Raw genomic sequence first — 71,446 nt, 5'->3', positions numbered from 1 at the left:
CATCGTGAATTGCCTGGTAGTATTCCAACCGACATGACCAACAACCTAATCGAATTTTACATAACTTGTAACCGAGATATCAAAAATAAATGAAATAATAGAACAGAAGTGTTGGGCGCTACTGTGTTTTGTTTTGAAGGATGTAGTAAGGGAGACATACTTTTCCGAGGCGTTCCAGCTTAGTCCTCGGAGGGGTAGCGGCGCATCTGTGGCCGAACTCAGGAAGGAATATCTGATCCTATCTGGGATCGATACAGATGTGCATGGGCGGCAGGAATCACTTACCATCACGTGGACTGCATGCTCGTCTGCTACTCCTATATTATAAAAAAAACCTGGATTTCGAGACCAGAGAACGACGGAGTCGCGAGAGACGGCGCACCTTTTCGAGCTCCTTGTCGAGCGCCTTGATCTTCTTCTGCCGAGGCGGGTCGGCCTGCAGCAGCGCGGCGCGCTGCGCGTGCGCGTGGCGCAGCTTGAGCGCGGCGGCGCGCCAGTCCGCCGCCGCCGCCGCGTGCGCCTTGCCGCCCGCCGCCGCCTCCGCCAGCGCCGCGCCCACCTCCTCTTGCCGCTCCGCCACTGCGCACACGCAACCCACCGCACGCGTTACGACTGACGCGACGTCACGCTGAACATCGCCACCGTACAAATATGGAACAGTATGGAAACTGAGCCTAGTTGATAAAATAATTACCTACACTCCATTGAAGAATAAGGTTGTCACTATATATTTTTTAAAAATAGTGTTATTTATTTCTATTTTATCATTTACGTGGTATTATGATCGAATTGCAATAATTACGCAGTTTACAAATAATATAAGTCTGTAATCTCACGGTGTCGGTTAAATTCAGCAAAATACGATAATTATTGTTATTATATTTTTAAATACGGAAAACAGTGTAAAATTGATACAACTCGTGATACAACTTAGTTTGATTTTTTGTAGAGAGAGAAATTGTTATTAATTACGGCGTAACCTTTTGAAAGCTTTTGTAAAGCAATAAATGAAATGAATAAGCATAAAAATGAATTTAAAAAATAATAAGTCCGGTTTTGATGAAGCCTAATTCAAACACCCGTATACCACGCAATACGCTCGTGTGATTTTTAAAAAGATCGCGGAAATAAATAGCAAACAAATAGCAACTTGGCCACTCGTTTTAATGCAACACTAGCACTGCGAAAAGCTCTTAGGGGCCTCGTCGATGCGCATGTTTGTGTGAGTGTCCCGTTTCGAACGCTCTGTAGGGAGTTTCCATACTATTCCATATTTGTACTGTGACATGTGTGTCGGGAGGAGGAGCGAGCCTGACCGATGTCGCGGCACTTGCGGTGCAGGCGCAGCACGTCGTCGGCGGCGCGCTGCAGCCGCGCGGCGAGCGGCCCGCCGTACAGCTCGGCGAGCGCGGCGTGGTCGCGGGCCAGCGCGCGCGTCGTGTCCAGCGCCGCCTGCCAGCACGCGAACGCGCCCGTCAGCGACCACTGCTCGCGCCTGGAACCGTTGTTTAATTGATAATAATAATAATAATAACTTTATTGACACAAAAATTGTAAGTACATTTCAGAAGTTTGAAGCCTCTGGTTCCTGAGTTAATCGAAACTGTGTTTCAGGAACCAGCGTCTTCTCCCATTATCGAGTAATATATAACTTACATAAACAGACATTGAAACGAAAATACTAAATCTGTTTGTGAATACTAGTGAATAATTGTGTGTGTGTGTGATTGATGACATTTCTATTTATCTAAGATATACAGGGTGAATTTTTCAAATAGGCCTTTAGAGCCAAATCCGAAACTATAAGGATTAGCGAAAAATGCTGAAAAGTGTTACGAGGCCGATATTGATAATAACTAACCAGATTTGGCCCTGAAGGCGCTTTTGAAAAATTCACCCTTTATATTACACGCTGAGAATATAAAAAAATAAGTATGTCAATGATAAAATCGAGTTTAAACAGTGCTGAATCGTCGATTCGAATTAGATTGGAGAAGAAAAATATTATTCCTTGACAGTTACAGAACTTACACACACTAAAAAGTTATATGATAGATTTTATATACGAGAAATTATACAGGGTGTCCCGTAAGTACCACGACAAACTTGGGGAGAACATAGGTGAGGGTCTGACCTCTCTGGGAAAGAAAAATTACCTTAGTAAAAGTGTCACCGTTTTTGCACTATCAATTGTTTTAGATTTTTTGAGAAATTCAGCCCTCTTCATCTTCTTTCGTTAACTGCGTGTACAAATTTGGTGATGCGGTGTTTATTTTTTCTGTTAAATACTATCAGATAGTTGGTCTATCATATTGAAATGTAAATTGGTTAAAAGATGTAAAGGAACTATGAAAAAAAAAGGGATATTTTTAGATTTTAATTTTTTTACTATTTTTCCCTCAACTTTGACTCGTCGCGGTGAAAAAATAATGTACTGGACTATAAGTGTACATTACGCAAAAAAATATGTCCAGTTAATAGAGATTTCAAAAAGGTACCACACTTACTCTTTAAAGTTGAAGAAAAAAAAGTTAAGACCGTTTTTGCATGAAAGGGACTGAAACCAACTAAAACGTAATGATCGACTTTTTATTTAAATTACGGTTTCTACCGACTCACAACGTGTCAGGCAGTACTAAATCACATTATTACCTAGTAACACACTTAAAAATATCATTCTTCATTTGTAAAAAAAACAATTTAGTAACTAACTAGCAAACAAAGTAATACAATTTATTAAGTCAATTTTTACCTACTTTGAAGTGTCGTTTCGAAGTGAAACTTCGTACATGTATGTAATTTGAATGACAATACCATAATATGACGTCTTGGAACTAATCTGATGATGGAGCCAGGATATGGATGGTAAATCTCTTACCAATTTAGCCCAAACTCGAGGGATTTACTTAGAAATGAACCATGCACCTGCTGGCTCCATCATCAGATCTGTTCCAAGATGTCATATTATAGTATTGTCATTCAAATTACATACATGTACGAAGTTTCACTTCGAAACGACACTTCAAAGTAGGTAAAAATTGACTTAATAAATTGTAATACTTTGTTTGCTAGTTAGTTACTAAATTGTTTTTTTACAAATGAAGAATGATATTTTTAAGTATGTAACTAGGTAATAATGTGATTTAGTACTGCTTGACACGTTGTGAGTCGGTAGAAACCGTAATTTAAATAAAAAGTCGATCATTACGTTTTAGTTGGTTTCAGTCCCTTTTATGCAAAAAAGGTCTTAACTTTTTTTTCTTCAACTTTAAAGAGTAAGTGTGGTACCTTTTTGAAATCTCTATTAACTGGACATATTTTTTTGCGCAATGTACACTTATAGTCCAGTACATTATTTTTTCACCGCGACGAGTCAAAGTTGAGGGAAAAATAGTAAAAAAATTAAAATCTAAAAATATCCCTATTTTTTTCATAGATCCTTTACATCTTTTAACCAATTTACATTTCAATATGATAGACCAACTATCTGATAGTATTTAACAGAAAAAATAAACACCGCATCACCAAATTTGTACACGCAGTTAATGAAAGAAGATGAAGAGGGCTGAATTTCTCAAAAAATCTAAAACAATTGATAGTGCAAAAACGGTGACACTTTTATTAAGGTAATTTTTTTTTCCCAGAGAGGTCAGACCTTCACCTATGTTCTCCCCAAGTTTGTCGTGGTACTTACGGGACACCCTGTATATGTACAGAGCTGGATTTAAGGGAGGGCAACCGGGGCGGCAGCCCCAGGGCCTCCACAAAAGAGGGGCCCCCACAATAGAGACGTCGGATTTTTTTTTTAATTCCGACTAGTAAAAAGAAATATATCATTTCCTTTGATATTTTTTTCGCTGTTTTACCTTTATCTACAGTACTTTGTACAAACATGAATACTAGAAAAATCTTACCTGCGTTTCACAATAAAATATTTATTGAAAAACTCAACTAAAAAAATTGTTCATTTTATTCGGAAAATAATTTGGGGCCAGGGGGCCTCCACTCCTTTGTTGTCCTAAGGCCTCTAAACCTCTAAATCCGGCCATGTATATCTAATCGTGGTAGGACTACTCGTGGTTGATCTACGGAGGCCCCACTGCCACACCTATTATAACAGCAATATTACGAGCTGCTGTGTGTTTGAAGGGTGTGATAAGAGAAGACGTACTTATCCCAGGCTCTTATCCGTGTTCGGCATACTACGTTAAGGACAACGATGCAGTGTAGTGACGTGTGTGTAGTATGTAAGAGTGTAGAGGTGGCGTGTGGTATACTTGTGTTTCTGGTCCTTGTGCCGCTGGTGCGCGGCGCGGGCCAGCTTGTCGAGCGCGCGCGCGTACTCGTGCTCGAGGTCGGCGCGGCGGCGGCAGTAGTCGTGCAGCTCGCCCGCCACGCCCGCCGCCGCCTCGGCGCGCGCCTCCAGCACGCGCGTCTGCTCCGACAGCTGCACGCGGATATCTGCAACACGTCCACGCCGCAACACTCACTTGGGGCTCCACCAATCCATCTACTACACTGACTAAATTATTTAAGAACTCCTTTTTTAAGTATCATATACATACTAAGTACGTTTATTTTCGACATTTGGAAAACTAGTAGGTACGTATATTTGGAGCACTTCTTAGCTAATAAGTTAAATTAATACACCAATAAAATTCACGACAGTTACTATTCCAAATTAAGATATGAACTACTTATAGGTATTAACTTAAAAGAGAATTAATCAATATGATTGACTCCCTAGATTTATGCCATAAAAATTCAGTTGTGTATTTTCAATTTTTAGTCGATTCGATGCCTGGGTATGGCAAGCAAACTTGGACATATATTTTAATACAGTTTGGTCTCTTTAAAAAAAAAATAATGTCTCCTTTCAGTGAAATTTGGTATCTCCAGAAGTTTAAAAATACTTTCCCTTCAGGTTGCTTGAAAAATCGCAGCCTAGATAGCTTATATCACTTCCAAACGAACGAACGAAGTTTAAACGAATACGTCATGAAGCGGTTTGGGCTCGTGGACGTGCCACAGAATGAAACATATATAACTATTCACAAAAACATTACCCTTCCCAATCGGGTAAAAAGCAAACACGATGATTTTTTTTCATTATTCAGAAATCGTAAAAGGCTCCTTCAAAGTCTAACAACGACTGGTGGTTCGACTTCGAAGGGGCCGAAATTGTTTGAGGGCAAGGGAGAGACACTTTACGTGGTAAATTTCAAGTTCTATCTTCAGTGGTTTAGGCTCTGCGATGATGTATCAGTCTGTCTGTTAGTATATGTACCTATACATTAAATCTGACTTACCCAAAGTTAAGAGCGAGAACATAAAGGTCGCTGTGCATGGTGACCTCTAGGGTCCTCTATTTTTCATTGTCATATGTTAACACTTATTTGTTAATATTTACCTATGTACATACACGCAAAAAACCTGTAGGTGTGATCAGGGAGCCGATACGGCGAACTGTGAAGTTCAAGGCTCCATGCTCTGTTAACCAACTTCAAGCGAGTTGCCCGAAGTATTTATAAACCACCCTTCGTGACGCACGGTGACATTTTTTACGATCTTTCCTACGGACCAATAAATATAGTGAAAGGTTATCTAACTTCTTTCAATGAAATCAGTATTTGGACAATTTATAGGGAAACTGGCAGTAGATAGCTAAATTACAATGCCGTACGAGCCAATTCAATGCACTTTAAAAGACGATCACAACAGATTCACGCGGTTGTTCTTTAGTTCATCTTTTTGGTGAATTAATTATTTGTCTATGCGATTAGAAATAAACTACTGCAGAATGTAGTTTACACCTGTAATTGAGGTGACACTTAGATTTAAGTTCAACGTGATATGTCTAGTCAATGTATAAGTGTTCACTTTGTTGGTGTAACCCAATGATAAATAAATAAATAAAAAAACTACTATTTGGATTTTACAAAGCTATAGAATCACGGCAGAGTCTTTGAATTCGGTTATGTATTTGACCATTCCACATCCATTTATCTTGTAAGCTAATAAGATGTTAACTTAAAATAATATAGTTAACTTTATAAAATACGTGACTAATAATATAGTGAACTTTATAAAATACGTGACTTCGGCGAAGCTCAATTTTATACCAAAAGTTTTGAAGTGTCCACTGATTTTATTACTCATAAATAGAGTACATACCTACATGATTATATTATTCTCTTTTATGTATTCATAATCATAATTCTTTATTATGATTATGAATATAAAGAATACTCGTACCTACATGATTATATTATTCCCTTTTATGTATTATTTTAAATTATATTGTTACATACTTGATGATCCATGGAAGAAAAAAATGTGTTAAATGGCCCACTGTAATGAAAATATCTAGAACACAAAGGTATGAAATATTGAGTAGATAATCTTAATTATTTTTAAATGCATGATTTTGGTTAATTGGACGGACTGAAGAAGTTCGGCGATAATGACCGCAGGAATTAGCGGGGCTCGGGTTTCTATCGCGTATCCTACAGATACTTAGTAATGCACTCAGCGTTGATGACTATCAAACACGGCTCAATATTCACGAAGTGTAGTGAATACGGACTAAAAATGAATTGCAGATGCACTCGATACCAGCCTATAGCGTTTGACTTTAAATTAACGGAAGAATAAAAAATCTGTCCAACCGCTGCAAATAACGGAAGTTCAACGGACTATAAAACAAACGTTCCCACAAGTATGATCCCGGTGAGGAGCCGGGGAGGAGAGCCGCTGAAGGGGGCTGACAACATAATGAGCTGCGATCATTGCGCTGCCCACTTGCTCGCACCAATTTTATGCTGCTGTGTTGTAGTACGCACTACTCAGTGCGATGCACGCTCTGCTGTCGCCATTGTACTTCATTTTCGTTACAATTTAAAAGGCACAATGCATATAAGACAAAGGATAAATAAAACATCAAACTAAATACCGATAGGGGACTTAATATATCAGTGTCCAAAGGGATTGGAAAAAATAAAGGCGATTCGATATCCCTTGTGACATTAAGGAGTGTATGAATAACTGTTATTTTATTTTTATGCCATTTCCTAATGCCGCTTCCCGCGCCACGTCCCCTGTATGGAATCTAAGAACCGAAAATGAAACGTTTGATACACGAGCAGTATTCGTGTTTTTATAAAGTGAATGAAAAGCATACCTCTGATTTAGCTGTCTAACTTTATTCATACGTCAACGAAACGAGTCACATACGCTGGTCATAATAGACAATAACAACATAGCGTACACTGTTTTTGTGACAGAACTCAAGGGAGAGCAGCTCGAGAGACGAACGAAAACATATCGGCATCGGTCGCCGTCATTCCGTTCGGAAGCGCAGTTATAATTAGTCGGCAGTGCGTTACGTGCAAAGAAATTTGGGTTCCACTATTAGATCATAATAATATAGTGGCGGGCGGCGCGAGACCCGCGGGCGTGCAGATCAGCGGCGGGCGGCGTCGACGTGGACATACCGGGGAAGGCATTGGCGAGGTCGGGCGGCCCCCAGTCATGGCGCGGCTGCACGATGCAGTGGAACATCGGGAGCGCGCGGCCACCGGCGGTCGACTGGCGCGTGGAGCGTGGGGCGCGCCGGCGGGGTCGCCGCGCAGCCTCCGCGCCGGCCGCCGCCCGCGCGCCGCTCGCCCGCGCCGCCCGACAGAGGACCTCCTGCACCCTCGCAGACGAGCCAGCCTCCTCGCTTCGCTTCCGATGTCACTCTACAAATTACCATCATGACCGAATTCGGTAAGACTGGTGGCTACAAATCGCCTCAGCTCATTCCATTCATTTCTACCTCTAAATAGAGGACGACGAGTCGCTCTGGAGTGGGATACGTGCATTCAGCTTTCTGTGCAGTTGTGCAGCATGCATAAATGCACGTATTCCCCGATAATATATTTTCACTCAGATTTAAGTCTTGAGCTTAAATGATCGGCTCACACTTGGCCAGTTTTTATTATTCATTGTTATAATGGATGGATATACGGAAAGAATATTCATAGTAATGAATATTCTACCTCCTCCTACCTAGGAGTACCTCATGCTGACTAATTATCATGGCAGACCTAACCAAAACGTTATAGTGGTTAGTATAAGTGTTACGGCACAAAAGATATAGCTCTTTATAGGATAGACGGGTAAAATATTAATGTCTGGCTAATGTTGGTTTAGTTTATTTTATATAACATGACTTGGGAAGAACTAATATCGCTCAACAATGCAGTCTTTGTTGCCCGGTGGACAAAAAAAAAATAACGAGGACAAAGAAAATGGTGGATTATAAAGGTTTGTTATTATTCAGTGTGCGGCGCACCGGGAACAGATGCACGGGAGCGTGGCGGGGGTGCGGCGCGGCGGGGGGCGGGAGCGGCGAGGGTGGTCGGCGAGGGGGCGCGATCTCTCGTGTTAAACCCACAAGAAGTTAAGTACAGTCTTCCAAGATTATCGCATCAACTGTTGCACGTCCTATCTAAAGGTATCGAGGATAGCAGGCCGAGAGGTACGTTATATTTAAGGGTAATAGCGAATCCACTGCGGCTGCACAAACCCTGTACCTGCAGAGTAACGAATATGCTGAATTTTATTATTTTGGCTTGAAAAATTACATAGGTAAAATTAATATTCGGAAGGAACAACATACCTCTCGTGGTCGTACCCGGTGTCAGGTTGTACTGCTGAACATATCTGGGTACCGGTGTTGTATATCAGATTGAAGTAGATAAGGAACATGCCACCTGAGCCTCTGCCGCCCATTGACATCTGTAGGCAACTCCATATAGAACAGGGGCTAAGAGCAGATGACAAGTGCGTTGCTACCCATAAGGACTAACATGATCACCTCATAAGGAAGCAGACATTCAGACTCTTCCACCAAAACAAGCACTGCTTAATTCACCTTAGACATTTCTGGTTGGCTCCCGGTCGATCCTTACTAACTGTTCTACTAACTTTAAAAACTGTTTGCGACTAAAATCAATACGATTCCCAGTTCATAGACCACTCCATCTATTTTTGGGCTATTACATCTCCATCCGAAACACATACCGCACTACGCTCGGATAAGATAGCTGGCGCGCGATATGAAAGGTCGAAATTGAGATCCCACGAGGTCATAATGTCACATCAGAACTTGACGATAAGTGGTAACAAAAGGCGTTAATTAGAAAAGAAGACGCAGTCACACACAAAAAACCTAAATATATATAGAACTGCAAATTCAACGAAGATTAATCACGGAACTCAAAAATAAGTTGCTACCTAAGGAGAAGGGCCCTTGTCCAACGCTATCAAGACATTCGTCTGGCAGTATGAGGGCATGTGCAATATTGACTAAAGAGGGATACTTTCATATTCATGGAACCAAATATATTTTATTTACTATTTAAAGTAAATTTAAATATATAGGTTATTTATTATTTAAGCGCCGACGCATGATTTTAAAGAAGATACCTGTTTTTACCCGCGACTTCGCTCGTGCTCGGTAACCTCCGATATTATATTCCTTGGGAAAGGTACTTTAATTTATAACTATATGTGTATAAAATAAACCCCTCACAATACTTGGACAAAATTTCATGACAATTGGTTATGTAGTTAAGGCGTGAAAGTGTAACATATAAAGTAACAAACAAACTCACCTTCGCATTTATAATATAATATTAAAATAAAATAGGATTGATATAATTAACCTAAATAGTTCAAACTTTATTAAAATTTGTGCTTAAATAATGAAACAAAATGGAGCATTGCCCGTACGTGGAAATCGAATCCGGGTCCCGGAATCACTCGGCGGCGGTGAGCGGGGGTGCGAGGGTGGCGGGGCGCGCGAGGGGTGTGCGGAGGTGTGCGGGGGTGTGCGGGGGGTGTCGCGGAACCGGTCGGCGCGCACGCAAGCCGCCCCGCCCGCCCGCAGCTGGACGCCGGACGCGCACCAGCTACACTATCAAAATCAATTAAACACCAAAACGCCGTTGTCAAACCTGCGTGCTTTTGTGTAATCATTGACGAGTGATCGACACATATGTATAAGCGGCAACTGACGACTATGTAAATGTGACATGTGCCACTCGTTTGATTGAAATATAATGCGATGAAAAGGGCTTCGAACCCCGCGTATATAGCGCTCCTTACGCATATCAGAACATTAAAATACATTACAACTTTAAAGTGTAGAATTCCAAAGTAATCGTTTGATGGTGTGATTAGACGCCGATCGGCCGTTAAAGCGTGATTCGCTCGTAAACTTTGTCGATGATAGATGAATTCCGTTCCGAAGCTCCAACATAGTACTTAAATGCGGCGGATCTATCGAAATGTACAAAAATATAGTTACTTTAAGTATCTGTGAGTGCACAGTGCGCACAGTGCACATAATACTGAATGGATAAACATAACGATGGAATCGACATGAAAACAAAGCTTAGACACAATATACTTAAATATATGTAATTAAAATAGAACACGGCTTTCATTAACCTTAAAAGCAATCCACATAGCAGGAAAAGAACAAAAAGCGAAGGGCGTGCCGCCCGTACCCATCAAGTGCAAATATGTCTTAACACAGATGTCAACCTTCACAGATTCTTTACCCTAGGTGTAGGGAAAGTAACAAATTATTTTCAAAACTCTAGCCTAATATTTTAAACAAGGTATTGTTTTATATATATAATTTTAATGTAAAAAATTTCGCAAGCTTCCCTGAAGTTAAGTGTGGGAAAATTGTTATTATTCCTACCAACAGAGATCGTGCCACATTTAAAATCAAATAAATGAATGAATATATGCCACTACTAATGCGAATAATATAATAATTATGTATTATCTGTAGAGGCGAAATTATTACGCCGTAGTAATTGACGTGGTATCGCTATAGTCTGTGGATTGGCATCATCATTTTTAGAAATGTCAATGTAAAAAAACTTACATAGTGAGCAGAGTATAGGTACACTATAAGACAGCTGTAGAAGATTAAAGATTAATTAAGAAAATGTTAATCATTAGTGGATAAATTCAGCGGCGGCGCCAGCAATATTGTTGCCGGGCAGTTTAAACTTTTAAAGTACGTTGTAATTGTAGGGACCGACTGGCCTTATTCTGAACTCACGCCAAACACTTGTGACTCATGGGTATGGCATATCGAACCGCTGTGGAAACTCGATTGTCAATTGTAATTGTAATCTATCTAATTTCGGACAAATATATTTCTCTAAAGTCTAGCAATAGAAAAGATCTTAAGATCTACACATGATCTACAACATAAAACAAAAATAATATACATACGAGTATATAAGAACTAGTATAGTACATATGTACATAAAAAACATGAACGAACTTTATAAATATTATATGACCAGTAAGCGAATATTTATACTAATTAAGTTTATATAAAAAACAAGCCTATGTAACTGAAAGGAGACTGAAGATTAATAAGAGGATCTTGAGGCAATCGATTCGTATTGCCTCCGCAGCTCGCGGCGGCTGGCTCGTGACTCATGCGTCACCGGCGGCAGCTCGCGCGTCGTACGTGAGCTGCGTGCGCGCCTCACGTACGATCACAACCTCTGCTAACTACTACTACTCTACTAGCTACTGTGACTACAGCCAAGTCAGGAGTTATCCTTAGCCAATATATCGTGACAAGTATCAGTAGCGAAAATATTTAGTTTTAGCTTATTATTTCACCATCAATATTTTATGTACCGCAAGAAGGGCCCAGGCCTGATTAATGACTAAGTGCAAGCTAAAATAACTTTTGTACAACCTTTGGAAGTCATACGAAAAGTTTGCGCAAGACACGAGATCTGCATTAAGCAACGCTTACATTCAAAAACGGTGACTTTGATGACTATACACACTAAGCACGAGTATCTGGTAGGATTCGACTTCGGATTGTATTCACTTGAATAGATGTATTTAATCCTTAAAACGATGACTTAGGTATTGTAAGTACGTCCAAATTGCGATAATTGCGATAGGATAAATTTATATTATATTGAACACCCAAGCAATAAGCGTCATTGCCTGCAAAGCCTGCATTAAGCATATGGGTATAATGTACGACCACGAAACAAGACTACACCGCCGCCGACGGATGCATCTCACACTTTACCAAAATAGAATTCAGTGTTTGTTTTGCAATCAGAAGAAAACTTTGGAGACAGGTGAATGCTTTTGTAGATATTCTTATCTACGCAGATATTCTTGAATGAAATTTTCGTAAAATATAATTCATTATCTAGAATGAATAATTCTAATTCTAATATCTAATTTCTCATAGAAATTTCGAGATTACTATGGTGGTGCAGTCAATGTCACAAATAAGAACAGGTGTAAGGTGTAAGTGCACTATGCGCTCGTGAATTGCGTTTGAATTAGTGTTAAGTATGATGGCTATTTAGCCGTGGGTTCTGATGTAGTGGTTTAATCACTTACGAATCCAACGTCTTTAGATTTTCAAAGATAAATTACTGACTATAATGACATTATACTGAGGGGTGAAGAACAAGTTGAAATGAAATCTATACAAATGTGTACCTTTTAGGTTCACATATGCATTAGAACTTTGAAATTGACAATTATTTTAAAATCTCAAGGTATAAGAAGGCGAAATCCGAGACTATAAGGATTAGCGAAAAATGATAATAGGAGTTTGTATGAGTTAATATGAAAAAATACGTATTTTCTTAATTAAAAAACATATATACGGTCGAATTGCGAAACCTGTTTTGAAGTTGGTTGAAAAATAAGACTTTTTATTCAGTTTGTCATTTATCATTACTTCCCAGAATTTAATCCTTATAAGCAACACTATCCGATAGTAGGATAATACAGGGTGCTTGTTTTCTCAAAATGAACACGTTCGATTCCCGGGTATGAAATTATTATTATTTTTTAAATGGAATTATGCAGTTTTAGTTTTTATCAAAATCGGCCTCGTAACTTCCTTCAGCACTTTTAGCTTATCCATATAGATTCAGTTTTGGCCCTGAAGGCCCCTTTGAAAATTCTCCTCTACTATTTTATTATATGCATTCACTTAGACATATTATGGCAGACGGTATAATATAAGGAGTGTGTATCTGTGTACCTACATAATTATATTTTACGGATTGCAATTTAACATCATTATCCAATAATAATATTAATAACATTTTATTGGATAATGATATTTAGACATTTACACCAATTGCGTGGATTAATGAAAAAAAGAAACGGTAAAGTATTGAAAATCTTAAAATGCGACATCAATCCTTACTAATCCTTATTCTTACTAATATTATAAATCCGAAAGTAATTCTGATTGTCTTTCTGTTTGTCTCTTCTTCACGAAATGAAATTTTGTACAAAGATAGTCTGAGACCCGAGAAAGGACATAGGATAGTTTTTATCCCGGAAATCCCACGGGAATTAGGGATGGCGATCTAAGATCGATTAATCGGAGAATCGATCTTTTGGACCAAATAGTCGATTATTTTAATCGATATTACTACCGCTTCCATGCTACTGCATTCTACTGCTTCCATGTAGCTCGCAACGGCGCACAGCTCTCGAGCTCGGCGGTGGCCGGCACATCTTCTCAATGAGATGTAAGTGATGTAACTATATCAATTAACATATTATATGATTTCAATTACACTTGACGGCTATACGATGATTTTGCAAGTATTAAATAAACTCGGTTAGCTTGTGCACCTAACTATCGTCCGAGGCTTATTTTATTAGGTCGATAGCCGGGGGAGCGGAGGCGCGGTGCCGCCGGGGGACTGCGGGCCCGGCGCTGTCGCTCCACAAGAGTGGTAAATTAAGTTTTAAGTAGCGAGTGTAAAGTGTTCCTCGCGCGGCATAATTACGTGATAATTTATTCGCGTCACGTTTCTGTTACGACAGATATGAAGTGCAGCTTTGTGTTTCAATTATAACAATATTGATTTGATTCACTGTAGCATGATAATGTATTGCATCTAAGGTGGCCAGTGTAACTTCTCGTTAAATGAATGCTGCTCGCAGTTTGTACATGGTGTCTCACAGACAGAACGGTAGCTTAGCCGAACTGATCGTGAGCGATAGCATGAGTATGTCGGCGGCGGCGTGCTTGCGGCGGGATCGTGCGGAATCTATATATAGCGGGGCACACGCCGCGTCTCCGAATCAAAGTTGCCGCTCGGCGCCGAGAGCGAGCGCTCGGTAGAGTCGGTGGGCGCGTCGGCGCGTCCGTACCGCTCGTACAGCCCGACCCGCCGATAAGCCCTCCGACACTTGTATTGAACATGGTCATATATTATTGTCTTTACGAAACATGGAGATGACCCATAGATGATAGAGTGGTAGCGTAGGCTAGTATTTAGTTACATACATTAATTATAAGTAAAGAAAGGAAATAGAATATATTCAAAACTTCACAGATACACAAAATATACGAGTACATAGAATTATCAAACCACGATATCACATGATGTAATATTGTGGTGTTCTACCTTCAAGATCTGAGGCGAGCTCCACAAAAAGCAAGTTAAGTAATGAGTGCAATTAGTCATGAAGGTTGTCTTCGCGCAAGTATTGTTCACGCCGATAATAATGAATATTCAGTGCGGGCGGCGGTCCGGCGGGCTGGCGGGCGGCCGCCGCTCGCCGCCTATCATTATAATCACCTGACGATGGTGATACATACGACAGTAAATGACAGCCATTGTTGCATACGTTCTCTAATTATGGCATAAAAGAATATTATATTAGACCATTGTTTTATGTATTACATTTTGTGAACCAGGCATAGCAACAATCTTAATAATTTGTATGCCATGCTCCATGAATTCTACACATAAATGTTTAAGAAAGTTTTTTCAAAATAACCATAATTTTCTAAAATTATATGCGCAGTACTCAAAGAGTTCTACATAAATGAGCTAAAATTGAAAACGGCTGGAAGTTATTGACAAGTTAACAGTAAAAATTTATGGTTAAATATTAAACCACATAATTAAAAGATAACCGATCCCACAACAAAAATATATTTTTTTGAACTCGACGTTTTATATATCAAGCTATCGGGACTATACACGAGGTCAGTGACCACGGCTATGGTGTGATGAAACAAGTTGACCTATTCTGTGTTAAGGTAACTTGTTGACAACAAATTAAATGCAAGTGGAAATTATGTGTGTGTGTGTTTGTGAATTTCAATGATGTTTTGCCTGTTATTATCATCCACAATTGTCGGGGATTTTTAGTGTTATTGTAAATTCAAGTTCTATCCTATAACAATATAAGTTTATTCCTTTGAAAGCTTTAGTGAATTAATAAATAATTTGCCAAGACAAGTTGACAAATAAAATATCTATCATTAAGGTATCAATAATAATTCTAATTGTTACTAATAACAAGTTTTCATTATAATGTTAGAGACGCAATAATACGATATAATTGGAGTAACAGGGTCGCGCCGGGCGCCGGCAGTTCAGTGACAACATTTGTGCAGCACATGTGATCGTGCGACGCCGGCGGCGTATTGCTGTCGCACTAGAAAACTGCTTTCACTCCCACGATGTATAATACATATTACTATACCCTTTTATAATAGACAAACATGGGCGACCCTTGCTTAGAGATTATGTCACTATGTGGATTCCACAGATGACGAGTAAAACAAGTGTTTCAACATTTTTATTTACATATATGTTATGTATAATACCTTGTAATATGTAATTACTAACACACTAAAATGTATGTTGAAATACAATTCAATAACTTAAAAACTTGTCTAATGTATTTTAATACACAAATTGTTGGTACTCATAGTCTAGATAAGATAACACATTAAGTTAGCCTAAGATGTTGTAATGTAATACATGACTGTCTGTGTCCAAAATACAATAAAATAAATCTTACACGCTCCTGCCGACTCTGTCACGAAGATTTATTGTAAGCCTTTTAATTAATTATTATAATTCTAGCTAAGTTTACATATGGAAGAGGCACAAAAATAAGATATTTTTATCTTTGCTCTTCTCATTATTGAGCTAATGGAATTACGTCACAATGAATCCTCCTCGTACAAGTGGAATTGCACTCGGTCATTCTTATCCTCTACGTGATGCACGAAACGACTGCTCATGTGATGTCGTGCACGAACGGGAGCTTATTTTAGTAAAATAAATTAAATACAATACTGCAAGGCGTAAATGTCAAACAAATTTTAGGAGAGATAAAATATGAAATTTTAAATAAATACTTGTCTGATTAAGGGCTCGAACACAAAACTGCGATGCGACGCGATGCGAATTCGCAACGCAGAAAATTGCGATGCGAATTGCTGCGATGCGATATCGTGCGGCGTAGCGTCTCTCAGGGTGACCAACAACAACGACCACTGTGCGATGCGAATCAATTCGCAAGTTCTTGCGATGCGTCGAGGGAGCTCGCAGATTTTTGCGATGCGACGTCGCATCGCAGTTTTGTGTACGAACCCTAACAGTTGACATGTTAATCCACAAAAGCATATTTTATAATGGAAATATAAGTGCATAGGTATATGTTGAACAAAGAGTTGATGGCGGCCGTCACGATTCCCACGAGGCGACGACGACGAGGCAACGACACGCACGACGCCGCGCGCATCGCAATCAGTACGATTCAACAGAACTAACCTATTGCGACTTATTTCTAATAATACAATTATCAAGCCACTTGTTTAAGCAAACTTATATTTTGAAAAATGGTAAATTTTGTTTACACGTACAAAAGAGTAGGCGCACTTTTAAAAATCTTAGTAATAAGACTAATGAGTAAAAAAGAACTATACTAAAACCATAATATCTACATTAAAAGTGTACTACATAAATTTATATTATACATTTTTTGCTCCGTCATCACATGGACTCCAAGATTTTATCATTGCAATGTCATCCGAATTACATACACCTTTAAAGTTTCGCGTTTCCTGATTTGTTTACCTTGTTTGTCAGTTAGCAAACAATAAATAAAGTCAATATTATACTATGAAAATTTGTAAAAAAAAGTATATATAAAGAGCACTCACTGCAAGAGTAACGTGGGCGGAGAGGAAGCCAGCAATGACCGAGTCACTCGCGACACTCCAGCATTACATTACATCATTTATTCATTAGAAGACGCGAAGGAAATGCTCTCGACAACGGAAACATTATGTTACTGTGCCTGTAAAGACAATGGAATCTAGTCGAGCCACTCGAGAGCGACAGGCCCTTGCAACGCCACGGGCTCGACCGCTGGCTCAACTATTCATGATTAATTTTGTATCATTTTATTTCATTGACTATTTCACTTACGCAGATATACTGATACAAATAACTGACGTAGTCTAAAACGAGCCCGATTCGACTAATATCAAAGTAATTTTTGCACCTTTTTGAAGAACATAATGGAGGACTCTTCCCATGGGAAATACTTTTAGAATTGAAGGACTTACTCGTATTAAGAAGAATTGAAGCAATTCTTATGAATGCTAATTCTAAATTAAGGGGCCGCATTTATTTTCGAACATTTACGTACCTACATTGTTTTATGTAGAACTATCGCACGTTAGTAATAATCAATCCTCACTGTTTTTTGCCTACACACACCTCATACGAATGCTATTCTTTTCCATGACTGTGGAGAATGAGGATTAGGAATCCAACGGGATTTGCCTAAATTGTGGGAGTCACATAGCTACCATGACCTTCTTCTTTAATTAGTCATGTTTAAGCCGTCGAGTTATTTGTTTTTATCATAATTAGTTTAGAATATGACAAATAATATAAAATCATTAAAATTATTAGCCAGAAACGTGTTAATCAACACTCTTTGATTGACACGTGCGTGTGCGCATACAATGCACGTGTAACTCGATCGCGCGCCACATTTCGGGAGATAATGACCAATGGTGGAATATTCCAGCTTGCGATATTATACAGACTACACAGTTTCCCATGAAGATATTTATAGTTATTGCAAATCACATAACCATTCAGTTCAGTTTATATTTACGATTCTTTGTGTAAGTGTTCAAATTCTTAATCAGGTCAATAATTCAATACACATCATACGAGACTTGTGAAATAGTTAAACCAACGATAAAGCGATAACTACTAAGAGAAACGATGTTTTTTCTAGCTCACTAGCGTTAACAAGGTACGCTGAGTAGGCATTTCATTAAATTGAGTACCCAATTTAATATTAGATGCGTAACGCGGGGTGCGGCGCGCGAGGGAAGAAAGGTGCGCGCGGGCGGCGGCGGCGGCGGCGGCGGCGGGCGGCGCGGGGCACATTAACGAAATAAGAGGGAATTTCTCACCGCGCGTAAACAACAAAACACCGCTCCAGATGCAAAATATCAAGCAGCCGGAACCGCGCCGGTCGCAACTTACCGCGAGGCCACTCACTCCACATTTGATTATACACAAGTAGATTTCCTATATATTGCCACTGTCAATGGCTAAATTATTCTTAACATTGCATAAATTCGCCAGTCACTTTGAGATTACTGAAATATGATAAAAGTTAATCCTAATCATCCTATGAACTGGCACATAAGGTAAAGAATCATGCAAATTTATATTAATTTTACTTTTAAGAATATTATTTTAATAAACACAAATAGTAAAATTACTTTGAAACATTAAGATTTAAATGTGTTTTTTTTCTCTGCGAAAAATCTAACTTGTTCCACTTAATAATTGACTTCATACATTTTTTCTTTGCTTGAACAAAAAAGTCTATTGTGTTGTACACCAAATTATGGATCAATTTTAGATCACTTTGAAACCATGATAAAATGAATGAAGCATTGGTAGTAGAGGGAACTTTTTAAGTTGGAAAGTTATTAGACTTGTGAGACCCTCTTGATAGTCATGCATCTGGGATGGTGTGGGAACACATGTGCCAAATCTCAGAAGGAGAACAAGGCAGTCATTGTGTAAAGGTTGCAAGTGTTGACACACCCTATATGAGCACAGACTGCCGCTCAGGAAACTCCAGACTAATGTCTTGGTATAGTAAAAATATATTTGTTTCTCAAACTACAGCATATTTTTCAAGACAAAATTCACTGATATTCATGGTTCAATAAATCATAAACAATCAATGTACTGTTGATATGTGATATTATCAACATTATTCATTCTTATGTTAAAGTTAGTGCTAAAAATAATAACTCATTAGAGGCAAACATACAACATTCAAGTTTGTTTATCTCTTTATATAATAGAAATACCTTGACTAAACAAATTACAGTTACATATTGGGTACATTTGTGTAGTCAGGTAAATTGACTATTGAATTACACTACAGTTACATAAACAGTTGAATATATCTTACAATAAAATGATAATTTATTTGTAAATTTCATTTATAAAGTTATAAGTTTCAAGTATAAATTGATAATGTTCCATTTCTAGAAATTTCTTAAAATCTACTTGAAATTCCTTGGAGTTGAAAATGTTGTATTGCAGTTTTTTAAATCACACCTGCATTATTATTTTTATTATTGCAGGATACAAGGACATTAGTGCATTCAACAATACATAATTTATTTTCTACAAAGTTGAATATACCATAGGCAGTTACAATAATAATTGTTTTCAAGTATAAAGAGATTCATCTCGACAACTCACTGGTGAAGGCGGCGAGCTTCCTGGTGGAGCCGAGACGCTTCATGGGCGTGCGCGGCTCCAGGTCGCGCTCGTCCAGCGCGCCCTCCGCGCCCGGCGGCGTCGCGGCGCCGCTCGCCGCTCCCGACATCGCTGCACCTTGCACCCTCGCCGGCCCCCGAACTGCCCCGGACCGCTACCGCATCTACTGCACGCACTGAACACACACTACCACCCTTCCCGACATTCGCTACACTGATGCACCGACCGACGATTGTTTTTAAATAATGTCAATTAATTATACGAGGGTCCCGCGCGGTTTCCCGATTCGGTTATTCGAATAAAATATTAATGCCTATACCACAGTCAGCGTCCGGTTGAGCGAACTTAAAATAACGACTGAATCTCGACAATTCACTTCGTTGTGGTCTTTAAATCAAATGTGTAAAGTTTAAATTCTATACTAGCACACATAATTCTGACCGCGTGAAACCGGTAAGCGATCACAACAAAGCGAAGCGCGCACGTTTTGTCGTTTTGATTTATAAACTTGAATAGTTAAGCGCGAATCGTGACGTATACACAAGTAAACAACATAACCAAAATGAAAAAGATTTTTAACACAGTCCCCTCGAGTTCAATGCGCAAACGAAACGAACTTGTTCAACTGACATTAATTGACATTATCATTATATTGACATTGACTTTAGTAGAGAATGAGTAATTTTACTTTTATATTCGATCCTTGTCTATGGTTTTTGTAACGACAAATTTTAGTTCATTTAATTTCTATCGCGCATATCACATTTTATGGCAACATTGATTTAGTAAACCGTAAAACTGTAAAATGCAGCTTTCGGTGATCATTGTATTAACTCAAAACGGAACTCATAGTGTTACAAATCGTAAAAGTGGCATAGTGATTTTAGTAATGATGCGCCACTTATCGTTTATAAATAGATTCACAACATGTAACCTTTGTCTATGGTGTTAAATAGGAGACCATAGCTCGGAAAAAAATTGTAGGTACGTGTGTGTGGCAAGCGCCGGCAGGAACGCCACTGGCAATAGTGAATATGCATGTGATTTAGATTCGCTTGATATTTTTTTCCTCGGTACATTACGGTCCTGAAATTACATCTAAACCATTATTTTTTCTCTATTTCGTATTAAATTGTTTAAAACTTTAATCAAAAATTGTAAATTATGCGAGCGAAATTCAAATTTACAAAACGCATTCCCATTGGTCGAATTTGACAAATGACGTCACATAGCGTGTTACGATGTTTATCGGCATCGATATTCAAACTGAGAGAAAAATTGTTTTTGTCTATATTCCTATAGTATTATTTATTACCTAGTGCGATTTTTCTACATAGTATTATTAGAAATAATCAAGAACAATGATTGAAAGTAGTTTTGTCAAAGAACAATCGGACTATTTACCTAAAATATGCAAAATGAATAAACTGGTTTTTATGCATAGGTATTCAGAAATATTTAACTGATCATAACTTTGTTAATATGTTTTTTGTTAATATTCACCTATCTTTATAATATTAAAATAGATTATAATGCATTTTGTGTGTTTCAAATGGTAGTGTTTGATGTAGAAGTCGATAAGTACCTAAAGAAGTAGATAATCAATGCAATATTTTAAAATTATTTACCTACAATTATTGTTTGTTACAGTAAATGCATTTGTTAATGCGATTTTGGAGATACTTTATCTGTTTCCTATAATCTTGCACCACATTTTTTGTATTTTCGCATCTTTTGCAAAAGAAAATAACACTATATAATGTATTTATAGTAGTGGTTTTGCACAATAACTCTAGGTAATATTTATAAAGTGGTTATTTAGCCTTTCCCATGATGTAAAAAGCGATGAAACCTGAAAACGTTTAATAATACCTTTATGTGCATACAGTTATCATCAATACCAATACAAATCACGCTGCGTGACGTCATTCAAAGAGAGCGTAAAATGGCGGCGTTCAAATGTGTCAAATTTTATTGATACTTTAAATAATTAAAAAAAAATATTTCAAACACTAATAAAATTGTTTATATTTTTTTCTATGTTAAAACGATGTGATAAGTGGTTTAAAATAATAAAATAAAAATGTGCCTATTCCCTATTATAATGTTGCTAGATTTTCAAAACTCCCAAAGTGGAAAATTTTGACGACTATTTTTAATGTGAAAATAGTGCTTTTATTTATTTCAAATGATATTAGCGACTGTCGAAACTGGTTTTTCAGTTGTAACCGAAGCATTACCTTTGGTCTCAGTCTTAGTCAGGATCGAACTTTCTTTTACAAAATGCTCTAGAATTAAGAGATTTATATAGTGAGCAGCATTTAGACCAGTTATTTCTATTGATTTATATTTTTGATTCAATAGGGATACATAAAAATATAAATAAAAACATCGGGCTTGTGATGAGGCTCGTCGACGTATTTAAGGTCAAGAAACGGATACTAGTCAAACGCCCGAGCACAACCGATTTTTGGCCGAAACCGAAATCTGACTCAACTCAGTTTTTTGGCCAAAAAAAAGGCGATGAGTAAAATACATAGATTAATTGAATCAGACAAGAAAGTGTAATCAGTTTAGTGAATTGAAATTGTTGCATAAATAGTGTTGTCATGTCTCAGTTCTAAATACTTGAACATGTTTTAAATACTTAATTATTTATTAGTTATTACGTAGTATTAGTTATTTACACACATTTTGCCTATTTTTTTATTTGTCAAGAATTTAAGCATTAAACCTTCTAAAGCATTAAGCATCCTTTTGTGGCTTAATTCAATTTAAAGGCGGTGAGGTATCTTTTTATATTACTTATCAAAGGCCAAAATCGAAAAACAAGTAATGTACACAATAGTATAGAATAGAATACACAATAGAATAGTAGTGTTCTTTCAGATTCTTTATTTTTATACTACATATTTTACATTTCACATACAATAACATTATATTCTTAAAATCAATCTAGTAGGGATTAATATTTTTTTATAGGAATCTCGATGCTGTTGAGAGATAATATTACTTCGTAACAACGTAGTTTTGACACAAATTTTAATTTTATTACTTCTTTCGTCTTTCTCAGTCTTCATAACCAAAACTATATTTTTCATGGTCGAAGTCATAAATTAGTAAAGATTAGTCACTACTAAAAAGAAAATGGACGCACTTTTGAGAATTGAAATAGTTGCTTGAAAAAGTTTTGCCACATCTCCGTGCTAAAATGTCCCTAAAATATTTGAAATACTTATTTATTTATTAGGTAAATTACGCAATATTATGTTGTATATATAAAAATGTTTTTTATTTGTTAAGAATTAAAAAACTAACTGAGAAATCAGCCGTGGCTTCATTCAATTTCAAGGCGGCGAAGTATCAAACAAGTTATCAGAGGTCGAAGTGGGGTTCTAGTTAGAGGGGTCGTATATTCAGGAGTAGAGGCGCAGCGTGGCGTCGGCGCCGGCGGCCAGCAGCCAGGGCCGCGCGGGGTGCCAGCGCAGGTCCAGCGCGCGCAGGCCGCCGCGCTCGGCCGGCGCGCGCAGCTGCTTCAGCGGCACCAGCAGCGGGTTCTGCAACAGGTCGCTGCGCACGCACACGCAACCTTGTATTGAAGGTTTTTGAAGGTGGTCCGGCGGCACCACCGCCACACCTATTTCTGCCTCACGGCAGCAGTGTTAAGCGCTGCTGTGTTTCGGTTTGAAAGGTGTGGTAAGGGAGAGATACTTTTCCGAGGCATTCCAGCTTAGTCCTCAGCGGTAGCGGTGCATCTGCGGCTGAACTCAGGTAGGAATACCTAATCCTATCTGGGGTTGATTACAGATGTCCATGGGCGGCAGCAGCCACTTACTATCAGGTGGACTGCATACTCGTCTGCTACTCCTATATTATAAAAAAAAACACTTGCATGAATCATCCCTATTATACTTTTGAGCGCCATGTGTGGGTGGTGCGCCATTTCTCCATTTTGTTGTCTTATCGATTTCTTATACTTGTGAAAATCGATACAGTTTGGCACGTTAAACGTGAACAATTTATTTAATAGATATAATATCATCGGAAAACATGCTAAACAATTTTGGAAATGATGAAAGAGAACTAATTGACCAGTTTTAGAACATATTTGAAACGAATGAATGGTATTATGCCAATGAATGAATGATACGGAAATATTTTAAAGGTGTTTCCTTTAAAAAAAATCAGTAATCAATGCATATCCAATAATCGAAAGTTAAATAGAAAAATTGTGAGCTAACTCACTTGTAGACCATGCCGTGGCTGACGACGACGTAGGGGTCGTCGCCGGCGGACGCGAACAGCGGGTAGCGCGGGTGGAAGGCCACGGCGCGCACCGCGCCGCCGTGCAGCCGCAGCGTCTGGTACGGGCTCGACGACAGCTCCAGGTCGAACCTGCGCACGTACATAGTCTTGTATTCACTTTATATGTTTTATTGACCGATTACATAATCCAATTTAATCTTATCCGATGCATGCGATGGCGATGATTTATATTTAACGAGAAGTAGACAATTTATTTATATTTAATACCGAAGTAAGAGACAGTTTAATTGCCAAAGCAGTGATAGTTTTGTGGTTAGCAACACGGCTTCTATTTCGGTGGGTCCGAGCTTCATCCATTACTGTCCCACTGCTGGACACGGGTCTGCTCTCATAATGAGAAGGATTAGGCCATAGTCCACCGCGCTGGCCAAGTTCGTAGACTTCACATACCTTTAAGATTTTTTTTTTATAAATCTCTAAGGTATGTTGGTTTCCTCACGATGTTTTCTTTCGCCGTTTAGCGAAACATGTATACAATTTAGAAATAAAGGGCTATTATTATTATAAAAGAGCTAAAATTCAAAGTAATTCAAAGAAACATCGCGAAGAAACACATTTAAGGACTATCCTTAAGCCTTTTTTAATCTAAGTTGAGATCCATGGCCATGCCCAGCAGTGGAACAGCAACGAGTCGCGACGATTGCTAAGAGGGCATGTTCCCTTTGCGTGTTCTAGCGGCTTTACAATGGTGAGTGTTCCGAGGAACTATTTGACTCGGTGACGTAGACCATTCCTCCATCGCACCACTCGCCGACGGATGAAGCTCCATCCACACCGACTGGACTCGTGGCGGTTCTCCACGGTTCGGTTTGCACGGACGTTCTCGTCACGGACGTGCAAGATGCGGAATGAGCCGAGGTATTCCCGGAGCGCTACGACATGGGGCTCTTCAAAAAAGGTGCAAAAGGAGCTCTCCTTCGAGGCCGGCGATGCATCGGCGACTCCTCCGGTGTTGCAAATGTCCACGGGCGACGTTAACTACTTTCCATCGGGGAGCATCATATCTCGGTGCTTCATCGTCAGGTCCAAATATTAAAAAATACAAAATGTAGCTTCACCAGATGCACTTGCGGTCGTAGGAGGCGACGAGCAGGTTGTCGCCGGCGGGGTGCAGCGCCAGCGCCGACAGCCACTGCGCGGCGGCGCGCAGCGTGCGCAGCAGCTGGCCGCGCGCCAGGTCGTACACGCGCACCGCGCGCTGCGTCTGCGACACCACCACGTGCCGTGTTACTCTTCACATCGAATCTAATTTTATTTGCAAGTAAGATACCCAGTGGCGGACTAAGGTCGTCGGAGATCCGGGGCGGAAAGTTAAATGGCGGCCCCCAGTGTAAAAAGTTCGCCTGGGATTCGGTGACCTTTCTTTTAGCAACTGTACTCGGAGGCCCCCAGGATCGAAGACCGCCCCCTCCGCTCGGAAGACTATACGATAAGAGTATATCATAGCACGCTCACGGCCACGAAGAGCAGCGGGCGGTGCGTGTGGAAGACGGCGGCCTGCACGAGGCCCTTGCTGCGGCGGAAGGGCAGGTGCGAGCGGCGCCGCGACAGCTGGTGCACCAGCACCGCGCGCGCGCCGCCCTCGCGCAGCGTCGCCGCCAGGTAGTCGCCCTTCGCGTGCCACGAGATCTGCCCGGAACACAGTCGAATCGTTATGCTTTCACGAGGAACATCCCACCGACCATTTCGAGCCTGAAGTGATCCCAAATTATATTGATTTTTCAATCTACAGGCTACAATTCATGATAAGATTAAAATCTTAATTTTAAAATCTTCTTACTAAAATCTTCCGATATGTGACTGCAGATGCGGACCATTAGTTGGGGAGCCCAACGGGGGATTTCGGGAGTGTCTCGAGCGCGGCACATTAAGATATGGGAGATACCTTCCACCCTGTTTGGTATCCTAAACCATAAATGAGCTTTTTATGTTGTTGCACAATCAAAAAGATCAATTACTAGAAATGCTCGAACGTAGTCTTTTTTCTTTTTAACATAAAGGAAATAATGATAAAAAACGGGAAACACCGTAACCTGCCGATTACCACACGTCGAAGTAAAAGTAAAAGTGGAAAAAAATATCATTTTGAAAAACAAAGCACCCTGTATTATTATGCTATCTGATAGTTTCACTTATTAGGATTAATCCCTAGGAAGTAATGATGTATCACAGACTAAAGGAAAAGGCTAATATAAATAGTTACGTGTTGCACGGGTTTGAAGTGAGTGATGATGATTCGCACGCCGAGTTCCCACTGCGCGGCGTCGGGCCGCTCCCAGCGCACGCAGGCCGCCGTGCGCGCGTCCACTGCGAGGCACATTGTTTAATGTCAATAAGTGTAGGCGACTGTTTATATATATATATATATACAGTCGTGGTCAACTAATTAGGGACATGCAAGATAGTGAAGAACAATAACCGGTTATGTACATACAAACAATAAACCCTATTGATTTCTCAGTAACTATTATTTGCATAATTTGATCCGATTATTATGCTTTAAATGGCTGTAAATAAAAGAATAAATAAATAGAAAAAAGTATTTAATATCAAAGGTTGAACATGTATTCAATTTTAAGGTATAATTCTGTAGCTGGACATTTAATTAAAGACAGTAAACTATAATGAAAAATAGAGTTAAACAAAACTAATAATCTGCAGTATTATAATATCTTTAACAGCTCCATTTTATTACGTGTAAAATCAGTACCCAGTAGCAAAACCTTTGTTAGTAATTACCGCTTGACACCGATGTGGCATAGACATTATCAGTTTCTGGCATGTTTCGACAGGAATGTTTGCCCATGCCTCACAAAAAGCTTCATTAAGTTCATCTAAAGTTGTGGTACGATAAGTGGCTACTTCTTTCTTGATTTCATGCCAAAGGTGCTCGATTGGGTTAAGGTCCGGGCTATTTGCTGGCCAATCTAGCACCGATACTGACTGACTGGTAAGAAACGACTTGACTGAACGGGCGGTATGTTTCGGGTCGTTATCATGCTGAAACGTCCATATAATAGGGAGATGCTCCTCAGCATAGGGAAGCATCGTTTCCTCCAATATTGCCTTGTATTGATGTTGGTCTAAGTTACCCTGAACTATCCTTACAGGTCCCACTCCACGTCCAGAAAATGAACCCCACATTTTAATGTTTCCACCGCCATGTTTCACCTGCTTTTTTGTGAATCTTGGATTCATTTCCGCTTTTACTGGACGCCGTACGTATTGCCTTCCATCTGAAGAAATCAAATTAACCTTGGTCTCGTCAGAGAATAATACATGTTGCCATTGGGCGTAGGTTCAATGTCCATATTTACGTGCAAACGCCAAACGAGCATTTCTATGTTCTTTCTTCAACAACGGTACTTTGCGAGCCACTCTTCCGAACAACCCTGCTTCTACCAGACGTCGTCGAACGGTCTTCGCTGAGACACCAGCTCTTTCGTCTGTCCCAAACACTTCGTGTTTAATTAAAATAGAGCCTAGAAACGGATCTTTCTTAGCTAACCTCGTTATCATTCTATCTTCTTGCGAAGTTGTTTTTCTCGATCTTTTTGTTCTGGGCACTTTTTAATCTGTGTTATTGCGTCTGACATGTTGCACTGCATTGTATACCATAGTTTTTGAACAATTTAAATGTTCTGCTATCCTTCGGTATGGCCAACCATGCTCGACAACAAACTTCATGATAATTTTTCGTAATTAAATTTCGTAATTTCGTATTTTTCTTCAAAATATTTTTCAGAACTTAAAATAAATATCGGGATTGCCGCCAAAACTACCACGAAACAATAAGAGAAGAAGTAAAAAAGTATTGAGATTCAAATTTTGAAAATAGAACGCAATATCTCAGTGTCCCTAATTAAATGGCCAGCCAGCATTATTTGAACAAATAGCACTACGATAATCTATCAGCTATACTGTAAAGAGGTTTAATGTTTAAGAAGTTGTTATTGTTTGTATAATCGGGCACATAAATGACTAATTATACTTACATGTAAGAGATATGGAATATGGTTTAGACTCGTTGGAAAATAAAAATAAATTCACAATTCGGTTTAACCAAAGAGTGTCCCTAATTAGTTGACCACGACTGTATATATAAACCAATTCCCGTTCGTCGGTCTCGCTAAAACTTCCATAGTTTCCGAGTTACCCCAAGGCGTGCGATACTCACTGACGACGTCGGTCTCCGGCGGCGGGTCGGCGAGCAGCTCGTCCGTCCTCGCGGCGAGGCGCGCGGAGGCGGCGCGCGGGCCGGCGGCCAGCAGCAGCAGGCGCGCGCCGGCCGCGGCCGCCAGCAGCGCCAGGCCGCGCGGCGCCCACGCCACGCGCGCCACCGCCGCGCCCAGCGCCACCGTGCGCACGCAGCGCGCCGTGTGGGCCTCCCATACTGCACGCAAACACACCGTTAACCTACGCGTCGCACGGCGCGTCGCACGTCGCGTCGCACCAGCTAATTGTACATTTCAGTGGCCCGCTGCCCGCTCCGAAGTATATGCTTGTAGTTGAGTTCCACCTCGTTGGCTCTCTGCCTACACCTGCGCGCAATAGCTTCAGAACGGACTAGCAGTTTGGTGCGGACGCTACCGTCTACCGTCCACATCCACTAACATTACCCATTCCTACACGCGTCTTAGGTTAATGATAGGTAATGTATTGTAATCTAGTTCGAACGAAACTCCTAGGCCAATCTGTTTTTTCTGAAACAGAATATCCGTGTAATAAAACACTGATATTCTTTTTAAGAAAAAACGCTGCAGAATGCATTTCATTTACTACAATTTATCGTCTTCAGATGCACTACGCGGGAGATCGGACATGCGTTAGCCTCCTTATATTAGTATTTATTCTGGTCAACACGCACCAATTTTCCGTCAAGCGAAATTATCCATGCAATATAACGCTGGCCGACAAGTTTACATGTACATTGTGGGTATACTTTTCATCAGTTAAAAACTGAAAAAAAATCTTTTACTTTTGGATCAAATCACAAATTACAATAAGTATAAATAAAAGCAAATACATCTAGCTAAACAGTATTGTCAACATTACTTTGTAATTACATCATAGTTGTACGGTGCAGCCGTGCATTTGCTGCAGGCAGCATTTATTTAGCAAGAGACTGTACAATAGTAATGACTCACTTTTAACCGTGCCGTCGTCGCTGCCCGACACAATGTACTGTCCGGTGGGGTCGAAGTCCACACTGCGCACGAGGTCGGTGTGTCCCGTGAACTGCAGCGCCTCGCTCGTCGGGAACGGCTGCAGCTCGCGCGGGGACGGCAGCTTTGGAACCAGATCTTCTGGGCTGATGGTTAGCTGTTAACATAATGTTAGGGTATAATACACCTATCCCTGTAGTTCCGGAACCAGAATAGGACTACGGTATCCTCTGCCTGTCGTAAGAGGCGACTAAAAGGGGGCTTTCGAGGTTGCGGACGGCAAGAGTGGGAGCTCGAACCGCCCGGCCAGCAACCCCGGGATGGACGGCGGTATGTGTGGTCGCATACCGTCGTGAACACCAGATGGTGTGGTGAGTTTCAAGCTCACCTGGGCGGAGCCCGACGGGACAACGCGCCAAGTGGACTCCTCAAATATTTTACCAAATATTTTACCACCTTAAACCTCTTGACGTTTGAAGTATCAAGTGAGAATATATAGGTGATACAGTTCTCGAAGGGGGAGGGAGTAGTACTGTACAGTTCGCGCCAAGGAGGTCGCTCAAGGTGGTCGCTCACCCGCATCTTGATGGCGCGCGGCGCGAGGTAGAGGTCGAGGCAGCGCAGGAAGCGCTCGCGCGCGAAGCGCTCGTAGGCCGGCACCGCGCGCAGCGAGCCGTGCGCGCGCGGCAGGAAGTGCAGCTTGCGGCGCCACGGCGTCTCGCGCAGCCGCTCCCACTCGCGCAGCTGCGCACGGACACGTGGTCACATTAAACACTTGAGCCCGCTTCACATTCTCGCGAGAACGCGAGGAAAGCACGAGAAACGAGAATGTGAAGCCTAACGAATCGGGTCTTCTCGCGTTTTCGCAAGAACCTCGCGAGAATATGGAGCGGGCTTTAAAATAAAAAAGTGGGAAACAATCAAACGATGAGGGAGGAGAAAAAATATGACAAGTAGGAAGACAAGAAGAAGGAATAGTGAAAGAATGGAAAAATGTTGTGGACATTACTTCTAAATACCATAGATTAGTAAAGATTACTCACTCCTAACAAGAAAATTAAACTAGACTTGACAATTGAAATTGTCACTGTCATCTATTTTCGTGTTTGAAAAATATTTTTTTTTTTAGTTTTTAGATCATTTACGAATGAAACGATATTTCTCCCTACTTTTTCTCCGATTTCGTGTTTTTGCACCACTTATCTGCGCATGTCGGCATCGATCCGCGTAAATTACACCATGGTAGCCATTAAATGGCTGACAAAACTGTCAGCCGTTTAAGCCATTTAATGGCTTCTTTCAATAAAAAGGCGGTGAGATATCTTTACTTATCTATGGTGAATACGTACGGTGATACATACGAATGGTGAACTTAGAAAGATGTGCTCCAAATACACTTTTAAAAAGAATGTCTTTGCTCATTATTGTAATTTAGTTTATCATTAGATATGGTGTTCACACCTTTTTTCATCATTTTCATGTAGCAATTTATTTTAAATGTATTTACTTCTTATCTATTTATATCTTATTTCTTTTTTTAGCTCTCTTTCTCTTTTTTATGTTATCCTTTCTTCCCGTTTTTATCATTTTATTTTATTTCCTATTTTTTATTATTTTAATTTTAAGTATAGTTACCGCCTTTAATTTTTCTGCACATCCCTAAGGTCGACTGGGAGAAAATGCTATTCAGCATCGAGTCCGCCCTTTGCACCACATAGTTTTTAACATGGTCAATAAAGAGTAAATAAATAAATAGGAGCGAAGTGGTGCGGGCGCGTACCTCCTTGTCGTCGAGCAGGTACTCGGGCGGCGGGTTGTAGCTCTCCGCGTGTCCGGGCGGCGCGCGGCGCGGCGCCGGCAGCGCGCGCGGCCCGCGCCCCGCGCCCTCGCCCTCCGCCGCTGACGCGCCCCACAGGTCGTAGAACTTGCGCTCCTGCAACACCATTAGAGTGTACGTCCACCGCTACCGTCACCGAAGCGAGAACGAGATGACGGCGCCGGCGGCGACGTAGCGGTACATCATTTACTATAGCCGCGTGTCAGACGTACGTTCGTCACCCGAGGATCGTCATTCCGGCCGCCGAGATCGGCGTGACCGCTAGATCGGCACCCGAGATTTTGACGGGCCGATGCGTCGGCAATACGGAACACATTTAAACTTGTCCATACACTGCCGTCACACGCGTGACAGTTGGAACAAACTAAACTGACGATATCGGTCGCGATGGACAAACTATTGCCGTCACGTCATAAAATCGACCCGAAATAATATCTTACTCAGTGACAGTTGTGACCCCATTCATATCTACAGAATGTCCTTTATATAATTATGGTCTTATAACTGCAATGCTTATCAATGCAGTGTTCTATTTTAAGGGGTATAAAAGATAGAAATACTTATCTCTTCAGTTTAAACTGGGTATAAAAGATAGAAATACTTATCTCTTCAGTTTAAACTTAGTCTTCAGGGGTAACAATGCATCTGTTCCCATCCTTAAGGTTAAACTTAAATCCTACTAGATTACAGATATTCACAAATGGCAGTACATACTATATGTATGTTTTTATTATGTATGAGTATGTGCTGCCATTATGTGATATGCATTTGTGAATATACGGACGAACTGCATGTGCATCTGCTATTACTATATTCACTTTACCTTCTTCTTCTTGCGCTCCTCGGCGATCTGCTTGCGCGTCTTGGTCCAGCCCATCTTGAGCGCGTGCACGAGGCGGCCGACGCGGCGCTGCTCGTCGCGCGACGGCAGGAACGAGCGCTTGTGCTCGGGGAACGCGCGCAGCGGCGTGGCCAGCACCTCGCGCGAGAACCACTCCACCCACGGCTGCAAATATGCGATGAACGTCATTTCATTTATTTCCTTGTACTTAGATAATCATCCCCAACCCATTACTGTCCCACTGCTGGGCACGGGTCTCCTCTCATAATGAGAAGGATTATGCATGCATGCAATGAAGGATTATGATTATGATGCAGAGTGCATATTGGTAGACTTCACATATCTTTGAGATTTTTTTTTTATTAATCTCTTAGGCATGGAGGTTTCCTCATGGTGTTTTCCTTTACCTTTTAGCAAGTGATAATTAATGTCGAATGTGCACATAACCATTTAAACCTCGGACCCCTCAATTGAGAGGCTGACTTTCTTAACCAATAGGCCATCACTGCTTAGATAATAATTTTATCAAATTCTATTTTCACATGTGTTACTACTTTTGTACTGCAGAAACTTTAGGAACTAAATTCTTGTGGTCATGAAATCCATCTAGACATTTTATCAAGTACTACACGATGCATAATTAGATTTAGAATAACCTTGTGTCTAAACAAAAAAAATCATGTCTCCAAATATTCTTTGGAATCATACTTAATATACAACATAATATTCTAAAGCTTATTTAATATAACAATACCTCATACTCCTCATGTTCTGCATTGGGCACTCTTCCAGCTCGTATCCTTTCTATGAGCTGCAAGTCTTCTTTGGATAAAATGATGTCTTGACCTGTGGCAGGATCCTTCACAGTCCTCCAAAACTCTGGATCTTCACATTTTCTACAAAGATCAACATTTAAGTCTAACATTTTTTAAATATTATATTAATACAGTTACTATAGACCATAATCTATTTTACCATCTCAAATAAAAAAATGTGGTTACTATATCTTTGCTGATGCATACTATACATACATTAAATTGCATAATTTTGGCTCAAAAGAGTACTAAAGAAAACATACTTCAAAAACTCATCAATCTGGTCCCGCTGGGGTGGCTTGGCAATGCGCTGGCCGTCCAAATCATATCCCACATGTGAGTACTCATTGTACCACCACATGGGAATGTCCCCCACTGTGTTAACACGGTCTTCCTCATCTGATGTGTCACCAGACTCATATTCATCTGTGGACATGCACATTTAGTAATTGCATAGGTATTTAGGTATTTTTATGCTAAAGCAAAAATATGAGCAAAAATTTATTGAAAGATTGGAAAAATGGTGAGAAATAATATAGAACATACCTTTTTGTTGTACTGGCTCTGTTTGCAGTTTGGCCTCTTTAATTTTGTCAGATAAGATATCTAAACTATTTGCTGACTTCTCCTTGTTTTCCTTTGCAATTTTTTTTAGTTTTATTTTCTGTTTCTTTTTTAGTCTTTCTTGTGTGTTCTTAGTGGAGTCATCACCAGAGCCTGATGGTGTGGGCAGGGCGCCTGATTCTGCTCCACTGTCATTGCTGTGACTGTTGTCACTATCGGGATCATCTTCCTCATCACTGTCTCCCTCTGAACTGTCACCGGTTTCACCGTCATTGCTATCTTCCTCTGTTCCTCCTTCATCCTAAAGATATTTAATATGATTGTATCTTCCCCTTAAAAGTAACTAATACTGATGTTATATCTTGTAGTGTTGTACTTACCAATGAACTATTTATTTCTTGTTCTACATCATCTTCATCCAGCACTGAATCTGCACTTTCATCATACAATACTTCCTACAAAAATAACAAAATTACAATTAACAAATAATTTATGACAAACTATTAATACTACCCACCATCAAATGCTGTGCTGTGACCATAATTAAAACAATTTAATGTTACATGCAGTATGTTACCCCTGCCAGATAGAATATCAAGTAAAATAATAGAAATAACCTAGGTTACGAATAATCCACATAAGACCATGCACTTAAATAACAATTTGTATCTTTTAAATGGTGTATTATAGCGCTGCATCAATTGTTTTCTTGATGGTTGTGGATTAGGAAATATAAATCGAAATCACTTACATCTCGTTCGGTGTCCGACGCAGCCTCAGCGTCTTCGTATTCTGAATCCGTGGCGTCCTCGGCGTCGTCCACTTCCTTACCGAATAGATCTTCGCCTTCGTCTGAATTTGTTTCCTCCTAAAATAATAAGATACACATTTACATTATTATAAATACACAGAGATCATATTTGACACCTTCGCGGTAACTAACAACTGGGCACCAACTTCTTGTTTTAAAGATTCGGAAGCTATCTCCGCTGATTTTTCATCGGTGATTTTTCTTTTAACTAAACCGGTTTTGAATGGTGGCATTTTTATTTCTATCAAACATTAATCTTTGTTTAAATTAATTAAAATAAACAACATGCACATTGCTGTTGCGGTGTTTATATTAATTTGCACGTGTTCATAAGTTCACTTCCACACCGAACAGTTGACAATAAGTTGACATTGACAGTGACACAAAGACAAAAATAATGAATTCATTGGATGAATGAGGCGACCAAAGAGTATAGTATAACCAATGGAGACCACTTCGTCCTAAAATGTGACAGAATATGCAAAGTGACAGCTGACGGCTGACATAATCGAGTTAATATTAAGTTTGAGGTTATGTTATGTAAAGCTAAAGTGAACCGCAAGATCGCAACGTTATGTATTATTAATAATAAGTAGTAAATTAACAAAATGCATTGTGGTTTGTGATTGATATATTGATAGCAAATACGGTATAATGTTTCGAAATTTATTTAAAGTCCTAGAACCAGTTAGAAATAGATTGGTGAGTATTGTTTGATCGTTTCCTGAATCTTATTGGATTGCTTTGCAACGCGAACTCTAAGGGAAGATTTGATAGAGGGAAATTTGATGTTGTCTTCTCTCTTACTGTGCACGTTGAGGGCAGTAAATAAGGTAACATCGCAAGACTTACCAATATTTTCGTAGTAGCCTCTTAAAATGTCCATATACACATTAGGGAGATAGGAAATGATGAAATTACACCACATGTAATAATAATCAATTTTTAATAATTGTTGAAAATGGTAAATATGTGTTGTTGTTTATCGCTTAGCATTTTGTGTTGCAGTCCCGCGCTGTCGCCGCTGGCGCTAACGGAGCGACGGGCGCATTCGAACGCAACTCTGTCAGCAAAGAACAGCAACTTACAGAGGTCCTGAAAAAAAATCTACCTGGTATCACATATGTTAGTGTTCAGGATATCTCTGGGGGATGTGGAGCTATGTTTGAGGTACATAATTATAACTCTCTATAATACAGTAAAATGATTGAACCTTATATTATTAACATTTTGTACTTGTGTCTCTAATATGCCCTACTTTTCTTTTTCAGATAAGTATTGAAGCTAAAGAATTTGCAGGGTTGTCTCGAGTGAAGCAGCATCGCCTTGTAACAGATTCCCTTAAGAGTGAGATTGCAGAAATGCATGGCATCCGAATCCACACCACACCACCACAACCTGACTAGAAATTCTACATTACTTTATCACCTTGATAGTACATAATGCATAAATATAATATACATCATTGATGCAGGATACCCCAATTTATAGAATTTATGAATGCAATCATTATTGGTAAAAATTTTGGTATATCTTTGGGTACATTTCATATAAACTTTGAGTAATATTCATGTATGTAGTTGTTTATAGGTCTCACTAAGCCCAGGGTTGATGTTAATCCACCATGCAGCGATCTACAAACTCAAATAAAAGTGATAAGAAAACAATAAGGAAATATGTTTAAATTGAAAAAAAAAGAAGAAAAAGAAAGAAAATTACTAATTTAGTTGACAACACATGAACTCCATGTGTTGTCAACTAAATTAGTAATTTTCTAACTTTTATTCATCATGTTATTATCGTTAGTGTTAATTATGATCCAATGAAATTTATAGTTCACTAGCAAACTGATTGTACTCTGCATGGTGTTCAAGCTCTCCTATATCAATACTGTTATTTTTAATTAAATTACCTCATCTCTACTTTTAAATTAGTATTCATTGAATAAAAGTTTTATTATTACAGAAATATATTATTCTGCGTTGTTTTAAATTAGGTGCAATTGTGATATTAGTTACAGAAATTAAATTTTGCAACAAATTAAGTTTTTTATTACTACATCCATTACTTAGTACCCAGTGAGGCTTTGGCCACAAAGGTAAACCTACACATAATGGTGCGTCCACACGTTGCCCTACTCGCCTCGGTAGGGCTGCCACTTTTTTTTGAAGAAATAGTAATTTTCTACAAAAATATAATAAGTATTTTAGGAAAAATATAGTAGGTACATTTTACATTTAGTTTGCGACGATTAATTTTAATGTAACTATGTGTAAATAAATTTTTTTAGATACCTATTTGTAAAATGTACTCTAAGACATATTTTTCAAATGACCTTTTTATTTTGAAAATATTACCATGAAACAAATTAAGAGGATGATAATGACATCTGGGTTATCGATGACACGTATTGTAGCGACTTTCCGCTACTCCTCAAGAGATGACGCTGCTGAATCACGTTATCGAAGTTTTCTAAACACATTTCATATATACAAGCTCCAAACTGAGACTTTCGGAGCACGGCCGCTCCTCGGGCATGATCACCTAGCTTGGCGGGAGATCTCCTTTTGCCAAAGTATCTTTGGTACGTAATGATTTATGGTAACTATTTCTCTACCATATATAGTACAATTAACTGAAATATAATACATACAGCACTATATATTTTCGAACCAGTACCCACCCCTTAAAGCCAACCCTTAAAACCCGACAAAATGAACAAACGGTAAACGAGCGGCATGACGAGATCCCGGCCACACGATTGCCCTGCCCACTTCCCTCGCCATTCGACGAGTTTATGGCCGCGCAGTTAGACCTTATGTTATTTGTCAATACAAATAATAAGTTTTAATGTTATTATTACGGATTCGTTATTAAGTTACATCATCATCATCATCATTTCAGCCTTTATTATTCCACTGCTGGACATAGGCCTGCCCTAAGGTGTGCCACAGCACTCGGTCCTCCGCTGCTCTCATCCAGCCACTACCACCAGCCCACGTAAGGTCGTCGGTCCAGCGTGCCGGAGGGCGTCCTACGCTCCGTCTGCCGATGTTGTGTTACATATAATAATTGTTAAAGTTAATTGGTGTGATATAGATAAGTTTATATTAAAAATATTTTTTTTTGCTTTTACGCTTTTTATTAACTTTAATTAAATCTTAGGTATTTTTTTTATTTCATTTGGCAATGTTTACACAGTCAACTGTCAAAATTGTCAGTACCTACACAATTTTATTTCTTGACTTTTCTTTCTTTCAAAAATAATGAACATGGCGCTCAACTTGGTTGTCAAAGTTCATCCCGTAGTTTTGTTTCAAATCGTTGATGCTTACGAGCGGCGTAATGCAGATTCACATCGAGTTATCGGAACCTTGCTTGGTAAATATAAACTTCAGCGATTCGTGCTATCTAAACAAAAATTGTGTGCCGACGTCATTCACATAACCTGTACGATACTTGTTTTGATCATGTTTATGGTCAAAAACTTATTAGGATGTACAGGCACACGTTTGATCTGGTACTGTAACAACAGGAGTTTGTAAGGTACTGATCTTGTGGTGTATACATTTGAATTGGTATGCAGGGACGTCGGACAAGGGTGTGGTGGAGGTGACGAACTGTTTCTGCGTGCCGCACAAGGAGCACGCCGACCAAGTGGAGGCCGAGCTCAACTATGCCATGGATGTGTACGAGCTGAACCGTCGTGTCAACGCCTCGGAGAACATTGTTGGTGAGTACAATACTATGTTATGTAAATACTATTACCACCTTTCTAAAGATATTTATTATTTGATATTGCTGCATATTCTATTTGTGTATGGAACAATAGCGAAGGAAATAATTATTAGTATTAATATATTAACTATAATGGGAGGAAATATGCCCTTATTTATTATCTTTTTTATTACCTACCTTATTTTTATGAATTGGTATAATGTAAAAAAGCTTAAAATCACATAGTCCTGACTTCACAATTGATGTACGCAGTTGATTCTACATATCGAGCATTGTCAGTAGTTTAATTTGTGTTGTTAGCCATTTAATAGCTTAGATATCTGTACTTATCTATGTTTCAATTGACCAAATTGCATTGCAGGTTGGTGGGCGACAGGCAACGAGGTGACCAACCACTCGTCGGTGATCCACGAGTACTACGCGCGCGAGTGCCGCTCGCCGGTGCACGTGACGCTGGACACGTCGCTGGCGGGCGCGCGCATGGGGCTGCGCGCCTACGTGTGCGTGGCGCTCGGCGTGCCGCGCGGCAAGCAGGGCTGCATGTTCACTCCCATTGATGTCTCGCTCACCTGCTATGAACCCGAGGTACTCGCTATATACATTTATACCAGCTTAGGTATGGGGAATGCAAATCAAAATTGTTGGAGTTCTTGCAAAACTTAACATATGATGAGACTGAGTCATTTATTTCTAATTACTAAATATGAGACTACATTCACCCACATCCACACACAAACACACACACACACACTCTTACAACATACTCAAAACACATTCACCACATCTGCATTGAACTTTGTCATAGATTTAAGATGCATTTAACTTTAATCCCTTTAATTGTATTTTTGTAATAGTTTTTGTAAATCTGTATATTCTTAATTTTATTTTTGTATTTCAAGGTGGGCGTAAATAGTGGCGACACACTTTATACTATTGTCGCTGTGTACGACAATATCATTTGTTAAACTGTTTTTGCTTCGAAATCAATCTTTAAACCCTTTAAATCTTTATTTCTTACTTTATTCTTGCTACCACTAGAATGCTTTTTACTATTAGAATTAATGTAAAAATTTGTTGATGAATATGAATTTGCATTAAGGAACATTATTTGTTGGGTTTCAGATTGTAGGCTTACAATTGTGTCAGAAGACCATGGGCCCTGGAGGTCGGTCGAGGCAGGTGCAGCCAATGATGGATCTCGCTCAAGTTGCAGAGGCAGCGTCAAAGCTAGCTTCTATGTTGGATCAGGTATGTTGCCTTAGTTACTATTGGTTCTTAAAATATACTTTGTAAATTGGTGTAAACAACTTAGACATATCTGACTTTGGTGGTATGGCTGATATATGGCTTTGTATGTGAGCCTTACAGGACTATGAACATGTCTTGTACAGAGCCAGCTCCATTGTATTTTAGTGATGGTATTCATATATACTCAAGTTGAGCCATAGGTTTCATTTAAGAAGCATTGTTTATATTGAAGAAACTTATTTCAAATATTTTACCTACTAAGAAGGTAGGCAACATGGAAAAGGATAACAATGTATTTTCCCTAATAAACATAGAATAAATTTCGATCATGCTGTTGCACATGTCATGGATTACTCTCACATGGTGTTGATTTAAATCACTGTATGAAATATACTTAATTTCTTGTGGCTCATGATTATCTCAGATAAAAGTAGTTCAACATAAAGTGGAATAAACATCAGTCACATGAATGAGATTGGCAAGCGGCAGGGAGTCAGGTCGCCCGAATGGTTGCAGGGAGACAGACTTTTCCGAGGCGATCCAGCGTAGTCCTCGGGGGTAGCGGCGCATCTGTGGCCGACCTCAGGTAGGAATATCTAATCCTATCTGGGGTCGATAACAGATGTCCGAGGGCGGCAGCAGCCACTCACCATCAGGGGGACTGCATGCTCGTCTGCTACTCCTATATTACAAAAGGAAAGTATCCAGTGACGGATATGTTTGTAAAGGTGGTGTCGTACGTGGAGGAGGTGCTGGCGGAGCGCGCGGCGCCGCACTGCGCGGCGGGGCGCGCGCTGCTGGCGCTGGTGCACGCCGCGCCCGCGCTCGCCGCCGACAGCTTCGCGGACTCCTTCGCCTCCAGCGTCAAGGATCTGCTCATGGTACGCTCGCGCCCTGTGCCCTTTAGTATTCCCATTTATTCAGTGAATATTAGCGATTCCCTATTGTACTTTACATATGACTAGCTTGAAGTGTAACTTTAGTGGTAAAACCTATTGTGATTCAAAACTGCTGTACTCCTCTCAGATTCCTATCTGGACGCATGGACGGCAGGAGCCACATGCTATTAAATGGACTGCGCGCTTATTTTCTACTTTAATATTTAAAAATATAAATATATTCTTAGTACGATCGATAAGTGACGATAATTGATAGTAAACTCTTTAGGCCGCGTTGCGGAAGGTACACAATAGACCTAAAAGAGTGGCATCTTATAATGTGTGGTGTTGCAGGTGGTGACGCTGGCGCAGCTCATCAAGACGCAACTGCAGCTCAACGAGAAGCTAACGTTGCTCACGTCGCAGTGAACACGCGCCGCCTACTTGTATCGAATGCAACATGGAAAATCTTATTAAGTCTGTACCTATCTGAATAAACCAATACATACATTTTTATATTTTGTGTTTAATTTAATCAATGAATAGAGATCCTTTAAAGTATTATTGATAGATATGTTTTATATTAAAACATATTGTAATACTATACAAATATAGCTATAGTTAAATTAAATATTCGATACTCAGATTCTTAAGTTACACGAGAATCTGAGTAATTGTGGCGATTTGGCGAATAAATTAATAAAATCGTATTTATATTTTACGAAATATATTTATTGTATAAATTGTATGTGATCCGATCATAAGTAGAAGGTACAAAATTTGGCAAATGTTTTTGAAAATATGAATGCAAACTTTTCTTTTGACAAGAAGTCCTTTTTTGTAAAGATAAGTGTTTAGGTGTACGTAGTTTAGAATAGGCACAGGCATACGTATGCCGCTCTGAGTTAGTGCCGGTCAGCCGTCGGCGGGCAGCAGGCGGCGCGCGGCGTGGCAGCGCCACAGCCAGCGCGGCGCGCGCCCGGCGCCGCCCACCACGAAGTCCACTGCGCTGTGCTCCTCCACCGCCGACTCCTGCGGGACACCACGGTCCAAGCTAGTGCTCAAACTTTATAGGCTCGCGACCTCAGAATAATTATGAACTACAGAGCGAGTCTTCTCCGGAAGGAGCAGTGGATCCATTGCAAAACACCATTAACATCACATTTATGACTTTATAAGTTAGCCAATTTTGTTATATTAATACGCTTTTATTTTTTATATCAAATATGATTTTGATGAAAAGTAAATCACGACAGTAAAACTTACCTGCAGGACGAGACCGCCATAGGCGCGCACGTATCTTGTCAACAGCTCGATATTATATTTTTCTCCCACCTCGTCCAGGATGATAAAGGTATATCCTTCGAAGAAATCTGGCAACGCCTGAAAGTGAATTGCGTATTACAGAGAAATATTACGGCGTTCATGTATTTCCGCGAAAAATGTAAGCAAGCAATATTACCTAAGGCACACCGCTATACCTTGCTAGGATCAATGCGCTCTTCCTTGACCGTGGCCGGCGCGTCGTCGCAGTCGGTGCGGTCGCCGTCGTCGTCGGAGTCGAGAGTCACGTGTCCGCGGAAGCGCTCGTCGCGCACGAACGCCACGTCGTCCGAGTCGCTGGACGCGTCCGCCCCGCGCGCCGCGCCGCTCCCCGCCCCGCCCGCCGCCCCGTCTGTCGGGCTAGCCCGCGGGCTTGCGGTCCTGGCTTTCTTTTTGGCATTCAGATGCTTTTCTATTTCATCGTCGGTGTCCTCATCTGAAAGGTCTATTTAGAATACGAAAATATGATTATTTTCGTATTTTCGTGTTTGTAATATTTATTTTAATACTTATAGTAAACGAGTCGGCTACCTCGCTTGTTGGTGGCGGCGGGCGGCGCGGGGTCGTCGAGCGGCTGCGCGGGCAGGCGCTCGGCGGGCAGCGTGGCGAACCACTGCCACGGCAGGCGGCGGCGGCGCGCGGCGCACTGCTCCAGCCACTCCGCCGTGGCCACGCCCACCGCGCTCGACGCCGCGCGCACGGCGCGCAGCTTCGGCGTGTTCGGGAACGCGCACCTGCGGGACCGAACGGCAGAGACTTCTATAGTCTGATTCATAAGTAGTAAAATGTAAACAAACAAATGTCAGTGTCAAAATGAACAAGAAATAAAAACTTTAACAAATTCAACAAAAAACGAAAACTTTACAATTATTCACAATTTAACAAACGCGCTATGTAAACGATAATACATTCGAGTTCAATTACAATCACGAAAATGAATAACATCAGCTACGAAACTTAAAAATGACTGCACAAGAAATGTTCTGGGTTCCGATTGTGTTACCATTATTACATTTTAATTTTCTACCATAAACCTTGCTTTTTATTATTATTACTGTATGGAACGAAATTGAGGTAATATAAATATTAGAAAATGTGAATTGATCTTAATTTTTTTAGATTATTATTTTATTATTGTTGTATTAATTTAATATTGTCAAAAATAAGAATCTACCATTTGAATATGTTCTTGATAGGTCAACACCTTTGTTTACATTTTGGACACCTAATTATGAATCAGACTATAGACTATTTTTTTTTTCATGAACAACTTACACCTAGCATGCAAAAACAAAAATGCGGCAGATGCCCTGTCATATTCTCGGACAATTGATACAAAAAATTTAGTGTTAGCATTTGCTTACTAAATTACGAATTTGCTTATCTATCAAAGTATCCTGCTCACCATTGGTAAAAATGACCTCCGTACAGTAACGCGCGGTGCGAATTGTCGATGACCTAGCGATCTCTGATCGGTTAGAACCCTAAAGCCTGTGGAGGGACTTAGGTTCCCTCTACGTGTTCTACCGGCTTTATAATGGTGAGTGTTCTGAGGAACTGTTCGATCTGGTGCCTATATCACCTTTCTTTCATTGCACCAGTCGCCGATAGATGAGGTTCCATTCACATAAACTTGACCCGTGGCGGGCCTCCTTGCACGGTCATTTAAGCCGCGTACGTGCAAAATGTGGAATGAACTTCTTCCTGAGGTATTCCCTCGGGACTATGACATGGGGTTCTTCAAGAGGGGTGGAAAAGGTACTCTCCTTCAAAGCCGGCGATGCATCGGCGACTTCTCTGGTGTCGGTGGTGGTGGTGTAGCCCGTCTACCTCATCGTTAGGTTAAATTTTTCTATTGAAAAATTTTAAGACAGCCGAAAGTAGCGCGCGTATGGGACGATATATTCGACGGCTCGAGGCGAATCGCCACCGGGAAATATAAAAATGTGTCAGAAAAGCACGAGATATCGGGCAACTGATGCAAAATGTAAATAGGGATGCGGGACGTACACGAGGTGCGTGCAGCGTGGCGTGTAGTCGGCGGCGTAGCGCGCGCCGAGCCGCAGCGCCAGCGCGCGCAGCCCCGCGCGCCGCGCGCCCGCGTAGCCGCTCAGCGCCAGCTCCACGCCGCGCAGCACCGCGCCCTCCGCGCACGCCGGGCCCGCCGAGAGCGAAGCTGCACCCGCTCCTGGGAACCCACATTCATTTGTAACCAACTGACCCGGCAAACGTTGTATTGCCATATAAATAAAAAAATGTTAACGATTGAACAACCCTTGTCACCTGGGGGTATGAAAAATAGTAGCCGATACCTACTGAATATGCATATAAAATTTGGTGAAAATCGGTAAAGCCGTTTCGAAGGAGGACGGTAACTAACGTTGTGGCACGAGAATTTTATATATAAGACTAGCATGATGGACCCGCATGGCGGTGCAGTCACCATGCCAGTCTGACGCGCACAGGATCCCGGGTTCGATCCCCGGTCAAACAGAAATCTAAATGATGAATTTAGGTTTTTAATTCTGGGTCTGGGTGTTTGTGTATTTGTCTCTGTGTGTGTCCATGGCACTCACGATACAGGGAATCCTAGTGTGAGGTTATGAGTGTCAAAAACATAGAAAGCGTGTAGAAAGCTCTGTCACGCGGTTTCACCCACGTTAAAAAGAAATAACGCAGGTGCACCCGCGGGCACAGCTACTTCTAAAATATAAGTAGTCTAAGTTAATCTTTATTATATCAGGTACAGTCAAAATCGGTTCCACCATTTCAGAGATTAGCCAGCCAGAACAAACAGACACAAAAACTGAAGATTTTTTTTTAGTATATGTACTGTATGTATATTCATATGCATGTAGTAAAAAAGCGTTTATTTAAATATTAGAAAAAAGACACTCCACTTTTATTTATATGTATAGATGCACATTTAAATACCGACTAAAGACTTCCTTGAGTTCACCCCACCATTCAAAATTCAATTGATTACGTACTCAAGTGAGTTAAAATTCAGTAGTCAGTAGTTTCGGAGCAAATTGGTCATGACGGACGGGCGAACAGACAGTAGACAGTAGCCCTATTAGGATTTCGTTTTTTGTTCTAATTTTTTTTTAATGAATCATAAAAATAATTACCTGTTTTTTGTTGTTGATCTTGAGATTGTTTCTTTTGGTGAGTTTCTGTGTCCTTCTCGGGACCTCGTGCGGAATCTTTAGGTTTGTCTCTTTCTGTGTGTACACTCGTATCTCTCGTTGATAAAGCCTTCTTATTTTTATTGTTTTGATTGTTATCAATATCTTTATGATTTTTAGTATTGCCTTGTTCACCAGCGTCAAAATTATTTTTTTCTTTGTCTTTTTCAACATATTTTGTTTTATTCAATTCATCTTCCTTATTCTTTTCATTCTTGTGTCTATTTACAACACGGTCTATTTTATCGTGCGGTTTGTCGTCGTCGTCCGTATACATGAGAGTGTCTCGTCGTCTGTCCGCGTGGACACTGTCAGTTTGTTTCTGTCGGCTGGTGCCGGGCGTACTGATTGCTGCCTTAACAAGTTTCGTAGATGACTCCGATACGTTCTTCAGCGCTCGGGAAGTGGCCTGACTGATCTGAGCACCTTTAAAAAAAGAAATGAGATTTTTTCTTTCACTACATATAAATAGGAACAGGTTAATAAAATGAAAAATCATACACACTTATTCATTAATGATCTGACGAATGATAATGATAATGTTAAATAGTAGTTGCATAGATAAGTATATATATATATCACAGCGTTGGAATTGAAGGAAGCCAATAAATGACTTAAACTTAAACTTAAACAAGGTATTTCTGGCAAAAATAAAATAAAAAGTGGAATATTAAAAATCTTACACCAGAATATACAAGGTCTTGCGAGTAAAGAATTAGAACTGGAATTATTTTTAGAAAAATATAAATATGATATAATGTGTATAACTGAACATTGGTTAAGAAATCACGAATTGCTTATACGTTATAAAAATTATATTATAGCCAGTTCATTCAACCGTAAGTCTGCAATTCATGGTGGTACCTTAATATTACTGAGAAATAATATTAAATTTAAAGAACGTTTAGACATTGTGGATCTTTCGGTTGAGCGTTCTATAGAATTGTCTTGTGTTGAGCTGGAGAAACATATTGTGGTTTGCGTATACAGGCCCCCTTGTAATGATAACTATTATTGTTTTGAAACTGTTATGGAGGATGTTTTAAACATAATTTCCAAAAGTAATAAATTAATTATAATATGTGGAGATTTTAATGTAAATATCTTGCACAATAGCTTATTAACAACTAAAATATTGTCTTTATTTAAATCATTTAACTTAAACAATGTTTTTTGTGAACCTACAAGGGTGACAACATCTTCAGCTACATGTATTGACAACATTTTTTGTAATTGTAATATTATAGATAAGTCCATAATAAATTGCATTCAGTCGGATCACAGTGGCCAAAGTGTTCATATTCTCTGTAATAATCACACAGAAAATAAAGTATTTTTGGAATATAGACTAATAACAAAAATGCGTCTAAAAAAGTTTAACCAGCAGCTATTAAATAGTTTAAAATTTTTAAATTATAATAACAATGTCAATAGTGTTTATTCAAATTTCTTTAAAATAATAAATACGGAGTTTAAAAAAATATTTATACTTAAAAAATATCAGAAATCAGTCGGTTTTAAATTCAATGAATGGGCTACTAAGGGTATTCGTATAAGTCGGGAAACTCTTTTTGACTTGTATAATGAAAGGGCCAATAGTCCTAGCCCCAAGCTTAACGAGCATGTTCGAAGGTACTCTAAATTGTTTAAAAGGGTTTGCAAAATTGCTAAGTCAAATTATTATCATAACAAAATAAAATCATCCGATAATAAAATAAAGGCAGTATGGAAAGTAATAAATGCCGAAGCGGGTAAGTCAAATATGTATACTGACGATATAACTCTTAATACTGATAAAGGCATTGTCACATCACATAAGGATGTGGCACAAGAATTTGAATCCTTCTTTACTAATATTCCCATGAAAACTACACAATTTCTAAAGTCTTCGCCTGCTCTTTCTGTAAATTTCCTTAAAGAAAATGTAAAAAGTTGCAGTGATAGATTTATATTTAGACATGTTAATAGCAAAGAAGTAATTAAAGTGTTCAAAGATATAAATATTAAAACTACTGAGGATTTATGGGGAATGTCTATAAAAATTTGTAGTTTTATTATTGAGACTATAGCTCCTTACTTAGCCAAAATTTTTAATTTATGCGTTGATCATGGTTGCTTTCCTGATCTAATGAAACAAAGTAAGGTCATTCCTCTATTTAAGTCTGGTGACAACAAAGATCCTAGTAATTATAGACCAATTTCTGTTTTGCCTGTTTTTAGTAAAATATTTGAAAAACTAATACTTAATCAATTATTAGTACACTTTAATTTTTATAATTTATTCCATAATAAACAGTTCGGCTTCACCAAAGGTAGATCAACCGTTGATGCGGGTGTTGAATTAATGCGAAACATTTTTGACGCTTGGGAAGATGCGCAGGATACTATAGGTGTATTCTGTGATCTTTCTAAGGCATTTGATTGTGTAGAACATAAAACTCTCTTGTTAAAGTTGGAATATTATGGTATACGCGGTACGTCTCTAAAACTGCTTAGGTCTTATCTAGATAATAGAGTACAACGAGTTCAGGTTAAGGGACACAAATCGTTAGGTTCTGGTGTTAAAGTAGGCGTCCCACAAGGCTCTATTTTGGGGCCATTCTTGTTTTTGGTATACATTAATGATCTACCGTATGTAATGCAGGACTTATCAAAGGTTGTGTTGTTTGCTGATGATACTTCCTTAATATTTAAAGTTAAAAGACAATCTAACGACGTGAGCGCTGTCAATAAAGCACTTGACATAATTCACAACTGGTTTAGCGCAAATAATCTTGTATTAAATAATAAAAAGACTAAATGTGTCCGATTTGCTCTGCCTAATGTTAAAAAGCTGACGATGAATGTTACCCTTAACAATGATCACTTAGAATTTGTAGATGAAACAGTTTTCTTAGGGATAAATTTAGATTCTAAACTACAATGGAGCCCTCAGATAGCAAAGTTATGTAGTAGACTTAGTTCGGCAGCCTATGCGGTAAAGAAGATAAGACATCTTACCGATATACCAACCGCTAGGCTTGTTTACTTTAGTTATTTTCATAGCATTATGTCTTACGGTATTCTGCTGTGGGGTAACGCTGCTAGCATAGATGTCATTTTTATACTTCAAAAACGTGCAATTAGAGCCATTTATAGTCTTCGCCCCCGTGAGTCCTTACGAGAACTGTTTAAATCTATAAATATTTTGACAGTGCCTAGTCAATATATTTATGAAAATATCTTATATGCTCGCAAAAATTATTCTTCTTTGGAAAAAAATTATAATAGGCACAGTCATAATACTAGAAATAAAGATAAATTGGCCATACCTCAATTTAGATTAAGCAAGGTGTGTAATTCTTTTATGGGGAACTGTATTCGTTTCTACAATAAAATACCAAAAGACATTATCGATCTATCCGAGAAAAGGTTTAAATCTACTATAAAATTAACTTTATGTAAAAAAGCTTATTATAATGTAAATCAGTACTTAAATGATAAATCCGTATGGTATGACAACTCCAGCTCCAACATCAAAAATTAATTATATGTACCACTATGTAAAATTGTATATTATTTACTCTTTAAAAGATGCAAATATGCACACGTATGGAGTTTCTTGCGCCGCTTCTTCTCCATAGCGAAATACCTTCCGAAGCGGTGGTAGTTTGTTGACTTTCAAAAAGTATTCTATATGAATCAATTTTGAATAAATGAGATTTGAATTTGAATTTGAATTTGAAACGGCTGATAATTCTGTCAGCCATTGAATGGTCGTCATGGTGTAATTTACGCGGAACTCGACGAATTACGAAATCGAAGAAAAAGTGCGAAGAAATATAGTTTCATTCGTAAATGATCTAAAAACTACAATTTTTTAATATTTTTCAAACACAAAAATAGATGACAGAGACCATTTCAATCGTCAAAACTGGTTACATTTTCTTGTCAGGAGTGAGTAATCCTTAGTAACCTATGCGTAGCTCTGTGAAGTGTATTCACGAGTGAAAGAGTATCACGTAGAACTCACTGGTAGTGGTGTGGTCTGTCGCGGCGGGCAGGGGCGCGAGGTGTCGCCGCGCGAACAGCTCGCCGGGGCGGAAGTCGTCCTCGTCGGAGGACGGCGCGTCGGGCAGCAGCAGCCGCGCGCGCGCCGCCTCCGCCTCGTGCACGTGCACGAACGACAGCCCGTACTGCGGTGGAACATAGTTTTTATAATGTAGGAGTAGCAGACCAGCATGCAGACCACCTGATGGTAAGTGGCTCCTGCCGCCCATGGACATCTGCAATCGACCCCAGATAGAATTAGATATTCCTACCTGAGGTCGGTCACAGATGTGCCGCTACCCCTGAGGACTAAGCTAGAACTACTCGAAATAGTATGTCACCCTTACCACACCCTTCAAAACGGAAAACAGCAGCGCCTAACACTGCTGTTATTAGGCAGAAACAGGTGTGGCAGTGGTGTCGCCGGAGTCGAACCACAAAACCACCACCAACCAAATCAACCAAAAAACATATTTTAAATTTATTATATGTTGCATCATCACCCCAACTCCATCTATGATGATAGATACATTGTCAAAAAATAGTAATAGATGGCGTATGTATCGGTAGTTCTTGAGGCTTGACTATAACTCATAAGTATGGTTGAAAATCGTAAAATGAATAAAAATAATGAGTATTTGGTTATCCTTGAAATTCAAACACAGCAGCTCCTAACAGTGCTATTATTAGACTAAAATAGGGGTGGTAATTGTGCTTGTGGAGTTAACCACAGAGGCTCCTACTGTGTTTAATGGAATCTTGTTTGTTGTCACAGGACATGCCATGCTAGATTTTATTTCCAAGGTGGGGTAGCAGACTTTTAATGTCAAAAAATATAAATATATGAAGCTTGAGCGGAGTGGGTGGTGGTGGTGTATAACTTTTTTTTTTCTTTTTGAGGGGTTAACCTTCAAAAGGTACCCGACAATGTGGGAGCGACGCCGGGTTATATGGGAATTTTACCGCACTAAAATCCCCCCCGGTGGCCGTCCTCAGCGCTTGTTGGAGAACTCCGGGATCTCCGACGGAACACAACCGGAGTCCTCGAAGCGCGATGCCAAGATCGGGCTTTGCCCTGGGGGACCATTCGGTCCTCCCACAACATCTGGTGATTACGACGGTATGCGACCACACATATCGCCGTCCTTCCCGGGATAGCTCACTGCACAGTTCGAGCTCCCTCTTTTAGTCGCCTCTTACGACAAGCAAGGGATATCGTAGCCCTATTCTAGTCCCGGAACTACATGGACAGTTTGGTGCATACCTTGCAGTGCTTGTTGTAGGGCTGCGTGCAGACCACGCGCAGGCGGTCTGCGCGGCCGCGCGCGGCGAGCTCAGCGCGCGCGAAGGAGCGCACGCGGTCGGGCGCCGCGCCGCGCCGCGCCTCCGCCGCCGGCTGGAACACGCAGCTCGGCACCAACACCTTCGTACACAGGCATAGATAAGTAACGATATCTCACCGCCTTGTAATTGAAGGAAGCCATTAAATGGCTTAAACGGCTGACAATTCTGTCAGCCATTTCATGGCCGTCATGGTGTAATTTACGTCGAACGATGCCGACATGCGCAGTTAAGACACGAAATCGAAGAAAAAGTGCGGAGAAATATCGTTTTATTCGTAAATAATCTAAAAACTACATTTTTTTTATATTTTTCAAACACGAAAATAGATGACAGTGACAAGTTTTCCTAAAAAAAATCCTTAATCCTTTAATTTTTCACATAACATTACTTCTCAGAATTTGATCCTTATAACCGACACATTGTGGAATGATATAGAGGATGTATTTTTTCAAAATGAACTCGTTCAAATCCCAGCTAAGGAAAAAGATATTTTAATAAACGAATGATACATTTTAAGTTATTATTAAAATCGGCCTCGTAACTCCTCGGCCCTGAAGGTCTATTTGAAAAATTCACCCTATATATTAATTTTATATTATACAGGCACCAAACAAACATGCAATGCAGCAAACTTGAACCTGATTGTATGTGACCCCTGCCAATCATGGACATTGCAGAGCCCTAGTAGGATTCCAACCTGATGAGGTCAACCACAGATGCAGCAACCCCTGAGGTAGCATCAGCTTATTAGTTGTCTATTATCGTATCCCTCAATTCAAAACATACCAGTACGGCTGATGCTCAGCAAAAGTAATAGGTGTGACAGTGATGCCTCCAGAGCCAACTGAAGAGATTTTTCAACAACCATTATTTCATTAAAACTAAGTTAAAGCCCTTATTTCATCCAAAAGGGTAATAAGTCAGATTTACTAACAATACAATCTGAATATGATATAGTTTGATTTAACTACAGACCTGAAATGGATCATTAGGCCTCTCTGACAAGCCAATTAGAACTTCTACTAATGCAGCATTGTGAGCTCCGATCTGTATCGCAGAAATCTGGAAATTTAAATTATTTATTAATGTTATTCCCAACATCTATTATTCCTAAAACATTGAGAGTTTTTCAATGAAATAAAAATAGAACAATAGGTGTAGATATAACAAACTTTTTCTACACTGCAGGATTATAGTTCATATGTTTAATATTTCAGCACTACTCTTACTTTTACAAACATTTCCCAATCTGCTGAATAGTCGTGTCAGGATAATAGGACTGTGTGACAACTGTTAACGAAATTAAAGTGCGCTCTGCATTCTCGCGAGAACGCGAGAAAAGCTCGAGAAACGAGAATGTGTTGCCGATACGAATCGGGATTTTATCGCATTCTAAGCGAGAATGTGGAGCAGGCTTAAATATGTAAAAGACATCAGACAATATGTGATGCACCTCCACAGCACGCTCCAGCTGCAGCACCACAGAGCAGGAGGGCTCCCAGTGGCTGCAAAGCCACTTCTTTTTGCTCACCTCCGGGGATAACAGGTTGTCTGCTCTGTTATCCTGCAATTACAACACAACCGTAGGTTACTTTACTACACCACCAAAATATGTTGTTAATTATGCAATTTAATTATTGATAAATAGTTCCATTTACAGTCTCGTACTCCACAATATTTAATTAAAATCGAAACCTATTATTATTTACATGTAATTCTAGTTGCGATTTCTGATTTACTAAGCATTTAAAACAAGTATATTATTAAATTAACATTTGAAGTTATTTGCCTATAAAAGTATTATCCTAATTCATATGTTTTATTTAAGTAATTTACATTATTATAGTTCTAGTTTTGTGAAACATTTGTAAATGTAATAAGTATTTACCGGGTCCTCACTACTAAAGCTAACAATGTATGCGATTTTTACGCGCGGCATTGTATGCACTTAGGACACGTATTAAATAAATTATTAGTCAAAGTTGTCGCATATTCATTATTAAATAAACATAGTAGTAATCATTGTATATCGCTATTTTCGGAGAAGTTGAAAACTTAAAAAGTTTTGACTTTTGATAACTCTGTTAGTCATAATGTCATAAATGTCAAAATTGTCATGTTCATACATTGTTGCCAGATGCAATGTAATTACAATAGATTTACTGTAATTTTACTTTATTTTCCTGCATTTACTGTATAATGAATTACAATTTTACAGTGTATTTGACTAAAAATACTATATTTCACTTTATGATTCACTGTACTTTCTTGCCCATCTGCTGTAATTTTTTAACCGACTTCATTCATCAGTGCACTGAAATATTACAAATCTTACCTGGCAACAGTGTGTTCATGTCTATTTACCTATAACTTCATGTTCATGTCACAGTGGCATTGGGTATAAAATTGTAAGCGCTGTTACGCGCTATAGTCTATGATCCCATGGCCCCCAGACGTTCCTTATTTTTGAAGTAACGAATTTTAGGGTATAGACACTCCTATATGTGTTTAAGAGTGTGTGCATACTCGCTAGTTTGGCTAGGCGGCCCGTTCACAGCTAGCAGGTAGAAAAGGTAGACAAAAACATAACTTACTTTCGTTAAATTCAAAGCACTGATTTTTATATATGTCACATAGAATATTATTCAAAATAAATATTTCGTATTGACAGACCGTTCCTGTGGGCGGTAATTCCTCCCAGACGCTTTAAACCTCATAAAAAAGAACTGAACTTTTGTTATATTCGAAGTCTTCAACTTTATATATGATGCTTGGGGGACTATTTTAATACCTTTTGTGGACAGCCAGACCAATCCGAAGGGCCAAACATTCTCCCAGACACAATTAAAAATTTTATTAAACCCCAGAAACAATTCTTTTTTTTTTCTTACACAGGGTTTGTTTTCAACAATAAATTATTTAGTTAAATGACGATTTATTATTATCATTTATCATCAATTTAACAAAAGTATGTTTTTGTCTACTTTTTCTACCTGCTAGCTGTGAACGGGCCGCCTAGCCAAACTAGCGAATATGCACACACTCTTAAACACATATAAGAGTGTCTATACCCTAAAATTCGTTATTTCAAAAATAAGGAACGTCTGGGGGGCCTGGGATCTTACTCTACTAGCGGTTGGCCGCCTAGGCGGTTCGTTTCAGCGGCCAGCCGGCTGAAGCGGTTGCTATCGCGGTTGCTACAGCGGTTGACCGTTACGGCGGCCAACAGCGATGAAACCGCGTAGAGCGGTTGGACCGCTCGAGAACGTGTCCAACGTGTTGGCTTCATTAGCGAAATGGACGCCATCGAAGTAGCTTGTCTATTTTTATTACCGAAATCAATTAAAACGAAGGAAATATAAAAAACGATACTGGATTCATCCTTCACTAGAAACACGCATTGAATGTGGTCAGTTTGCTATTGCTGCAATTTGTTTGTTAATTCTTTTGACTATGTTAGAATGAGTGTTTCGTCATTTGAAGAATTACTCAAAGTTTTATATCACGCCATCTAAGGACAAGATACTAAATATAAAAAATATAAACTCTTCGGCGGCACGCCGCAACCTGGACCGCCAGAGCGTATAAACAAGATGGCGGCCTGTCGCGAAGTGAGGCGCGCCTCTCCGTTCAACCGCCGCGGTTGTATATTAATGTCGGTTAAGTGCGTACAATCACAGGCGGTTTCATAATAAACTGTAGAAGCGGCTAACCGCGCGGCTGACCGCGTGGCTAACCGCTAGTGCGTTAAGGCGCTAAATGTAACTTTTTATGTAAAGTACTGACTACTGACCAAAGAGAATAATAACCTATGGCCCTTTTTTTAAATCAGATCCTATTTTTACACGCTTTTTTAACACGCTTTTATTAGCTTGGGTTGTATGTATGTATGTACGTAACAGAATGGAATCTTTGAACTCGATTTCTATCCACTTTGAACGTTCAGTTTAATTCAAATTTTTGAAGAATTATCAAAAACCGATAACAATACACGATTTTAATAATTTTGGACCATTGTCCTTATCAACATCCTCAGGATTAACGATTTTCGAGGCGAAATTGTTAAAGCGCCTGTGAGAAAGTTCATCGCAAGTTACTACATTGCAAATAATTGCTTTTTAGTTTCAATAACTGTTATAGCATGATTTTTAGTTTAGAAAATAATAATGTTATGTCCCTATAACTCAAATGTTCTGAAACATATCTATTACGCCCTCTTGTAGAATGATTTTTAGGATTCCGTACTCAAAGGGTAAAACGAAACCCTCCGCTGTCTGTACATGTGACACTGGCTTTATCTCTTAAACCGTAATAGATAGACACTTGATTTTTTTACAAACGATGCATGATGGTGGTCGCTATAATAAAAAATATTAAAAATTAATGAAATAAATATAGTTTAAAAAACTAAAAAACACGCTTTTATGTTAAAATCAACTAAAAAACAAAAAATACTCTTCAATCTAGGAATCAATAAAGGAACAGTAAATAGTATAATTGTGGAAAAAGTGTGGGGCGCTTTTCTAACCTAATAAATAAATTTTAACCTACCCATTATTGAAGAGCTTTTCATAAGTAAATATAGTTATTATCACTTTTTATTTATGCAAAAAACAGGCCATGCCATCCATTGAGAGCATTAATCGACTCTACTAGATAGGCTAATAGCTTAATTTATTACTGACAAAATTTTATTACTGAGTGCTATGACTGAGTGTTGACTTACTGGAGAATTAAGTTGTTATGTTTACTACAATTATGGAGTATAAGACAGACATATATCTATGCGATGCGGTTGGCTCAATGGAATTCCTGTTTATTTCCGTAATTAATCGTTATAAAATGCAATTTACAATTCGATTCACATGAATTGGTGCGTGCTAAACAGAATCATTTCCTTAGGTTCAATGCACTCACGCTTTGCTAGGGAATATTTCGATTACAATGTCTTTTTGTTAATAAGTTAAACACAGTATGTACGTGTTTTCGATATTTATTTAATAAATTATATTATGTAATACTTATTTATTTACAATACTACGTGATGTTTTAACTTTATTAATTTAATAAAATAAATTAATATAATTACTCTCATAAAGAAAATTGTAAGATAGAAAATCATCTGCAAGTAAATAAATAATAGTAAAAAAACGTAAATTAAATTTTAGTAAATAACATGGTAATGGTAGAATAACATAGCAGTTTGAGACAAAATACATTTTTTAGCTTATTCTAGCTATTTTATTCTATTTAGCTAGACATTTTTCTCTTAGCATAAATTTAACTTACCATCACTACTAACTTAATAATAAATCTTTAGAATGATTTGTGAATTATATACAAAAAATTTAAGATTTTATAGCATCAATGCGGATATCGGATGATCGAAGTTAAAGAACACCTCTGTTTTATTTCGAAGAAAATACTTTAATTGAGTATTTACGCCGGTCCTCCTTTTCTTTGTTCTATGTAAAATGCGCTTTGGTATACTATAAGGACACGCTCTAAGTAGGCACAGTGAAGGAGATCATTGGTATTTAAAATAGTTCGGTTGCATTTCTCAGTCCCTGATAATCTTGTATTTGTGGACTCGAATAATCATGGGCTCTTGCGGCTTGGCGGCCGGCCGCGGCTTCTGCCTGTACGAGTAGCCGCCGTTCTTGTTGGGGCGGGCGTACACGACCACGGGGGCGGGCGCCTCGTAGTCTTCGTAAGCGGGGCTGGAATACTTCGTATACTTCGATTGAGTAGAAGATGATGCGTAGGTGGGTTGCTCGTAGGCGTCCTGTTCGTACGAGAAGGTGTAGTCGGGTTCGGAGGAGGACGCATAAACGTACTGGTCGCGGTAGTCGCGGTGCGGTTGCACGCGTTGCACGGAGCGCTTGTGAGGGGCGAATGTGGAGACCGGCGAGGCGGAGAGCAGGCGCAGCACGGGCACGGGCTGGTGCAGCGGGAAGGCGGCCACGGCCACGGGCTCGTACTCGTCGGCGAACTCGTCCGCGTACACGCCGTACACGCTGCGCCGCTGCAGCGCGTCACGCAGCGGCTCAGCGCCGCACGCGGACAGCCACAGCATTAATATCGGCACCTGAAACGTGCCGATTACAATTATTATTTATTACACCTTATTTTTCATGAATATACTTAGGTGTAAAACAATTTTGTTGCGGACTCTTCCTTGCTTTTATTATGGTTGGCAAGTTCCCTAAATAATTATTTTTGTGTAAATTAGTATAGGTATAACATATGGCTTTTCCTGTAAAGTTAATTGTCAATTGCATGTTAATCTCATGAAAACCGGTGTAATCGTTTCAAAATTAGTCCACTAGCGGCTAGGCGTATTTGACAATATATTGTACATCATATGCATAGATATATTATCCTACTGAATGATCATATGTATACATTTTGCCTATTAAAAATTATGCGCGAACTTAATAACTGTAGTCAAATAAAAATTACAGACGAATATTAATTTAAATTTAATTGTGTATATGTAAATTAAAATAAAGTTAATGCCATCAAAAACAATGCTTGTAAAAAGATCCAAGTCTCGCCATTCAGTTCTTCTACCGTAAAAAGTTTTGAGATCTATGTAAAACCAAGCCGGTAAATGTATGCTGTCCCTACTTAAGGGACCTTCTGTCTTAAGGTATTATCTCACTATCTAACCTAACAACATCTCATGGGACCATACCAATATTAAAAATCTTTTATGTTCTAAATAAATTATCGTGGCAATCGTACTGCAAGTCACATTGTGTTTTCATCTTATCATATCGCATCACACAGGTAACATTAGTACGATTGCCACGTCAATTTATTTAGAACATAAAAGATTTTTAATATTGGTATGGTCCCATGAGATGTTGTTAGGTTAGATAGTGAGATAATACCTTAAGACAGAAGGTCCCTTAAGTAGGGACAGCATACATTTACCGGCTTGGTTTTACATAGATCTCAAAACTTTTTACGGTAGAAGAACTGAATGGCGAGACTTGGATCTTTTTACAAGCATTGTTTTTGATGGCATCTCATTCCTTTTTGTAGATATTTCTACTCTTTTCCTTTAATAATAATAATAATAATAAACGTTTATTGCCATAATAACACAGTTACAGAAAGAATAAATGTACATTTTACAGTAATATTAATATGACAAAAGGAATTCGGCTCAGCATTGCTGTCTCAGAATCAGGGATTCGAGTAGCGCTGTTTTTCAGCCGCTCCTATAATCCCTGTGGTGTTAGGTGGGATAAGAAGATAGTCAGCCGTCAGTGGGGCATCTCCTGGGTTTTAAAATCCAAGCGTGTATGTGTGTGTGTGTGTGTGTGTGAGTGTGTATGTACGTATTTGGAGGTTAAATAATGTGTTTAAACCTTTCCGGTACCTTCTACTAGTTGAATCTCAACAACAGATTTTTTAAAGCCAATTAAATTTTTGTAGTTAGTCTTTGTTGTTATGTAAATAATCTTGCCATTCATCATCACTTTCATTCGAACATGACAATAAATTAAATCTAAAAAAGTTACTATTTTGACAACTGAAATTATTCCCATTATCCTCAGGAAAAAAAACATCTCTACTGATTGTGATTTATTTATTTATTTATTTATTGTGATTTAACGTGTCTTCGTATTAAATAATCGACATCCCTTACTTTCTTCTGAATATCCGACAAAAATCATTGGTAATCTTTCACTGACTTCGTCGGACTCCAGTTTTTGATATAAACCACAGTATTTACTGCTCTTGCTCAAATTCGTTTCAATTTATAATAGACTTCTGACTTCTGAAATGAAATGAAATATTTATTTAATAATGATAACATTCGTTTTAGAGTTCTCGCATTTACAATAATAGTTCTGTTAGCTGTTTCAACCACAACAATTTGTTTAGGGGTATATAGTATCGCCTTCTGATGTAGAATTCCATTTGTTGACAAGAAAATATTGAAAGCTCTATTACAAAATTTCGTCCCACTGTCTGATCTCATACATTTGTTCGACTTGCTAGTTCCCTTTTCAACACTTTATATTTTTGAAATTTCTTAAAGACTCACTCTTATGTTTTAGAAAATAAACATTTATCGTGTCATTCGAGAATAATAGTCGATAAATAATAACATGTACCTTGAACCGTTGAGTGAAGTAGCTTCCATGGGACCACATAAATCTGTATGTACGATCTCCAGTATATCGTTCGTTGGCGTTCAGAGGTTTGGAAATGGTTTCTTACTAGTCGTCATATCCGTCGTAATTTCACATTATCAAGACCAGTCACAATATTCTTTAAAATTCGCATATATTCCGGATTAATATGGGCTAGTCTTCTATGCCAATATTTATTTGACATTGTCAAATTACATATCGGTGATTTGACAAATTGTTTAAATTTATATATACCATTTACGTTGTGGCCAGTTGCGATGATATTATCCATAGAGTTACTAATAGTGCAACCGTTTTTCAAGAAATTAACAGTAAATCCTTTTTCAGTAAGTTTACTCACCGCTAACAAATTCATACTTAAATTATTAGTCTGCACTTGTCTTCTGCATTCAACCTGTAGTTATTTTTAGAATTAATATTTCCAGAGTATATTAATAATACATATTTTCAGCTAGACTATATTTTTATTCACTTCTATTTAAAACTTAGCTCACCGAACAATATCATTTTATATATAACTATTATGTTTGTTTTGTACGAGCAATGGAGCAAATAAAAATACCCTAATTGTGCAATGGACGGTTGTTTAAATTCAACATTAAACTGTGCATTTTCGTTTTTTTATAGCTATCAATTTTTTAGGGAGGTAAGTCGGTATTTGCTGTTGTACCGAGCCACTAGGAGCTGATATTTTTGGTGATCATGGCAATAATATATTATAAAGTGACTATCTAAGCTCGCTTTATATAACAGTTTCTTATTTCGAATAATTTGAAACGAACTTAACTAAATTTATGTAATATTACTTATCAAATATTACGTAAGTTTAAAACATTATTTTTTGTTTGTGTAGATATTGGTTTGTCTTTAAGGCCATTTGGTAGATTTAGGTCTAAAACAGATAGGGCAAAAGGAATTGTGTAATAAGGGTAATCCGTTTAGAAGTTATTAGGGATTTTCCATTGTGAACATTGTAAATTTGTATATGTAAGCTTATTATTTTCATACAGACATTTATTTAAGCGCAATAAGGCCGAAATTTGCACATTTGTTTCCTTGGAAACAAACTTATTATTATTTTATAATACGGTGACAGTTGCTTTACCTCACGACAGTTATTGTATTTTGTGTATGTTACCGTTAGATTGTAGAATACGTTTGCATACACATTAACTAGGCAGTCTTAAGATTAGCTAGAAAATATGCAGATTAACTATGTAGTTAAAATTCGAAACATCTTTTCAGACTTGTTCTTAGGGCTAAAACACATGCCTTTTTACGACACGACGACGTATCGTGACACATAGCGACATCGTGCCGCAAAGCGATATTGTTTCGTGAAAATATACAATGTTTGTCGTAAATTCATGACACGACGACGCATCATGGCATGCACGGGTCGACGTCAAGGGGTGAAAATTGATACAATCTCGTTTTGTACTTTATCGTCTAAGAGCTGGCAACGTTTTTGAGAGAGAATTTCAGGTAGGCCAGTTTTTAGATATGCTCTCTCTCTCACTCTCCCGGACTTCATACGGGCTATCTGGCTGGCGACAGTGGTTGCGCTCATCAGTGCGCATCGTACCTGTACATGTAAAATATCAATTTTTCAAATCATTTTAAGAAGTTTTTTTTTTTATTATTGTTTTTATTGGACTTTTTGCAGGATGAATCTATTATTGCCAGGCATTTTTAGTGTTGTTTTAATTGTGCCAAGCGCCAATTTTGAATGCAAAAATTTGATGAATTAATGAGCCAAGTTACAATCGGGCCCAATCAAATCCGCCCACATAATTTTGTGGCTGAACTGAAAAATATTAATTTTAAGGAAGCCCTTGTCAATTTTTTTATTGATCATTGGGCTGGTGATGAAATAGCTCCTATTATTGGAAATAAAATAATTTATGTGAACTTCAACAAGTGCTATTCATACCGGGTTGAAAATAATAAAGTAATTAAAACTGTGGAAGATTCATTGACTTGCGAAGAACATGAAGAGGCCGATTCACGAATAATATATCACATTTGTCAAATAAATGTTGATGCCGAAGTTGTGGTACGCTGCTCGGACACAGATATTTTAATAATACTTCTTGGTAACATGGACCATTTGAATGCATCTCTGAAAATCTGGATAAATTTGGGTGTCGGGAATCACGAACGATTTATAAGCGTCAATCAAATATACGAAATTCTTGGGAATTCTTTATCGAAAGCGCTACCGTGCTTTCATGCCCTCACAGGATGCGACTACACACCAGCCTTTTTCCGAAAAGGTAAACTTCGGCCTTTCAAACTGTTAGAGTAATCAGAACAGTATCAGACAGCGTGTCAAAATATTATAACAGATGATGAAGAATTGTTAGAAGAGACCTTTAAGATCTTAGAAAAGTTAATTTGTCATATTTACGGAGTTCGTGATTCTTGGAACGTCAATGCAGTTCGGTTCCAACTGTTCTCAAACACTTACCGGTCCAAAAAATCAGATGACAACTTTGAAAAATATTCCGTAATTTTGACCCATCAAGCCTACCACCATGTAAAGCTGAATTATATCAGCATTTACTACGAGTTCGTTACGTAACAAAGTTCTGGAGGAATGCATATTTAAAATATCCAACATCTTTATCGCCTCAAGCTTCCGGTTGGATCATAAATGACGGAAAATACGATTTTATCTGGTTTGTTGGGGAACAATTACCATCATTAGTTGCCGACATTATAATTAAAGGTAAAAATTAAAAATAAAAGCACTTATAAATTTTTTTACCCGAAATAAGTATAAAATTTTTCATTTTATTGCAGATAATAATTTATTACAAAAAGATGATACCAATTCAAAAGACGATGATGACAATGAAAATGACAGCAGTGATGAAGATGATGACGACGACTATCAAAATGACCCCCTTTTTTTGTGATACAATTATTGATTAAAAAATCGAGATTTTGTAGAAAAATAAATTATTGTTTTGATTCCGTATTAATCCACAGATTAATTTAATAGTTTTCAATCCTTTTTCTGTAATTTATTTGACAACTATTTCTATACCAAGTAAAATGATACCACTCCACTTTTCAATTTTAGATCGATCTGGCCGAAGGTTAACAATCGAATTATTGCTTGGCAAATTAAATTTGTGTTTTTAGTTACTTAAATAACATCATATTAAAATTTCAGCCATACTAAAATAATACGAAAAAAAAATTTTTTGCATTCAAAATTGGCGCTTGGCACAATTAAAACAACACTAAAAATGCCTGGCAATAATAGATTCATCCTGCAAAAATTCCAATAAAAACAATAAAAAAAAAAACTTCTTACTTAAAATGATTTGAAAAATTGATATTTTACCTGTACAGGTACGATGCGCACTGATGAGCGCAACCACTGTCGCCAGCCAGATAGTCCGTATGATGTCCGGGAGAGTGAGAGAGAGAGCATATCTAAAAACTGGCCTACCTGAAATTCTTGTTTTCTCGACGTTGCTAGCTCTCGTACTATTAGGTAATGGACAAGCTAATCTGCGTTTTAACTGATTTAGGCACATTAGCCGTAACATCTAGTTTTTTTCTCATGACATTTGTCAGAAATTCGGAATGTTTTTGATATTATATAACTTTTTAGGGTTCCATACCCAAAGGGTAAAAACGGAACCCTATTTCTAAGCTGTTCGTTTGTCTGTCTGACATAGAGCTCTATTTCTGGAACCTTAATAGATAGAAATTTAAAATTTTTACGGAATATGTATAATGGTGGCCGCTTTAACAATAAGTACTAAAAGTAAAAAGAAAAACTTTCAAATAAAGGAGAGTTGCCATACAAAGACCTTCTTTTTCTTTATGAGGAGGAAATCTTCAAAAGGTACTCGACGACGTGGGAGTGACGCCGGGTTATGTGGGACTTTAGCCGCACTAAAATCCTCCGGTGGCCGTCCTCAAGGTTTGTTGGAGAACTCCGGGATTTCCGACTGAACGTAACAGAAGTCCTTTAAGTGCGATGCCCCGATCGAGCTCTGCCCTGGGAGAACAGTTTTCGTTCCTCCTAAACTATCCGGTGTTCACGACGGTATGCGACTACACATACCGCCGTCCTTCCCGGGGACACTTATTGGACGGTTCGAGCTCCCTCTTGCCACTCCCAACTCCGGAAGCCCCCTTGTAGTCGCTTCTTACGACAGGCACGGGATATCGTAACCCTTTTTTAGTCCAGGAACTACAGAGACAAACAAATAAGGACCTGCTATTTTTTAGCGTTTTTCATTTGAAATGTTCACAATGCATTATATGGCTGCTATAACATCAATTAGTAAAAATAAAAATAAAATAAACAAATATTTTTGTGGTACGGAACCCTCAGTGTACGAGTTCGATTCGCACTTCACCCATTATTTGAATTGAATTTAAATTGAAGTTGGAATTGAAAACGTCTTTTGTCTCGAGAATAAAAACAATTGACGTCGCCTATAATAGTAGGGGAGCCCAAGACGGGATTTCGAGAGTGACTCGAACGCGGCAGATTAAGATATGGGGGATACCTTACATCCTATAGAGTATCTTAAACTATCCATTTGGGGGGTTCAACCAGACTATTAATAAAAAATCGTATTATCTATAGTAGCTTAATTACATGCTGAAAACAATAAATTTATAATCTGATGGTTTGAGGGCGGCGTTAGGGAGTAATAAGGTTGCAAAAAATCTATACCTGGACATACTCGAGTGCGGTAATTTTTTTAATACAAAGGAAATAATGCTAGAAAATATGCACTATCTGATATCGCCATTTATTAGCATGGATCCCTGGAAAGTAATGGTGTACAACAAACTAAAGGAAAAGGCAAATTTTATGGAAAATACATTATTCTTTATATATTCTCATTCTATTTTTTTTTCAAATCGTCAGTATAAAAAATCCCTCCACTAAATCGTCAGATGAAGGGTTATGATAAGTAAAACATCAGCTGGAATTTCCTGTATAATAATCTTACGCCCTCGAGTGTGTCAAGATAACGTTTTTTTTTTGCATTTTCGAAGAGTCACTGACCGTCTTTGGAATCGAATCGTCAGTCTTTCGAATGGGGGACTCATCTGGGGTAACTTCATATCCCCCTTGAAAATCTAATGTGCTGGTTACTGTTTTTTCCATTTTTACCTCTCGTATGGCTGTCCCCCTATGCAAACCAGCAGATAAACATATTTCCGGCATCAGAGATATATACTATATCACTAACCTGCCGCGCCTTGAGTATGTCTGACTCTGCTTTTTACATATTTCGAATCATCTAGAAACTATTCCCACGGTGAATCGAAAAATATCACACAACCTTTTCTTCACTCTAACGTGTAATCTACACAATCGTATACGTCCTATTGACGCTCGAGTTTCTACCCATTTAACATCATGGGCTCCCCTACTACTCGTACATTTCGCGGACAGAAACACAGATTCATTAACTGCAAATGTAACTTTGTAATCCTATATAACTTATATAGGATACAAAGTTATTTAATGTAGTTGGTGTATCTAGATAACTGGACAGAAATTGCAAAATATTTTAGTTTTTCCATGAGTTATATACTAAACACTAATTGTATTCTCAATTTCAACCTTCTATGTCTGCTGGAAGTGCCTTAAACTTTTGATGATCGGTCAGTCAGTGAGTGAGTGACAAAATTACGAACTTTAACTACTTGTAATTCTTAAACTATTGGTTCAAATTGAATGAAATTTGAAATGTACCGTGTCTATACAATGCTTGCTTGGCTCCTGAAAATTCAGGCTTCTAGCTTCATATGCAACGAAGTTACAGGGGGTCAAAAATGGGCCGAATTGCTTCGGGAAAAGTATGGTACGGCCGTGCCGCTTCTTTTGGCTCCAGATATGTGATAACAGATAGTTGTTATATTATTTGTTCAATTTTAGACTTTATCAAAATCGATATAACAAGTATTTCCTTAGCGGTGCAAGTATTTTCTTTTATTTTCAGTTACTTTTAATAGTAAAGTACTTGTTGCAACCAAAAATTAAAGGACCGTACATCTATTTAAAAGTTGAACATCGGGGACCGAATTTAAAATATAATCGTTTCCGGGGAGGTGGAGTGATATTTTAATAACAATGTACTTACAATGTAATCCATGTCAGAGGTGGGTGCGGGCGGCGCGTCGTGGTCCCCGGCGGGCACTGCGCGCCGCCGCCGCCGCGCGCCCGAGGCAGCCGCGCTCCGCCGCGGGCACACGCATGCGACCTATTTATTAAACTACAAAAACATACTTACTAGTCATTTGATAGCACGCACTTTACTTAAAGTTCGAACCACAATTAACAGCCCAGGAGTTATAATTACGAGTAACAAAGTACCTACCTACTATATCCTAGTTTGGGCACGCGTAAAGACCACAGAGCTTTAGTTAGATATCTATGTAAACACATTAAAGGTAGTAACCGTGACGTAACGTAAGTTTAAATAGTGAAGCTATAATATGCTCATTTAATAATGTCAAATCAGCCATAAACTATATTTCGTAAAATTCCCTACGCAGACCGTGCGTGGGCATTAAATTAAACAGACGGCCCGGAAATAGAATCCTCAACTAGCTGAAAGCCCTTTGGCAAATCAAAACCATCGGAAGAACAATTAATGAAGTAAGTTACTAAGAACGCAATCACTGAATTGCGAGTTATTTGATATGAAGTGTTAAAAGACTACGAGGCTCGTGTCATGAATATAAGAAATTCCATTTAACATATTTTCTGTGAAACCGATTTTGCATACAGACTTATGTGTGTTTACCAATTATTTCATGAAAATTCATGATATTGGAATGCGTTCGCTCGACTAAGTCAAGTTGCGCGCTGCCTTCCGGGTTTCACGCGGTTCTTGTGTGGGAATGACACCCGCGAGGATTTATGATGACGCACTATGACTAAATATGACAATAATAATCTTATGTAATTGACAATGTGTTCATGAAAGTTGCTCTCTAGGAATATTTTGAAATGAATATAATAATAAGTAATTCTATAAATAAAAATGTGATAAAACTCTATTTATTTCTGGTATAATAGCGCCGTCACCTACCCGACCACATTTAATTCTGCTTAAGATTATAGCTCAGAAATGTGATGTTTTAACTCCGTTCTAATGAACAGCAACATGTATATGATGAGCTACAGGTGACACTGCATGCCTGTTTTGCTACTTTTATTGCATAAAAATGTCTATGTAAGAGTTAAGCTCCGCTTCTCAAGGCCAAACTGGTCGATCGAATGACAACCAGCGCGGATTCAGTTTTGCAAGTTGGCCAATGGTCGCAGATTTTAATTGAATGCGTAAGTCTCACGACACATTCCTATTTGTACACATGTATAATTACATGATATACAACTATGGTATTTGCTGTTTTTTTTTTAAATAGGAGTAGCAGACGAGCATGCAGTCCACCTGATGGTAAGTGGGTACTGCCGCCCATAGACATTGGTAATCAACCCCAGATAGGATTAGATATTCCTACCTGAGGTAGGCCATAGAAGCACCGCTACCCCTGAGGACTAAGCTGGAACGCCTCGGAAAAGTCTGTCTCCCTTACCACACCCTTCAAGACGCAACACAGCGGCGCCTAACACTGCTGTTATGAGGTATAAATAGGTGTCGCGGTGGTGCCGCCGGAGTCGAACCACAAAGGGTTCTACCACCTCCAAATGTTGTTTATTAATGAATATTAGAAAATGAAAAATATTTTACTCGTATGTATCTATCAGGGGTGTGATGTCTAGCTTAAATAGTAATTGTCAAAATATTGTAGTTATATAGAGATATTCCACCTGAATTTTCAAATTAATCGCTTTTATGTTCAATGTAGATCTAAATATATATAACTTAAAGGTGACTGACTGACATAGTGATCTAGCAACGCACTGCCCAAACCATTGGACGGATCGGGCTGAAATTTGGCATGCAGGTAGGTGTTATGACGTAGGCATCCGCTAAGAAAGGATTATCAAATCAAATCAATTTTTTTTATTCAAAATAGGTTCTTTACAGAGCACTTTTTGAATGTCAATACAACTACCACCACTTCACAAGGTGTTTCGTTTTAAAAAAATAATCTTAAAAAAAAAATGTTTTTGACAATGTCAACTTAACGTAATGGTACATGTGGAGCTGGAGCTAGTTCAGACCACACCGTTTTGTCAGTCAAATAATCAATTACTTCATAGTACGCTTTTTTACATAGCGTTAGTTTAACGACATGTGTGAACTTTTTTTCTGTAAGATTCAAAATGTGGTCGGGTATTTTATTGTAGTAGTAAATACAGTTGCCCATGAAAGATCTAGCCACCTTACATAATCTATGTTTAGGAATTGCTAATTTATTTCTATTTCTGGTATTAAAGTTATGGTGGTTACTATTTTTTTCAAACATATTGATTTTGATCAATTCTACCCCCAAGGAGATAAAATAGGGGATGAAAATATTACTTCGTAACGCGAGCGAAGCCGCGGGCAAGAGCTCGTAAAAAATAAAACAAAGTAATAATTTTGTACTAAAACATAATATATTAACTTAAAAATAATTTTGGTAAATGAAGATAGCCTTAAGACTGTGTCCAGTGGCACTGGGTCTCCAGGCTGTGCGCTGGGCGAGTGGCGGCTCACCACCAGCCGGAGAGCGGCGCGTGCGAGTAGGACACGTGCACGTGCGGCGCGGCCACTACGCGCGACACCTTCACCACGCGCGGCACTGATACTATCTTCTTCACTTCCACTATCTGTAACAATTCATATTTATTGTTGTTTTAATTAAATGATTAGGACTCTACTTGATCTCGATATCTCACGATTCTAATATTCCTTCCCTATTTCCATGGCGACAAAGTTTTTTTTCCAACATATTATGCATTTTCAAAGAGGTTTTCTCGTGTTGTTATTTGTGAAAGCATCGAAGGAAAAATACATGTGTCACTTCATAATTTTCTCAAATGAAAAATACTTCGAAACCACAACATTGCCTAAGCCTTTGTCTTTTTAAGAGGATATCCCGATTTGATTTTGGTTATCATACCTTGGGCACCTCGACGATTTTGTTGACGGAGACGATGTGCGCGGGCGCGTGCTCGACGATGCCGTGGTCGAGATGGATATCGTCGTAGCCGAAGCCGTGGCCGAGGGCGAGGCCGCTGCTGTAGCCGCCGCTGTAGCCGCCGTGCAGGAAGCCGCGCTTGTCGCGCTTGCCCTCGGGCGCTGCGAGCGCGGCAGCGGCGAGCAGGACCATACAAACCTGAAATTATAAACAAATTTTAACTTTTATTTACGTACAGTAAATATTCCGTTAAAGATACACTTGCAATTTGCGATAATTTACAATTCATATAACCACAAATAAAAAAGTTAAAACATCTTGCTCTATCTAAGCTCTAGTTTCTTAAAATCTTCATAAGATGCAAAGATCACATGTTGCTGTTATTCAATTACATGGTAATCACGTGTATTTTAGAAAGAGTGATATCGGTAATAACGTAATACGTAAACCAGTCGAGATAACATCAAGTTCGAAAGAAAGTGTTGAAATGTAGTTCATTAAAATAGATTTAGAATTAGCGTTTTAGCTAATAATTACAAAAATATTTATTACTATGTACGATATTTGTAGGAAATAATTTCATACCTCAATAAATATTATGTAGGACTGACTTATGATTTCCGTTGTTGAACAAAGCTGTCGTCGTTCTAGCAAATAATATTTATTGCACTACCTACAGCAAATACGAGTGCTTTCTTTACTTTTATTTAAAATCAATGTATTTCACGTACAATGTTTTATTAGAAATTAAAAATAAAGGAACCGTAGACTGTTGTGAATTTACTAAATCAGTTCGCGTCGCAGGGTAGACATTGTAATAAGAAGGTTGCTTACGGAGTAAGCAATCAGGGAGAGCAATGCTCTGAATTTATATTACGTTATTAGAGTAGCCCTATTAGTCAATTGGCTATTACATTTGCATTAAGTAACAGTTTTAGGTTAGGACATCCTGAATTAGTGACATTGAAATTAAAGAAAAATAATAATTATGTATATATAATATTATTCAAATGGTAACTAGGCAAGGTACGGTAAACTGCGAATCATTTAAATATTTTGTCTATAAAAAAATTAAAACAATTAAGGGTAGGTTATTTTTATTCATTGGGTAATCTTTAGCTTTTGAAGTTTTGTTAAGTTCTGCTAAATGTTTTCAAAGACATTAAATGTAAAACTTGGGTACAAATATACCTATTTATTTTTGCTGAAGAAAATAAGATTATTAATTTGACTTTTTTTCTTAAGATCATTGGGATGTACTCACGAATGCTTTCATGTTGTTTGTCGTGTTTTGTTTGTTTGTTTGTCGTCGGAGGAGGCCGGTGGTGCGTGTGCTGCGACCGCCGGGGACCCTGCGTTATATACACGGGGCGGCGAGGACGCCGAGCCCTTGCGCAAGTATCGATCCTACTTTATTTAATTACGCTATACTTACACTAGAATAATACCTACAGATTTCAGAAAATAAACATCTCGAATGTGTGTATGATAAAATGTTGGACACGCTAGGTAATATCTCTAATCTGAGAAACACAGCTTCTAAGGGCAATAATAATTTAGTTTTCATTTTTACAATAAGCATATTAACTCGAAATAAAATCAAAATAAAGTAACCGATTGAAAAGATAAAATCATTAGGATAAAAATATACAACATAAAAATGAACTTAATTTTACGAACGTAAGCAATGTATTACAATATTTATCTTCAAATTATTGATATATTATGTTACCGCTGTTTTAACTGTGATTTAATAATTAATAATAGCGACTCGTGACCACGTTCGAGTCAAGAAGTCTACTAAATTAACTAGCAATCTAAAACCCAGGAAAAATAACCAAAGTTCAATGCCGAGCGGTATTATGTTAATGTGATAGACCTGTACATAAATGTATCATCTTCGGATTTCGGTCAAGTGCAAAATGGACATCGATATGTAAATATATTAATTATTCGCAATATTTCAAAGGCATTTTGCAATTCCGCATCCTAGTTGATAGGTTATAACTATAAGGTTTTGCAAACTAATGTAAGTCAATGTTAGCTGAATAACTTCTTTTTATTTGCTACTCGAGGGGTGTAGGACCCCGTTAACGTTTAACGTTATATTTTATAGCTATAAGGCATCCCTTTTTTGCACACATAGAGCATACTAACAAAACAGTATAACAGCAAACAGTTTAAGTTCATAAATATTAATAAAAGGGAGATGCATATAGTGCCAGTATTGCACTGTAGGATAAAATAAAGGTGACTTAAGGTCAGAAGAGTTCAGAAGAGTTCCACATAAAAATTATGGATAAAGAAAATTTTCTTTAAGCATTTATCGACCTTTTATGAAGTACTAAATTGTGCAACTTGGTTTTATAACGATTAAATGTTAGCATTCATTAGCACGAGGTGTTGAGTGTTGTAGTCAGTGCCTAGCGAGTAGCGCGCCTCATACTGAAGGCGTGGTGCGCGCATCGGAAGTTCGTCCAATGTTCATGCTTAACTCCGTAATTAATGCTTTGACAAGTTATGGTAAAAAAATATTAATTTCACTTTCGTTCGCACGCGCCGTCGCAGTGGCTGCGCGCACGCATCCTAAAGACACGGAAAAGTATCGATACTTTGTACTTTCGATATCACTCGATACTTTTACTCATTGAGTATTTTTGACAGATATCGTATTGTATTAATAATATTAGAATTTACTAACTTAAAGCCTGGATATTTATGGTAATTAACCTTCAAAAATAGCAGTGGGAAATACCTACAGTTTTTTGGAATTACGGGTCACATAGTAGCTGCATTAGATATTGATTGATAAACACTAGGACGCTAAAGGTGTCCCAGAAAAAATCGTGTTGAACTTTTTTAAATAAGTCGTCACTGAAATTTGGGTCCCCATATTGTCACTTTTATATATTGTAAGCAATCGATACTTTTCTTTAGAATCTTTTGATACTATACTTTTAAAAAGTATTGTAATGGAAATTAGTAAAATTTTCTTTCGACACTAAGTACTCATGAGAGGAGTATCGATGCTTTCTATTTAATGCCGTGTCCCTACACACACCGCCGTCCACTCCTACTTGTTGCCTCCGTACTATCACGAAAATGTATCATTGGAAATAATTGCCGCAATTATTGTTGCCATTTCCACTACAATTACATCGAAGCATCCAAAATAAGTTCATTGATGCAAGTGATATGCGGGCATTTGCCCTTTTGACACAAGAACATCAGAAATGCGATTACCTAAATAACTCATATCGAACGGTGTAAAAATCCATGTAAAAAGTTGTTGAGCATGTAGTGAACTTAATTATGTAGATATTAAAAATTTAGTGACTTCTTATGATTCTTAAATATTGAAACACAATTTTTTGCGAAGCGTAATACGCAATATATTTCACTGAAGGCTGTCAAAATTTTTCCTTGAATCCAATGTAAAAATTTGAGATGTGAAGGTAAACATTAATTATACTTTTTATAATCATGGTAACTCCTCAGTAGGTATTGTTATCCGGAAGTAATACAGGTTAATGTGAACTCGGTTTCATAGGGCGGCCCGCAGGTGATCGGCCGACCTTTTTATTGGGTTTACCTAAATGGTAAAGGGCATGCAATCCGCCTCGCACCTCGCGGCATACAGAACGTTGCAAATAAAATCCTTGATAAAAACCCTTAACACTTAAAGAAAATAGTTACCAATTTGGTAAAATAAATGTGAGTTACTACGTTATTATGACGATATAATTTAGTATTAATTGAATCATCATTGTGCTACGGTTGAATAATATATAAATCTAATGTTACTCATTACCTAACAACCGCTACTGTACCGATATATGCTACTTGAACGAGAGTTCATGTAATACAAGAGTGTTCATTACACATAAGGTCGAATTACTATACTTTCACTGTTAGCGTCTCCTTTCTATTAAATTGACAAATTGTTATAATTTCCAAACGCACGATACGAGTGTAATTGAAACCACACAGTGCGTCGCGAGGTAAGCCAGCTTGTCAGGACGCCCGCTTGTATCATTTATTATGATGTTTGTACATATGAGTACGTTAGAACACATTCTTTACTTTTTTATAATAATGTAAAGCCAATCATTCATACACTTATTATTGCCTTGAAGCATTGAATACCAGAAAACCTGATTTGCCTGGTTCTATTATATGTTTGGTTCTGTAATGGTTTCACGTTAAAGGGTTTATTTAAATTAGGAGTACTATAGAGTCTACTTCCGTCTATTTTTTTTTAATTCTAGGATACAGTCAAACAATCAAATTGTAATTTAGTGGTAATCGCACAAAAAATGAAGTTAAAGAAAAATAATGAGTAAGGATTTTTCCTTTAACGTATTTTGCACAGAATAAGCAAACCGTATTATATTTTACTAATAACACAAAACTA

General features: G+C 38.6%; 7 protein-coding genes and 1 long non-coding RNA gene across 9 annotated transcripts in view; 2 read left to right on the top strand and 6 right to left on the bottom strand.

The window, feature by feature from the left end:
* LOC140757268 (rho GTPase-activating protein 4) overlaps positions 1-20,335 on the bottom strand; it is a 27,679-nt gene extending 7,344 nt beyond the window's left edge. The window contains exons 1-4 of the mRNA XM_073092878.1: positions 19,650-20,335; positions 4,278-4,461; positions 1,317-1,495; positions 383-579 (exon numbers count right to left, since the gene is read on the bottom strand). Coding sequence (XP_072948979.1) covers positions 383-579; positions 1,317-1,495; positions 4,278-4,461; positions 19,650-19,776 — 687 coding nt within the window. The 5' untranslated portion in view covers positions 19,777-20,335. The remainder of the gene's footprint in view (positions 1-382; positions 580-1,316; positions 1,496-4,277; positions 4,462-19,649) is intronic.
* A 2,207-nt stretch (positions 20,336-22,542) lies between these two features.
* LOC140757244 (ribosome biogenesis protein BOP1 homolog) lies at positions 22,543-34,406 on the bottom strand. Its single transcript, XM_073092814.1, has 16 exons — positions 34,173-34,406; positions 33,967-34,083; positions 33,596-33,670; positions 33,198-33,516; positions 32,915-33,077; positions 32,591-32,732; positions 31,819-32,001; positions 30,939-31,091; positions 29,735-29,902; positions 29,141-29,315; positions 28,171-28,386; positions 26,197-26,300; positions 25,449-25,622; positions 25,052-25,197; positions 23,913-24,062; positions 22,543-23,237 (listed from the first exon to the last, which is right to left on the bottom strand). The coding sequence occupies exons 1-16, from the start codon at positions 34,257-34,259 to the stop codon at positions 23,084-23,086; spliced, it is 2,526 nt and encodes an 841-aa protein (XP_072948915.1). The 5' UTR covers positions 34,260-34,406; the 3' UTR covers positions 22,543-23,083.
* Positions 34,407-34,512: 106 nt separating this feature from the next.
* LOC140757258 (bolA-like protein 3) lies at positions 34,513-36,066 on the top strand. The gene is made up of 3 exons (XM_073092865.1): positions 34,513-34,728; positions 35,035-35,196; positions 35,298-36,066. Exons 1-3 carry the CDS (start codon positions 34,681-34,683, stop codon positions 35,430-35,432), a joined length of 345 nt encoding a protein of 114 aa, XP_072948966.1. The 5' UTR covers positions 34,513-34,680; the 3' UTR covers positions 35,433-36,066.
* A 1,180-nt stretch (positions 36,067-37,246) lies between these two features.
* Positions 37,247-40,406, top strand: eIF3f1 (eukaryotic translation initiation factor 3 subunit f1). Its single transcript, XM_073092854.1, has 6 exons — positions 37,247-37,407; positions 37,613-37,759; positions 38,126-38,349; positions 38,887-39,012; positions 39,741-39,893; positions 40,245-40,406. The coding sequence occupies exons 1-6, from the start codon at positions 37,293-37,295 to the stop codon at positions 40,317-40,319; spliced, it is 840 nt and encodes a 279-aa protein (XP_072948955.1). The 5' UTR covers positions 37,247-37,292; the 3' UTR covers positions 40,320-40,406.
* Positions 40,407-40,600: 194 nt separating this feature from the next.
* XRCC1 (DNA repair protein XRCC1) lies at positions 40,601-51,874 on the bottom strand. 2 transcript variants are annotated; one of them, XM_073092830.1, is made up of 11 exons: positions 51,663-51,874; positions 51,228-51,338; positions 50,750-50,836; positions 49,695-49,853; positions 48,414-48,576; positions 44,345-44,827; positions 43,224-43,401; positions 41,745-41,947; positions 41,372-41,658; positions 41,157-41,273; positions 40,601-40,922 (listed from the first exon to the last, which is right to left on the bottom strand). In XM_073092830.1, exons 1-11 carry the CDS (start codon positions 51,711-51,713, stop codon positions 40,806-40,808), a joined length of 1,956 nt encoding a protein of 651 aa, XP_072948931.1. In that variant the 5' UTR covers positions 51,714-51,874; the 3' UTR covers positions 40,601-40,805. The 2 variants fall into 2 exon arrangements, with proteins under 2 accessions (XP_072948931.1, XP_072948942.1); XM_073092841.1 differs by lacking the exon at positions 40,601-40,922 and having other exon boundaries at positions 41,353-41,658.
* A 2,683-nt stretch (positions 51,875-54,557) lies between these two features.
* Positions 54,558-64,121, bottom strand: LOC140757237 (uncharacterized). Its single transcript, XM_073092789.1, has 2 exons — positions 64,077-64,121; positions 54,558-55,862 (listed from the first exon to the last, which is right to left on the bottom strand). Exons 1-2 carry the CDS (start codon positions 64,086-64,088, stop codon positions 55,335-55,337), a joined length of 540 nt encoding a protein of 179 aa, XP_072948890.1. The 5' UTR covers positions 64,089-64,121; the 3' UTR covers positions 54,558-55,334.
* Positions 56,284-58,029, bottom strand: LOC140757243 (uncharacterized). Its single transcript, XR_012103951.1, has 3 exons — positions 57,907-58,029; positions 57,154-57,566; positions 56,284-56,841 (listed from the first exon to the last, which is right to left on the bottom strand). It is a non-coding gene; the product is annotated as an uncharacterized LOC140757243 (long non-coding RNA).
* A 2,365-nt stretch (positions 64,122-66,486) lies between the features above and the next one.
* LOC140757706 (uncharacterized) lies at positions 66,487-68,399 on the bottom strand. The gene is made up of 3 exons (XM_073093605.1): positions 68,297-68,399; positions 67,015-67,230; positions 66,487-66,721 (listed from the first exon to the last, which is right to left on the bottom strand). The coding sequence occupies exons 1-3, from the start codon at positions 68,306-68,308 to the stop codon at positions 66,605-66,607; spliced, it is 345 nt and encodes a 114-aa protein (XP_072949706.1). The 5' UTR covers positions 68,309-68,399; the 3' UTR covers positions 66,487-66,604.
* Between the last annotated feature and the right edge of the window lie 3,047 nt (positions 68,400-71,446).

The sequence above is a fragment of the Epargyreus clarus genome, unplaced genomic scaffold (genome assembly GCF_041222505.1).
Source record: "Epargyreus clarus isolate Ecla_fem2 unplaced genomic scaffold, WU_Ecla_fem_2.2 ptg000001l, whole genome shotgun sequence".
NCBI lineage: Eukaryota > Metazoa > Arthropoda > Insecta > Lepidoptera > Hesperiidae > Epargyreus > Epargyreus clarus.
The sequence above is the reverse complement of the archived record's forward strand: the minus strand, read 5'-3'. Positions and strand labels throughout refer to the sequence as shown.

Bases quoted from the DNA above. Each gene is read 5' to 3' on its own strand.
- LOC140757258 (XM_073092865.1), top strand. From the start codon at position 34,681: ATGTTTCGAAATTTATTTAAAGTCCTAGAACCAGTTAGAAATAGATTG. The intron at 34,729-35,034 runs GTGAGTATTGTT...TTTGTGTTGCAG, and splicing joins AACCAGTTAGAAATAGATTG to TCCCGCGCTGTCGCCGCTGG. The intron at 35,197-35,297 runs GTACATAATTAT...TTTCTTTTTCAG, and splicing joins GATGTGGAGCTATGTTTGAG to ATAAGTATTGAAGCTAAAGA.
- XRCC1 (XM_073092830.1), bottom strand. From the start codon at position 51,713: ATGCCGCGCGTAAAAATCGCATACATTGTTAGCTTTAGTAGTGAGGAC. The intron at 44,828-48,413 runs GTGAGTTCTACG...CTTTTTTTAAAG, and splicing joins GACAGACCACACCACTACCA to GTGCTCAGATCAGTCAGGCC. The intron at 41,274-41,371 runs GTATAGCGGTGT...ATTCACTTTCAG, and splicing joins AGCGCATTGATCCTAGCAAG to GCGTTGCCAGATTTCTTCGA.
- eIF3f1 (XM_073092854.1), top strand. From the start codon at position 37,293: ATGAACATGGCGCTCAACTTGGTTGTCAAAGTTCATCCCGTAGTTTTG. The intron at 37,408-37,612 runs GTAAATATAAAC...ATTGGTATGCAG, and splicing joins AGTTATCGGAACCTTGCTTG to GGACGTCGGACAAGGGTGTG. The intron at 39,013-39,740 runs GTATGTTGCCTT...ATGTTTGTAAAG, and splicing joins TAGCTTCTATGTTGGATCAG to GTGGTGTCGTACGTGGAGGA.
- LOC140757706 (XM_073093605.1), bottom strand. The intron at 66,722-67,014 runs GTATGATAACCA...GAATTGTTACAG, and splicing joins AAATCGTCGAGGTGCCCAAG to ATAGTGGAAGTGAAGAAGAT.
- LOC140757244 (XM_073092814.1), bottom strand. From the start codon at position 34,259: ATGCCACCATTCAAAACCGGTTTAGTTAAAAGAAAAATCACCGATGAA. The intron at 28,387-29,140 runs GTGAGTCATTAC...GTTTGCGTGCAG, and splicing joins CGACGACGGCACGGTTAAAA to TATGGGAGGCCCACACGGCG. The intron at 23,238-23,912 runs GTGAGTTAGCTC...GTGCGTGCGCAG, and splicing joins AGCCACGGCATGGTCTACAA to CGACCTGTTGCAGAACCCGC.